The following is a 72,089-nucleotide window of genomic DNA, read 5'->3' on the forward strand; positions in this document are numbered from 1 at the left end:
GATAATTTTAGCAATTTGGTAGTGATTGGAAGTGGGATGGTTGGGAATTATAGGTGTGATGGACAATGGCTGGTTGGGAATATTTGGGAGATGAAGGTTGATATATAGGTGGTGATGCATGATATGTGGGTGGAGGTGTTTGGTATATAGGTGAGGGTGTTTGGTATGTGGGTGGAGGTGTTTGATAGGTGGGTGGAGGTGTTTGATATGTGAGTGGAGTTTTTGGGCCCTAGGCCACTATTACTGCCCCAACATCTCTCTTCTTCGATATGCCGCCTGATTGGAGTGCCTTATTCGTGGCTTGCAATGCCTCGAAATTCGTTACCATCCCTCTCTTGATTCCTTCCTCGATCCTCTCCTCGAGCTTGATAATATCAGAGAATTTATGATTTTCGATAACCATCAACCTCTCATAATATTGCGGATCCTGTGCCCGGACGAAGAATTTATTCATCTACTTTTCATCTAGAGAGGGCCTGACCTTGGCTGCTTCTGACCTCCAACGAGTAGCATACTCGCGGAAAGTTTCAGTGGGTTTCTTCTTGAGATTCTGAATGTAAAAGATATCAGGTGTATTTTCTATTTTGAACCTGAATCGGTCCATGAAATCTGATGCCATGCTTACCCAATTGGACCATTTCTTGGGATTCTAGCTGATATACCAAGACAACGCGTCCTCAGTAAGGCTTCTCATGAAGAGCTTCATTCGAATCTTTTCATCTTTTCCAACCCCGACAAGCTTGTCACAGTAGGTCCTTAGGTGAACCCTAGGATCACCTGTACCATCGAACATTTCGAACTTGGGAGGTTTGTACCCCTCTAGCAATTCCACATCGAGCTGTATGCACAGATCTTCGTAGTTCAAACCTTTTATTCCTCTATCGCCTTCAACACCTTGAACTCGGCTTGTTAACTTCTTGAGCTCTTCAGCCATGTTCTTAATGAGCAGGTCCTTTTAGGAGGGTTCCGGTGCACAAGAGATTAGTTGAGTAGAATGTGGTATAATTTTCACGTATATGGGGTTGCTCTGATGGGTGCCAGGGACTTGGGTATAGTGATGGTCATTGGTTGAGTTTTGTGGATCGGGAATGAGTGGTAGTGTATTTTGGGGAGTGTGATAAGTGGTATTTGGTGGGTACTGAATCGGTTGATGATGTTGTTGGGGCAGAGTTGTTACTGGTAATGGATTGATATTTTGTAGTGGAGTGTAACACCCCGTAAATTTAAATTAGTTGTGGATGCATTAAATGAGTATTAATGTGATGGTTATCAGTTGATTATGATAATAAGTGTATGAGGCATATCATAAGTGATTTGGGGTCCAAGGAAAGACCTAAGTCTAAGCCAAGTTGGAAAATTACATGATAGACTAAAATTCTAAATGAGCACGCACAAGACTATACTTTGGACAAGCATATATACATTTATATAAGGTGTTAAGTGATGCACAACCTATCCAATGAAATATCTTTGACTCTAGTTTCTAACTCTTCAAATAGTTCGTCATTTGGACACTCCTACCAGAAGTTATGACCAAATTACCAAATGCTGACAGAATTGTACACTACCGCGCTGCCCCATGCATCGCGCCATGCGGCGCGGCTGTGTAGATTATCAGAGCACCTCCAAATTTCGTTCCTAGACATATATTTCATTACCACGCCGCCCCACGCGGCGTCCCATGAGCCGCGGATGTGCAAATCTTCATTTTTTTTCAACCCGACCCTATTTTGATAAAAAAAAACCATGAAATCTACACATAAAATACTTAGATCTTCAAGGGATTTATTCAAGAACTCAAAGGAGGGTTTTGCAAGATTTCTTCCAAAAAGGTAATCCTACACCCTTAACTTACATGTATGGATTTATTAAGGGAATATGAGTATGAATAAGTATTGGAACTCTTGGTATGGTGATTGAAAATCATAAGTTCCCAATTTAATTACACAACTATTATAGAGATTGAAAGATGTTTATTTAATGGAACTTTGTTGGTTGGGTGTGGATGGATGGTCATATATGTGATTTTGGAAGTTATAAATTGGCTAATAATGATGGTAGGATATATTGTTGATGAATGGTGGTAGTTATATGAACTAATTATATGGTGATGAGATATAGAGATTTATGCCTACAAGGTATTTGATAATATGCCTAAATGGCTTAAGTTATGGAATTTGTTACTAATATTGAGTTCCATTGAATGTTGCTATTGTACATTGAAGGTTCTTAGTGTTGTGGATCATTGTAGTATCACTAAGGGGCAAAATTGAGGTATGTGAGGCTAACTCTCTATGTTTGGAAATGTTAATGATTCCCCCTACACTACGTTTCTTTTACCACGTTACCAATTGCCTTAAAAATATAGTTAAGCCTAGTTCCTTGAATAGTTGTAGAACTTATATTCTCTAGCTTCATAACTCGTTCACCACTTTCATTCTGAACATTGTGAGCTCAGTGTGTATTCAATATAGACTTGGGTTTGATGCCCCCGAGTCTTAGTATAGATTATGCATTATGCCATAAACAATTGAAATTTCAATGTTCATAATCAGTTCAAGAATATATGTCTCAATCTAGTCCTATTTAGTATTCTAGTATTGTGTAATTCAGTGTGATCCAGCATTCCAGTATCATATAATTCAGTGTGATTCAGTATTTCACTATCATGTATTGCAGTTTAATTCTCAGTTCCTGAATGTTGAACACCTATATTTGGGCTTGAGACCGCAGTTTATGCTTTGTGCATCTTTGGGCCTGAGGCCGCAGTTTATGCTTTATGCATTTTGGACCTGAGGTCGCAGTTATGTATACGTATACTTGGGCCTGAGGCCGCAGTTTGTGTACATATATATTGGGCTTGAGGCCGTAGTTTATTTATTCAAATAAACATGTTGTTCGTCATTCAGAAGAGGGAGTATTCATATCCTTACTTCCTTTGTTCAGTTACCAGTTATCAGTTATTATTTCAGTTTTACTTTCAATAGTTATCATTTCAGTTATCAATTATAAATTCTCAGTTATCTGCTCAGTTTCAATTTCAACATTTATAATTCTTTCTTTCAGTTGCTTTACATACCAGTGCAATTCAAATATACTGATGTCCCTTTTTGCTCGGGGCTTGCATCTCAAGATGCAGGTACTGATTTACAGGTTGACGATTCAGAGTGCTAGGATTCTCATACCAGTTATTAGGTGATCCCTAGTTCTTTTGGGGCAGTATCATTACTTTACAGTCTTTCGGTATTTATAGATAAACAGTGTTTTCAGTACTTCAATAGAGGCTTCATAGACTAGAGTAACAACTAGACAGAGTCGCAGACTTTCTATATTATGTTGTGTTGATTACAAATATGTTTCAAAATTGTATTAGTATTTCCGCACTTCGATTGTTTTATCATTCAGACTTTCAGTATATCAGCATGTGTTACTTTATATTCCGCATTAGTATGTTATGATATCACATGTTGATTCAGCGAGCCAATTGGTTCGCTCGGTCACATGTAGTCAGGCACCGAGTGCCGTGTTATGTCCAGGCCCAGGTTCAAGGCGTGATAAAGCTTGGTATCAGAGCACTAGGTTCAAGAGTCCTAGGGAGTCAATGAAGCCGTGTCTAGTGGAGTTTCCTTTAAATGTGTGTGCCGGCTACTCATATAAATGGTTAACTACCAAGACATTCAGGGTTGTCTCACTTCTTTCTACTCTAAATTGTGCCACGAAGCTTGGAGAAATAGTTAACCTTCTCTTCCTATCGAATTCCAAACGTATTGGATGCCCAAGCGATGCGTAGGAGAAACCTAAGGTTCTAGAGAGGACAATTTCCCATTAGGGTATATCTATAGAGTACATGTTAGTAACAAATGAGATTTGAGAGGATGTTGAAAGTGAGATGCAATGGATAGTAGTACAGATTAGAGCATAACCTAATCAGAAAGTACAAAAACAGTTATCATGTTTTATGATTGTCAGTTTATCTTAGTTACCAGTTAGCGGCCTTTCAGTTAGCAGGTTTATGGATATTCAATATGCCAATTATTTGTTATTCAGTTACTAGATTTCCAATTTTAAGTGTATCTAACATCTGCTGACTTGGGAGTATACGGTAATGCCTACGGGTGCTAAAAGAAAATATAAGTAACAGTGATTATAGCAAAATCTTCGCATGTTTTAGGGATTAAGACCCAAGACTCACCGGATGGTGCATGAAGTGATTTATCAGATATGTATGGCAATGTATCCGTATGTCAGATCCTACCGTGTAATAGGTTAAGAATTCAACCGTTGCGGCATAGGATTGATCACTATTGTTTTGGACAGAAAAGAGCCTAAGGGAAATATAGCTAAGAATAATATGATGTACGACATGAGAACAAAGATCAAGCGACATTGAATTTTAAGGAATAATTTTAAGTTGTTTAGATTTATTCAAATCAAAACTAGAAAGTACGATGTTAGTGAATTTGTATACGAAGTGGCTATTATTGTAAGGTAAAAGATATGACAGTCCCCCTTCACATGATGTGACTATGCATTTAGGCTGGAGGTTTATAGTCTATAGTGATTTTGAAGTATATAGGATGTTGTAAGTTAGATATTCCAAGTTTGTTTAAGACACATGGAATTTCCCTAAGTGTGATTCGCATGCATAGTTTAAAAGAATGATAGCGTACAACAAAAGAATATGGTCATATGATGAGGGAAGTTAGGATAAACCTTATGCTTCACTTTAGTTATTCAAAGTAGAGCAAGAAAACATGATGCTAGCAGGTGGTTAGTAAAAGAATAGTAAATAAGTTTTGAGTAAATACAGTGAATTAGATATTTCAGCAGAGCTAGTAGAGGTAAGATTTGATTCACTTAGCCAGGTTAACTCTAGTGAGAGGATGACAGTTTGAAATATCAAACATGTGTTAGAACCCAAAGAGTTTAAGTTAAACCCGAAGTACAGTGACAGTGGAAAAAAATCAGCTAACAGTGAGAGAGCAAGCTATAGAAGAATAACCTTTAGGAATTATCGAAAAGGGGTCTTCCCAAGATTGACAGTGAGAGAAGAGTTAAATTATTAAGATTGTGTATGATAGTTGTGAATACACTAGCTTTCAGTTATGTGAATAATTTAGTTTTTTTCCTAGCTCAGAAGTAAGTTGGAAGATAAGTCGTTATTGACGTAAAGTGCAAAGAATTGCAGAAAATAAGAAAAGTTATTTGGATCCCAACAAAAAAGAGAAGGATCCGGTCAAAGGGGTGAAGCAAAAAATTTTAGTAAGTCCAGTTAGAGATTTGAAACCTGAATAGTTAACATGCATATGGAAAAGAAAATCAGTTCGGTAATGAGGGAAAATTATATAATTACCACAAGGAATATGTCTAGTATGTGTAAGAAATACAAAATGAGTAGAATGACCACCGAGCTTAGTTATTGATGATAAAGTGATCACAGAAAAGCTATAAAATCATGCCCAGTTATGTATTACGAGGGCAGTGCCATTGCACGAGACTCTAATATTCCGAGTAGTGGTCAGTGACTTATCTCACAACAATACTATAAGTGTTTTCAGGAAGTGCTTAAGAAGCTAGATAATCAAGTGTGGGAAGTATAATTCATGATTGAGGTAGATAAGAGAACTCTGGTGAAAGAAGTTCACCACTTAGCCCAGCTAAGAGTTCAATTTGCGTACTCCAAATGTAGTGGAGTTGTTGTCTAGAACAGGACCTGTTCCTCCTGAGTGGCCGAAGTGAAGGAGAAACAGTTTGATGATCTCTACTTATTGTAGCTGAAAGATGGGCTTCACATGCATAAGACGATGGCTTTTGAACAAGGGGGAGATGATAGTACTTTGAGGTACCAGGATAGATTGTGTGTTCCAACCATAGATGGACTTAGCGAGGGAGGAAGATGTTAGAAGCCCATAATTCCAGGTATTCTATCCACCTAGGTTTCCCAAAGACGTATCATGATCTTAAGGAGATTTATTGGTGGAACAACATGAAAAAGAAAGGTGCAGACTTTGTGGCCAAGTGTCTGAATTTTCAGCAAGTGAAAGTCGAGCAGCAGAAAACCAAGTGTTTATTAGAACACACACATCCTTTAGTGGAGATGGTAAATATGGACCTTATAATAAGATTATCTCGCTTATTTTGAAAGAATGACTTTTATGGACGAAGGTGTAGATTGCCAATTAGTTGGTTCGAGGTTGGCGAAGCGGAGTTGCTGGGACCAGATTTGCTCAATCAGTCAATGGAGAAAGTCAAGTTGATTCAAGAGCATTTGAAAACAGCTCAAAGTTGCCAAAAGTCCTATTCGAACATGCAACATAGAGACCTAGAGTTTCAAGTTGATGAATGGGTGTTTCTAAAAGTTTTGCATGTGAAAGGCGTTAAAAAATTTGGGAAGAAAGGAAAGCTCAACCCCAAATACGTCGGCCCATATAGGATCATTTGAAGGATCGGGTAAGTAGCTTATGAGTTAGAATTTCCACCATAATCAGTGGTTGTACACCAGTATTTCATGTGTCATGTTATAACATTCAAGTTTCCAGTATTCAAATCTCATGTCACGACATTTGTGTTTCCAATATTCAGATTTCATGATTAGAACATTCAAGTTAGTTCAATACTCAGATACTCATGTCAGTCCAGTACTCAAATCTTCATGCCAGCTTAATACTCAAATTTTGATGTGATTTCAGTGATCAGATATTCACGTCAGTTTAGCACTCGATTATTCGCGCCAGTTCAGTATTCATATATCCACGTTAGTTCAGAATTTATGTATCCATAACAGACAAGTGTTCATGTATATGTATTATGTTATGTGTATTATTGTGCCCTATGGAGCTAGTGTTATGATCGGTTAGCTGGTAGGTATTTTGGAGAAATGTAGAAGGTATCTAACATTCTCATTCAGTCCTTATATTACAATCTCCATGTATTTTAGTATTTAGTCAGTTTAGTAGCCATTCAGTCTAGTACCTCATCAGTTCAGTAATCATGTATTCATTCAGTTTAGTAAGCAAGTATTAATGAAAGTTCATGTTCCCACCAGACTCATTTAAGGTCCGGAGTTAGCCGAAGATACAACCAGGACAATCATTCAAGGACGAATGATCCCAAGGGGGATATAATGTAACACCCATGAGTATTAATGTGATGGTTATCAATTGGTTATGATAATAAGTGTACGAGGCATATAATAAGTGATTTGGGGTCCAAGGAAAGACCTAAGTCTTAGCCAAGTTGGAAAATTACATGATAGACTAAAATTCTAAATGATCACGCAAAAGACTATTATTTGGACGAGCATATCTACACTTATATAAGATGTTATGTGATGCACAACCTATCAAATGAAAAATCTTCGAGTCTAGTTTCTAATTCTTCAAATTGTTTGTCATTTGGACACACCTACCAGAAGTTATGACCAAATTACCAAACATTGGCAGAATTTTACACTACCGCGCTGCCCCATGCGGCACGGCTGTGTAAATTATCAGAGCACCTCCATATTTCATTCCTAGACACATATTTCATTACCACGCCATCCCACGTGGTGCCCCATGCACCGCAGCTGTGCAAATCTTCGTTTTTTTAACCCGACCCTACTTTGATATAAAACCTTTGGGGGTTATTTTTCCCACTTTATTTGGACGAATTTTAGGGTTTTCCTCCACCCTCTCAAGACCTCCAAACCCTACCATATTCAAGGTAAGTAATCCCCATTATCTTGGTGTGAATTCCATCATTTATACACTAGTATTGATGAAATCTACACATAAAATACTTAGATCTTTAAGGGATTTCTTCAAGAACTCAAATGAGGGTTTTGCAAGATTTCTTCCAAAAAGGTAATCTTACACCCTTAGACTTACATGTATGGATTTATGAAGGGAATATGAGTATGGATAAGTATTGGAACTCTTGGTATGGTGATTGAAAACCATTAGTTCCCAATTTAATTACACAACTATTATAGAGATTGAAAGATGTTTATTTAATGGAACTTTGTTGGTTGGTATGGATGGATGGTCATATATGTGATTTTGGAAGTTATAAATTGGCTAATAATGATGGTGGGATAAATTATTGATGAATGGTGGTAGTTGAAGAACTAATTATATGGTGATGAGATGTAGAGATTTATGCCTACAAGGTATTTGATAATATGCCTAAATGGCTTAAGTTATGGAATTTGTTACTAATATTGGGTTCCATTGAATGTTGCTATTGTAGATTGAAGGTTATTAGTATTGTGGATCATTGTAGTATCACTAAGGGGCGAAATTGAGGTATATGAGGCTAACTCTCTATGTTTGGGAATATTAATGATTCTCCCTACACTACATTTCTTTTACCACATTACCAATTACCTTAAAAATATAGTTAAGCCTAGTTCCTTGAATAGTTGTAGAACTTATATGCTCTAGCTTCATAACTCGTTCACCACTTTCATTCTGAACGTTGTGAGCTCAGTGCGTATTCAATATAGACTTGGGTTTGATGCCCCCGAGTCTTAGTATAGATTACGCAATATGCCATAAACAATTGAAATTTCAGTGTTCATAATCAGTTCAAGAATACATGTCTCAGTCTATTCCTATTTAGTATTCCAATATTGTGTAATTCAGTGTGATCCAGCATTCCAGCATTATGTAATTCAGTGTGATTCAGTATTTCACTATCATGTATTGCAGTTTGACTCTCAGTTCCTGAATGTTGAATACTTGTATTTGGGCCTGAGGCCACAGTTTATGCTTTATGCATCTTTGGGGCTAAGGCCGCAATTTATGCTTTATGCATTTTGGACCTGAGGTCGCAGTTATGTATACGTATACTTGGGCTTGAGGCTGCAGTTTGTGCATGTATATATTGGGCCTGAGGCCGCAGTTTATTTATTCAGATAAACAGGTTGTTCGTCATTCAGTAGAGGGAGTATTCATATCCTTACTTCCTTTGTTCGGTTTCAGTTACCAGTTATCAGTTCAGTTATCAGTTATTAGTTATCAGCTATTATTTCAGTTTCAGTTTCAATAGTTATCATTTCAGTTATCAATTATAAAATCTCAGTTATCAGCTTAGTTTCGGTTTCAGCATTTATAATTCTTTCTTTCAGTATCTTTACATACCAGTGCAATTCAAATATATTGATGTCCCTTTTTGCCCGGGGCTTGCATCTCATGATGCAGGTACTGATTTACAAGTTGACGATTCAGAGCACTAGGATTCTCGTACCAGCTATTGGGTGATCCCTAGTTCTTTCGGGACATTATCATTACCTTACAGTCTTTCGGTATTTACAGATAGACAGTGTTTTCAGTACTTCAATAGAGGCTTCATAGACTAGAGTAATAACTAGACAGAGTCGCAGGCTTTCCATATTAAGCTGTGTTGACTACAAATATGTTTCAAAATTGTATTAGTATTTCCGCACTTCGATTGTTTTATCATTCAAACTTTCAGTAAATCAGCATGTGTTACTTTATCTTCCGCATTTAGTATGTTATGATATCATATGTTAATTCAGCCAGCTAGTTGGTTTGCTCGGTCACATGTAGTCAGGTACCGAGTGTTGTGTTATGTCCAGACCCAGGTTTGGGGCGTGATATGGAGTTGCGTATTGATTTGGTACGGTAGGATTTTGCGGCTGTTGGTTTTGAGGAGGTGTTTGGTCCTTTGCGTTCTGTTGGTGGATATCAGGGACATTAAGGGTGAGCGACAAATTTGCCAAATTGTGGACCTGCTCAAGTTCTCCTTGCAGTTCTAGTATCTTTTGTTCTAGTCTCAAAACCAGGTCATTCGAGGCCGGAGTACTGCGACTGTCGGAAGTCTCTGCGTTCTCAACATTTTCCTTTCGGATTCCACTTAAATTGTCCATCTTTGCTTTCCCTCTGCTTTTTGTGTTGCTTAGAGGAAAAGGAGGTGGAGGGCCTCTAGATTTGGTATGATATACTGATGAGACCAGTATGGATGAACCAACCTAAGGGGATAGGAATAATAATAAAAATAAACAAAAACAAAAAGGTAACAAGTTAGTAAGGATTCTGAAATGTTTGCAGTATTTAAACACATATTGCGAAATATAAACTCGTATCCTAATTTGGGAGCCTCGTTATGCCCGAGGTAGGCCTAGCGACAAATAAATTTGGAGAACTTCAAATGTCAATAAATGCTTCATTTCATAATATAGAAGTAGACGAATCCAAAAATGACACTAACATAATAATAAAACAAGTCGCTACTGGCACTTAGCCTTATTACATTTTGAAGAAAAGCAAGTAAATCTAATTTATTTGGTCTCTGAAGGACTTTCCCCAGATTCGATCTTCCGAACTCCATCAAACATATCTCCCAGCTCGTGCAGTTCCAACAGCAAGTAGGCTCGGGCCAGATGTCCTGCCTCAGCTCCCTCACCATTCTAGCAGTTATCAATCCTCTTTATGACTTTACCCTCCAGCTCCATTATTCCTCGCTCTAAGTTTCTTGTTAGAAGTAACTTCCATCTCTTTCCATTCCTCAATGAACCTCACGTTCCTCTCATGTACTTCCCGATGGTCATTATCAGAGTCGTGGATCCTCTTGCGCAGCCTGTTGTATTTGACTTGGGCTTCAGCTTCCTCGTCTATGATTTTGTTCCCTTGACCAGTCCCTGTTGTCACAGTTCCTTTCAGATTGTCCTCCAACCATGCCGGGTAGAGAGGCTCGCACCCCGCATGATATCTGTCTGGCTCAACAGTCCTTTTCTCTATAATGATTTTGTAGTGCCACATGTGCTGAGCTTGGCACTTGTAAGGTATGTCGTCGTCCTGGAAATCCGCCCTGAAATGACTCATCTTGACGACCCTTGGTACAACCTGCTTTTTGCCTGCTTGCATCATAACTCGCATAGGGACATATGGATATATCCCTCTCAACCCGATCAACACCAAGTGCGGAGCATCCCTGGACCTGATAATAAACTCGTCTGTTGGGAACTATTCAACCATCCATTGCACTTGTCTCTCGGTCAGATTTTCGAAGAACTCTACCCATTCACTGGCACTTTTCGGCTGAGCAAATCTGTCTGGAATGTAGGTCATCTTCTTAGGGTGATGGAAAGCAATGTGGTCGTTCCAAGCCCTTCACGGAAATTCTTGACGGTAGCGACCCTTTTGGAGATGCTCCAACAACCATAACTGCAGCAATAAATTACAACCCTTAAAATGATTGACCCCTCTTTGACAGCGCTCCAGGGCCCTGTAGATGTCAACTATGATCATGGGGACTATGGTATATGTCTGTCCATTAATCCCTTCTATCAGAGTTTTTGCAACCATGGCCAACCTAGTATGAATTCTTCCCTTTTTCATTGGGAACACTATCATCCCTAGGAAGCACACAATGAAGACGAACACTCTGCGGTGGATGTGACTTAGTGACGTGAGGGCGATCTCATCATGGTAAGTGTGGAAAGACTTGCTATGGCCATACCTCTCGTACAAATATTCGAAAGGTATGTAGGAGTCCTTTAAGCACACTAGGTCGACATTCTTTTTAAGCCCCATCATCTTAAAAAATCCTCTGCCCATACAAGTTTTTGGCACCAAAAGCCCAAGACTGCCCCAAGTCAACCCTGCAAGTCCTCCTATTTCCTCTAGAAGCGGTGTCATCTCTATGTCACCGAAGCGGAACACAGCTCTTTCACTATCCTAGAATAAGGTGGCAACCTCGATCAATTTGTTGTTTGGCTCAATATCTAGCAAGGAAGGCAAGTTACCCAGGTACGTTTTCACATGCTTCTTGCCACTTGAGGAAAGATCCTCCCACCAATCCAGCAACAATGGAGGGATGTTGCTAACCATACCGAATCTGGAGACCTCATGCCTCATTTTCTGCAAAACAAAAGGGTTAGACCTTACCCCCACCGGACTCGGCTATTTATACATTTATGATCAGCATATCGGCATTTAGTTCTCCAAATTAATACACAAAACGTGGTTGCGTCCGTTGGGATTATGGAAAACCCAATGGAATTTGGATAAGGCTTATCTTAGAGAATCATTATATGGACAACATAACTGATCCGACTAGGTTCGACCATGATGCATGCACAATTTAAACAGAGTAAGGTTTCTATGGGGTTTTAGACTGGTACCCTAAAGCGGACAACTTGAGGGGGAAGGCATGGAATCGTTGACTGCACCGCCGATCGACTGGTTTTACCGCAAATAAACCTTTCCGAATTTAAGGGTAGTAAATAGGAAGAGCGCAACCACTCATTAAAGCGTTGCTATAGGATTTGAGACGCACGCGTGGTATATGATGTGAAGCATGACTTATGCAGCAATTAATAACATGTAGTCAAGTATTTTCACGTAGGAAAAATAAATACAACATTTAAATGATTGAAAGACAATTACAGGAAAAAGAAAATAAAGAAACAAGTTAGTTTCAAGGCAATAAAGAAATCATAAATGCTTAAAAATAGGCAGTTAAGTTCAAATAAGGGAGAAGGGTATGGGATAAGCATGCTTGGACTAATTTGTAAAAAGACAAGTTCATTGTGGTAAGAGCCTAAAATATCCCCAGCAGAGTCGCCATGCTATCGCGCCCCCTTTTCCCTCCCCTTTTGAGATGGGGAAGAGGTCCGGGTTTCGACATTCACGGGGTGTAATGGCTCATTTCCTTTTAGGAATTGGGTATTTGAAGAGTCGCCACCTAACGGATTATGGTGCGTTAGGGCACCTAGAGCGATTAACTCTTGGGTTGGTTTACATTACCAGAGATTAGGGTAAGGGCTCAAAGTAACCTCGAGGGGAAGGTGTTAGGAACCCCTCTTGGTCTACAACTGTGGGTCCCAGCCGAACTTATATTCAAAATTAGTCCATATAAACAATTGAATCAAACAAGTTGCAAATAAAGCGCGTGGGATAACTCAAGTAGTAAGATAAAGGTTTGAACACGTTGTAAAACAAAGATTTAAATAAAGAAAGGATTTAGTAAAGAGGGGTCCTAGGTTGGTTATCCTATAGGGTCACCCCACGCAATGTCCGGTAAACACTCCTTAATGAGGGGCTACACATGACATTAACACGTAGTCATCATATCCCATGTCTACCCTTCCCATCCCCTTATTGGTCATGTAAAGCAGGTGTTTGGTCAATGATTCCTATTACGTGCTGCTACCCGTCCCTTCTTAATGGCCTTGGAGGGAGTTAGGACCTCTACCTATAGGTGGTTCTAGACGTACCCCTAAGGTTTTAAAAGGCAAATATTCTAAGGTGACAGTCAAAATCATTTAGGACTTTTACATATAACGGGAGCAATTAAGAGGCTCAGAGTTTCCTCCTCAAATAAACACATAAGCAACACGATTCAAGCACAGTTAAGGTCTTTTATTAAACAATGTCCTAAAGCAGGATATCTAAGTGAATTTGCAAAAACAAACAACCCTTTTCTTTTTAGACTCAGAAGTTACACCCTAGTAGTTGCCTAGGGACTCTCTTAAAAGCCTATTAGGATCAGAAACGTTAAGCGACAAAGACAGTTTCAGAGAAATGCAATTTTTGAAAACGCCCTAAAGGCTTGCCTATATGCAGAATACTGGTGTCTATATTAATGCAAAAACAAACAGATTTTTGAAATAGACTCTTTTAGTGCCTATAGACATGGTACCTAATAAGATTGAGGTAGTTTGAAAGAACTTGTTTCAGGAAATGCTTATTACTTAACAAGACCAATTTAAAATTGAACTAGGCGTAATGAAGTTGATTTATTAGACTAAGATAAATTAACAGACAGAATTGTGAGTAGGGCTTCCTATAGGCATGATATCTAGGCGGATTACTAATTTTAATCGATTTGCAGGTATAGCAACATACACAAATACTTGTTATAATTGAATCAAAATTACGTCTTATAGGCATGGTTTCTAAATATGACAGAACATAATGCCTTATAGACATGGTTTCTACTTGATGAGCAAACAAACTTAAAAGTAAAATCCTATGGACATGATTTCTATAGGTAAAACAATCAGATTAAAGAGTGAAACCCTATGAGCATGTTTTCTATTTAGGCAAAGCAATCAGATTAAAGAGTAGAGTCTTATGCGCATGATTTCTACCCATATTACCCCATAAAGTATGCATTTACCTACCCTTTTTACTAAATACCCAATATCTATTTACAAAATTATTACATGCCAATGAATGAATTACATAAGTAAAAATAGAAAATCAAGAAGCTATCCTATAGAGAGCCTTCAATTAGGCCTAAGTTTCCCAAAGCCTCCAATGGCCTCTTAAGCCTCAGTTCCATAGACAAATCAGGGTCTAGGTGCATCAAAGTTCCCTAAGTATCTCAAGGATCCTGGGGAATGCTTACACCTAGACTTAGTAACCAAAGATTGAACAGGTGCAGTGTGGAAAGGCCAGCCTTAGTATGCCAGAGTTTAGAGGGTTCTCAAAAGGATCCCAAAGTAGTACACATACTAGAGGGGGCTGAACTTATTGGCTAAGAGTAGAGTGAGAAGTGATGGACACAAATTGAAAAAGTTTTAGTAAGAAACTGTATTTAACCAAAGCCTTTTTTGAAAGTAATTCAGTAAAGCAACAGAGATTGTTTGAAAAAAAGAGGTTGGAGTAGTTAACAAAGTCCAAACACCTTAGGATAGGTGCATACACAGCTAGTTCACAGAACCAAGTAAATTTAGTAGTCACACACAGGGGTCAAAGGGTTTAGGACACACATAATATTTGACTGCAAACACATAACCCAACAAGGGTCTAGGACTGGTTTAGACATGCTCAGAAACAACAGACACTGGCATAGTCACAAACCATACATGAAGAACACAACCTCATAGAGGGGTGATAGGGGTTTGGGGATTCATGGGACATAGGATAGTAAGTATACAATAAGTAAGAGACAATTGGTAAGACATGCTCAGAAACACACATAAAGGGGAATATACTAATCTAAAGGAAGGGGAAGACATAATAACATGCTGATAATGTACTCTTAACCACAAATTTCACAACAGAACCACAAATAGAAGCAAACTAGAAACAAGAGAAACTGAAACAATAGGAGAAGCATGTTGTTGTTGGAACTTTGAATTGAAACTAGGACATACTAGTGAAGAGGAGAGTAAGCAAAATGAAAGAACAAGAGAGAGCACAAATGGTTAGCCTTAGCTTGCAGCCGGCTAACAGTAGCAAATAGCACAACAAAGATTTTTTAGTATGAGAGATAGTTTTTGAACCGAAGTGTTCGTGTGTCTGTGTTAATGAAAGACTAGAGTATTTATAGTTTTGAAAATAGGCAAAAAATAAGGTAACAAGCAAAGGTTTAGCATAATTATGGAAGTAATCATAATTAGAATCCAATTAATACAAGTACTCCCTTTAATCAAGGAGTCACAACTTAAACGGATACCAACAGGGATAATCAAGGAAAGAAAATCAGTTGAGAAAGACTGATTTTACCATATAAGGGGTAGTAAGAGTATAGTGCATATAATTGAGTCTAAGTACAGAATATACCAATTAAGGTAAGGATTCAATAAGAATGAAGTACCACAGCAAATAAGGAAATGGAATCAGTCAATTTAAATAGACGAGGTAAAATTTTAGGGTTTTAAAAGAAAACATTTCAATCAAACCATCAAATAAGTTAATCAGAATCAAATCAAGAGAGGGTTATGATTCTATACTTCAACATATAAATAGAGAAGGACAAACAGACGTAGCAAACAGGCAAGGTCAGCAATATTGACAGAAAGAGGCAAGAGATGAACAAATCAAGATGAATACAATCACATAGAGGTGATACAAGTAGGCTAAAGAGTTAGTAAAAAAAACCTATTCGAAGCATGGTAACCACAGAAACTTAACAAGAGTCGAGTAGTCATGCTAACCCACAGAACCAAAACAAAGAAGATCTAAAAAATTAGGGCTTTTAATAGAGGCGAGTTGAAAAGGCAGTAAGAACATAGAATTAGTCAATATATGCGAGGAAAGAGGTTTAAACATAAAGAAAAATCAGTTTAAACAAGTGCAGAAGAAACTCCGAGAAACCCTAACTTTAAAGAAAGTAAAAACGGCTTAAACTTGATGATTTTTCAAAAGAAGTTTGAGAATAGTGTAAAACATAGAAAGAAACAGACTTAAATCGTTAAAAAGAGAACAGATCTGAGAGATACAAATGAAAGTTAGGGTTTCAAAGGAAACCCAAATAGAAACGGAAGAACCTGCTATAAACTTCAAAGATCGTAACAAATGTAGTGATTTTGCTCAAAATCACACTGGAAAAGCCGTGAACAACCAAACCAGAAACCCTAGATACAAGTAGGCATGTCCCAAGGACCTTGAAGGCCTCATAGATGATGAGTAAGGCGATGAAGGAACCATTGGAGGCTTGGGGTTGAAAGACGGTCGCTGGGGATGACCGGAAGGGAGGCGGTGGTTGAAGAAGGCAAGGGCTAGGTTGAGAAAAGAGAGAAGATGGGAGAGTTTGAGGGCGGTGGAATCTCAGAAATGAGATAGGGTTAGGGGTTGTAGGAATTAAAAAAGGTAAGAAGTGATGTGGGCCGTTGATCTAGGAGATCAACGGTCAGGATTTAATCGGGTAAATGGGTTCTGGGTTTGGGTAGGCATTTATAGGGTCTGGGTCAGTTTAATTGGGTAGGAAATTGGGCTGGGGTTGGGTTAAAATTAAGCTAAGATTGAAATCCAAATCTGGCTATGATTTAAATAGCCACTTTTCCCTATTTTAATTTATAATAATAATAAATAGTTTTTATAAAATAATTTTTCTATAAAAAAATGATTTAAAATATGTAATTATCATTTTAAAAATATAGGGACCAATTGTTCACATATATAATATAATTATACATTAAAATGGGCTAACATTGCAATTATATGCAATTTAGCTTAAAAAATACTAAATGTAATTATAAAAATACATAAAAAATATATTAGCCATATTTTACATAAGTATAGAAATTAAATGAATAAATCATCATAACAATAATTTTGGAAATAATTATTGGGGATTTTATGAATAAAAGGGGAGAAAATAAATCAATTTAAACCCTTAAAATTGTGAAAAAATTACAAAAACCTTGTGCATGCTTATATATGCATATTTATGCCATTTTGAAGGTATTTATGCATATTTAAAATATACAAGGAAAAATTGGGTATCAACAGTCTATGCGGGCATGGTTCACTTGATCGTTTGGCCCTTATAATAAATTCTATCCACCAAACCCAGGCTTGTTTGAGCATAAAGTTTCCTTCCTTGCTAAAATCATTATCTGAGGGTGATGGCCGCCAATATTCGAGGTCGGTCGTAGAGTGGGCTCGGATACTGCTGATGTAATCCTCAATTCTGGTTTATGGCCGGTCTTCAATCCTAAGTTAGCACGATCCACAGTCGCCTCGTTAAAAACCTTTCTGGAAAACTCATTTGGGACAAAATCGGTTCAAGGGAAAAAGTGTGCAATGCGTGCTTTCAGGCCTAAAAGTTGCATCATTCCTTGACCATTACCTGCAAGTGTTAGTCCAATCCGTAATACATATATAGGAAAGAAATGAATGGGGTCGTACCTTATCAGTAGTATCATTTCAAGTGGGCTACATTCCAGTTGCTTGGTAATCGATCACCGTTTAGTGCTTCGAGTTTGTACGATCCTTTGCCGGTGATATCGATAATTCGATATGGACCTTCCCAATTCGGTCCCAGCTTTCCTTCGTTTGGGTTCCAGGTATCTAGTGTCACCTTCCTCAACACCAAGTCCCCGACATTGAAATGTCGAAGGTTGGCTCTTAGATTGTAATACCTCTCGATTTGTTGCTTTTGGGTGGCCAGCCAAATGAGGGTGACCTCTCGCCTTTCGTCTAAATGTTCCAGACTCATACTCATGGCCTCACCGTTTGACTTTTCAATCACATATCCGAACTTGAGACTCAGTTTTCCTAATTTGACCGGTATTAGAGTTTTGAAACTACAGACCAATGAGAATGGGGTGGCCCCAGTACTTGATTTTGAGGTCGTTCGATACGCCCATAGGACTTCGGGCAAAACTTCCTTCCATTTTCCTTTGGCATCAGTTTTTGAGTACAGTTTTGTTCGTGGACTCCGCTTGCCCATTCCCACTAGGGTGATAGGGTGTTGATAGGATACTTTTGATCTTATGGTCTTCAAAAAACTTGCTCACTTTGTTGCCGATGAACTGCTTCCCATTATCGCACACGATCTCGGCTGACATTTTGAACCGGCATATTATGTGGTCTCAAATGAAATCAATAACTTCCTTTTCCCTAAATTTCTCAAATGCTTGGGCTTCCACCCATTTAGAAAAATAGTCAGTCATAAATAATACAAATTGAGCCTTACCAGGTGCCTATAGTAAGGGACCAATGATGTTCATTCCCTATTTCATGAATGGCCAAGGTGACAAGATCGAGTGTAGCAGCTCCCCGGGCTAATAAATTATCGGAGCATGCCTCTGAAATTCGTCGCATTTTCGCACAAACTCTTTTGTGTCATTTTCCATGTCGATTCAGTAGTAGCCGACTCTGATTACCTTCCGGACAAGCGATTCGGCGCCTGAATGATTTCTGCAGGTGCCTTCGTGGACTTCCCTCAAAACATAGTCGGTATCTCGCGGTCCTAGACATATGGAAAGTGGGCCATCAAATGTTTCCTGAATAGGGTACCGTCTTCGTACAAGCTAAACCGGGTCGCCTTCATATGCAGAGCTCTCAACTCTTTAGGATCCGAGGGCAATTTTCCGATCTTCAGGTAGTCTATATATTTGTTTCTCGAGTCCTAGGTTAAGCTTGTCGAGTTTATCTCGGCGTGACCTTCTTCTACTATCGATTTCATGAGTTGTACAACCGTTCCTAAGCCGAATTCATTATCATTGATGGACGATCCCAAATTAGCAAGAGCATCGACTTCGTTGTTCTGATCTCGAGGTACATGTTGCAAAGTCCACTCCTTGAACCGATGTAGGGTTACCAACAGTTTATCCAGGTACCTTTGCATTAGCTTTCCTGACTTCAAACGTCCCATTGAAATTGTTCACCACAATAAAGGATTTGTATTTAGCTTTTGCTCACATCTGCCTTTAGGCTTTTAGCTAGTTCAAGAACTTCAATCATGGCCTCATACTCGGACTTGTTATTAGTCAATTTTAAAGTCCTAATAGATTTTCAAACTACATTACCTATCGGTGGCTTCAACACGATGCCAAGTTTGGACCTTTTTGCATTTGAGGCACCATTCGTAAAGAGCATCCAGATTCTCGAAGAAGTCCCTGAGTTCAACAACAACTCCTTTTTGACTCTGGTATCTGGGCCGTTGTGAAGTCGGCCACAAAGTCCGCCAAAATCTGAGACTTGATGGCGGTTCGGGGTCGATATTCGATATTGTACCTGCTAATTTCCACTGCCCATTTGGCTAATCATCCGGAGAGCTAGGGTTTATGCATTATGTTTCTTAACGGGTAAGTAGTCACGGCACATATGGGATGACATTAAAAATATGGTTTCAGTTTCCTAGAGGCACTTAGTAAAGCGAGCGCCAATTTTTCTAAGTGAGGATACCTAGTTTCGGCCTCGCCTAGAGTTCTGCTATCATAATAAATAGGAAATTGCGTACCTTCTACTTCCTAGACCAGGATTCCACTTACCGCTACCTCGGATACCACTACGTATAGGTACATCTATTCTTCTACCTTCGGAGTATGAAGCAAAGTTGGACTCGAGAGGTACTACTTGAGTTCCTCCAAGGCTTGTTGGCACTTCGGGGTCCATGAGAAGTTATTCATGTTCTTCAATAGTGAGAAGAGTCGATATCTCTTTTTAGAAGACCTCGAGATGAATCGACCCAAAGCGGTTATACGCCAAGTTAACCTCTGAATGGACTTAACATTGTCCACTACGATAATGTCCTCTATGGCCTTGATTTTATCGGGATTGATCTCGATTCCTCGGTTGGACACCATGAATCTGAGAAATTTCCCGAACCCAACTCTGAATGCACATTATTTTGGGTTCAACTTCATATTGTACTTCTTTAATATGTTGAAGGTTTCCTGCAAATGCTTCAAATGGCTCTCTGCTCGCAGGGACTTAACAAACATATTGTCAATATAAACTTCCATTGATTTTTCTATCTGTTCTTCAAATATCCAATTTACTAGGCGTTGGTAAGTGGCACCGACATTTTTTATTCCGAATGGCATCATGTTATAGCAGTAGGTGTTGTGCTTAGTGATTAAGGACGTTTTTTCCTGATCACCCAGGTCCACCCGAATTTGGTTTTACCCGGAATAGGTGTCTAGAAAACTGAGGATCTCGTGGTCGACCGTCGCATCAATCATGTGATCGATGTTGGGAAAAGGGAAAGAGTCCTTGAGACATGCCTTATTCAAATCTTTATAATCTACACACATTCTTAATTTATTCCCTTTTTAGGGACTACCACTACATTTGCTAACCAATCTGGGTACTTAAATTCCCGAATGGACCCTATTTTAAGGAGTTTAGATACCTCATCTTTGATTAATGCATGCTTGACTTCGGACTGAGGCCTCCTTTTCTAGTTGACCGGATGGAACTTCGGGTCCATGCTTAGCTTGTGAGTGTTATTTTCATCGGGATCCCTATCATATCAAGGTGGGATCATGTGAAATAATCTACGTTAGGTATAAGGAATTTAATGAGTTTTTTTCTGAGCTCGACACTTAACCATGTGCCCAAGTATACCTTTACGATCAAGCAAATGCTCGATCAATATGACTTGCTCCAGTTCTTCGACTATTAATTTGGTGGCGCCAGAGTCATCTGGGGTTATAAAAGACTTGGGCACCCTGTAGTCATCGTATACACCTGTCCCCTGCTTGTCTGATTGGATCGGGGCCGATGTTGGTAATTGCTATTTGGTTTCTTCCTTAGCGACCGAACCCAAACTTTTTGGTGTTGAAAGTTCGGATATTGGGATCACCTCTTCGATTATGAACATCTCCTTTGCGGCCGATTGTTCTTTATAATATGTTTTAATCCTTCTTGGCATTGAGAATTTCAACACCTAGTGTAGGGTCGATGGCACTACCCTTATATTGTGAATCCAGGGCCTCCCGAATAGAGCATTGTACCTCATATCTCCTTTGATCACACAGAACTTGGATTCCTGAATGGTTCCAGCAGCATTCACCGATAATGTTATCTCCCTTTAGTGGTTTCACATGCCATGTTGAATCCGTTTAGAACTCAGATTGCAGGCATGATTTGGTCTTGTAGACCGAGCTGTTCCACAACCCTCGATCTGATGATATTTTTTTTCTATAAACTTTCATTTCATTTATCAGAAAATTGAACTTTACATAATAGGACTCTGTTGACTAGATCCTTTTCTCTATTTGGCACTACTCTTAACTCCACACCTACGAGGTGTATCAACTATATAACTATACAACTATATGTATCTCAACCTATACACTTTTACTAGTCTATCATCATAAAATAAACAGAAAAACAAAGCAAGTCTGGCTAAAAGTTTCTATTCAAGGCTCCCATGTGCTTCTGCCAATTGCTGTGTAGGTTGCCTTTGATGTGTATATAAAGTGTTATCTCCCAACATATCTTCTCTGATGAAGTTCTCTCATTTTGAAATCTAATCATGTTCCTATCTCTCCATAAGATGTAAATCAACATGCCAAACACAGCTTCAATGATGTTGCCAATTCCTTGCTTTCTTCTAGCATAGGTAGCCACCCAATGTAATTCCTCCTTCCATGTTTGAATCTGCCTTTGAACTCCCATTCAATTTAGTAGTCTCTTCCATATAGTCTTCGTGTAGGAGCATTCAAAGAACAGGTGTTCAAGTTGTTTATCTTTCTGATCATAGAAAACACACATTTGAGGTGCTTGTATCCCCATCTTCTGCAATTTGTCAACTGTTGGTAATCTCCCTTGTATGACCAGCCATAAGTTGAACTTGTGTCGAGGATGTATATAAGGATGCAGAATTAAATCTTTCCAGTAGACCTTCTGACCTTGAGATGTTTGCATTTTGTATAACTTTTTAATGTTGAACCTACCATCTGTGTTCTGTAATGCTGTCAGTCTTGCATGTAAGTCACCTTGCAAGGTTAGTAGCGCCACCATCCCCAAGATTTTTCATATTTTAGCACGTAAATATTTAATTTAGGCCCAATATAGATATTTCAACTCATTTTTACTCTTTTACTTTATTTTACTACAAGAAAATAAAAATTATAAAAAATATTTTTTATTTTATGTACCTTCCATAAAGTAAAAAAAATATATATACAAAAAATAGTACCTTAATTTTATCTTTATATAATCTTGAAAAATACAAAAAAAATATATGTAATAGTTTCATATTTTAATATAGTTTAGTTTAATTAATTAAAATTTATTTTTGCATCATGTAATATAGTTATCTTATATTAAGGGAATTTAGCTATGGTTTTAATTAATAATTTTTGGAGTCTTCTTAGCCCAAATTGAAATACAAAAAGACATGGTCCAACCCAATTACCCTTAGCACATTCTTCCCAACCCATTAGCCCATTTAAGTGCAAGATTTAATCCTAGCCATCTATTTCCTTCTAATCCAATGGCCATCATCCCTTCCCACTTCCATATAAAATACCCAATTATAAAAACCCTACCCTTAAGTTTTCAAGACCTAGACCTAGACACAAAAGAGGAACGGCAGATCGGCATAGAAAAATACCAATCAATTCAGTGATTTTCCACTCCAAAAACACACACACGAGAACATAGAGGGTCTCTTCTATCCAACACACTAGAAAAGCGATATCCAGAGAAACGTATTTGCAATGTCACAAATAATTAATTACTACTTTTGATTATTCAGTTGTGCTGCCTATAAATCCTATGAAATTCCAGTTGCATATTATGCATTTGCAATGGAAGCAAACGAAGTTGACATCGAGGGAAGTGTTGTTCCAGTAGCAAATACACTAGGGGATTAGGAGAAGGAAATCGCTGATCCTATTCATTTTTTTGGGTTTGATATTTTCTTTGGACGATAAGTTTATCCTCTGTTAGCTTTGTTTTGGGCATGCTTTCCGGTGCCGATTCCGGTTCTCATCCGCGTTCTGCTACCTTTTCGTGTTCTCCATCAAATAATCAAATTTCAGATATTTAGAGGTTCCTTTCTCTTTCTCTTAAGCTTCAGATCTTTATTTTTATATATGGATTGTGTTAGATCATGATTGAGTTTGAATTAAATGTGGGTTTTGATTATTACATGTGTGGTTGATGATTTTGTTTTTTTGGTGATGATTTTGATTATTATATATGTGGTTGTTAAGATAATGAGAATGACGAGCAGTGGGGTTGTGGAATCTTTCTTCTTTTTTTATTTAAAAAAAGGGACTTGGATTTCTTAGGATAAATTGACCATGGCAAGTACCGAATATTAATATGATTTGAACTTTGGATAGTTTTTTTGTTATTCCTTTATTTCGCTTTATTTAATTAAATCGATAGTAGCATACTTAGGCCGTTAAAATTCATAAACATCATAGCATGCTTCAGGCGCGTATTTTAATAATATTACCTTCCTAAACTCGGGTGTGCATTTCATATGACCCAAATCAAATCTTAAAACGTTGAATAAATTATGTTTAGGATTGCGGGTGCATTTCATGTGGTGCGATCCGAAGACGTGTTTTGAACGACGTTCAATCTTCTTTAAAATTGAATAAAAGCGGTTAAAAGATAAAATCTGCATATAGGTCCAAAGTTGTTTAAAATCAGATAATTAAGCCGAATATAACAGTTGAGCGACCGTGCTAGAATCACGGAACTCGAGAATGCCTAATACCTTCTCCCGGGTTAACAAAATTCCTTACTCGGATTTTTGGTTCGCGGACTGTAACACAGAGTCAATCTTTCCTCGATTCGGGATTTGAAATCGGTGACTTGGGACACCATAAATCTCCCAAGTGGGGACTCTGAACTTAATAAATAAATAATCCTGTTTCGATTGTCACTTTAAGTTGGAAAAAACTCTCTTATATACCCTCTTTTCCGGGGTGTAGGTAAAAAAGGAGGTGTGACAGCTCTGGCGACTCTGCTGGGGATCGAACCCAGAATTTCTGGTTCAGGGTTCATGAATTCGAGCTTAGAATATTTTTTATAGTTGGCTTTATCCATTATCTGATTTTGCTACATGATTTGGGCCTAATGTGCTAATTGATTGCTTTTACCGCTTTGATATTCCGTGAACTGTATATAAACTATTGTGAAATCCCTCTTCTCTCTGAGTCTTCTAAATCATGAAGAAGTGTGCACTTCGTGTGACTTCTTTTCTGTTAGAGTCATATTCTAAATTTAGGACGAGGTTCGGACAAGTTGCAAAGCCGGTGAAGCTTCTGTATTCCCGGTACGCTGCCCCCCTCGGCTCGAGCTGTCCGCTCGGGTAAGCCAAGTCTAGAACAAATAGACCCAGGTTTTTAAACCTAGAAAAGCACAGCCTCATGCCGGATCCCTAGTAGGAACATTTGTCTGCATCACGTGCATTTGACTTAGGGGACTCAACACAGGGGTTGGGTTCGTCTAGGACAGGTGTACCCAAAATAACAGACCATCTTAATGCATCTTATGTGCTACATGTTGCATTTCTTCAAGGGTAAAAGGGTTATTTTGGCGGACCAATGATAATTGAGGGCGAATGAAAAAATGGGAAAAAAGAGAAAAAAAGAGAGGCTGAAGTGTGAGGATGAAGCGAGTAGGGCCCAATTATATTTTTATTACATTTTATTAAGAAACAAAGCATGGAAACTTCAAAAAGATTTTGTACTTCTTATCATTTTTCAGAAAAATCAAAAAATCGAAAAAAAAATAAAAGAAAATCCAAAAAGATTTTATATGTTTCATCATTTTTCGGGAAAAAAAATGTGTTTTCTATATGTTAGTTATTTTTTTTTATTATTCTCGCCCGTATCCAATCTGCCCGAACTACGCATACCTGATTCTCGTCTTTCGGGACGTGATACGTAGGCAACCCACATAGGGTCTGGTCTTCCTAGTAAATCTTAGGTTCTTGGCTTTGCGGGGTCTTAGCCAAATTTTGCACTTTCAGCCACCTTTTGGCCAAATAAGCCATTTTGCAAAAATAGCCTCAATCATGTCTTAGGGAATGTTATTGTCTCACATAGTGTTTGTTTAAGTTTTCTTATACAGGTGTGGATTTACTTACCAGAGTTTGAGCATGACAGATACCTTAGGATCACTGCATTCAGGAGCTGTTCGAGGAGCCATTTTATATTCAATTGTCCATGTTTTACTTTCTAGTCATGTATAGTAGTATTTAGTCTTTTAGGTGATATTAGAGTTTGTAATAGTCTAGTTAAGTTTGTCCAGTCTTTTGTTATTGTATTTCTTATTTTGTATTTGGAAATGTGTTACAAGTCAAAAAAAAAGAGAATTTTCTTTTAGTACATCTTTAAAAGGTTTTCTTTAAGGTATTAATTCCAAAAATTCAAAAAGATTTTCTTTTAAGGTTCTTCTTTGAAAAATAAAAAAAATTTATTTTACAAAAACTTTAGGACATTGTACATAGAAGAAATAAGATACCCTTATCTTCTCTTTATTTTTAAAATTTCTCCTTTAGGTAATTAAAAATTGAAATCCAAAAACAGTTTTTATCTTTTTCATTTCTCGTTACGAAGTTTTTCTTCAGGAATATTAAATGAAAATTCATAAAAAAAAAGAGTCAAAAAAATATATCTTTCTTTTCTAGGATTTTTCCTTAATAGAATATTTGTTTCCAAAAAAAAAAGAAAAAGAAAAGTCTGTTAAGCTTGAGTTTAGAATAGGTTATAGAACATTAAGTCTAGAAAATTCAAAAAAAAAAGGTTTTGCTTCTTTTTCTCTTTTCTCATCGGATTAGTCATTAAGGTTAAAACAAAAAAAAGAGGAAAATGTTAGTTTGTTTCCTTTATTCCTGATTTTCCAGAACTACGCAAAGATCTGATTCATGTGTGGTCATGATACGTAGGCAACCTACATAGGGTTCAATCAAATTATTTTTTTTATTATTACAAGAAAAAAAAAAGAAGGAAACAAAAAAAAAGAGGTGAAATTGTGAGATGTGAGATATGAGAGAAATAAAAGAGTGATGATAAAAAAAAGAGAAATAAAGGAAAATGGGCAAGCCAAGAGGTGCTAGAAAAGCAAAGAAAAGAAAGGATTGAAATGAATAAATTGGGATGATGCCAACTGACCGTTGTACCCTCGAAGTCATTTTAGAACCGATAACTGTGGCTAGGTGCATTGCACATAAAGTGAGATTATCTTATGTTAAATGCCCTAACGCTAACGTGATGGCTTCATTTTGTTATATTCATAGCAGAAGGGTGATTGGTTTGTGGTTTTTTAAAGTGTAACTCTTCTCTACAACATAAGGTCAAAAGGCAATGGCAGACAACAACAGAACTGAGTTGGTTGATACCGGTGCCCGGAAGCAGTTGTTTGAACAGGACAATGGGTTGGTTGAAGAGGTAAAAATGTTAAGACAACACATGGCGGACATGTATCAGGCCTGGATGACTGGGAAGGCACCACACCCGCCACCACCTAGCTTCCTAAATGCTACATTTACCCAAACACTGACCACAGTGCCAGATGACCCCCCATACTATCCAGATCCACCTGCTTATCATGGCTTTCCCAACCACCCTAGTAGCTTCATCACTCATCTTCCAATTACCTTTCCCAAAAATTGCCCTCCGGTCTTATCCACCATCCCCAACAATGAACACCCACTCAAAGCTCATGATGCCCAATATTACCCCTCAGAGGTTGCCCACAAGGTTCCCAACTCATACAAGCAGGGTCCGCGGGATGGGCCTCATGTTGTAAATGAAGAGTTCACAGGAAGAAAAGGGCGAGATGGGATACCCAGGAGGCTGAAAGGTATAGAACAATCCTTAAAGAACAAACAAGGAACATGAGACCAGGGTAGCATGTCTTACAAAGAATTGTCTATGTCCCCCAACGTTCATCTGCCTGCGGGGTTTAAAGTACCAAAGTTTAACTTGTATGATGGGTGTGGGGATCCGGTAGCCCATTTGAGGGATTATTGCAGTAAAATGAGAAGTCTTGGCGAGAAGGATGATTTGTTGATGGCATACTTCAGTGAGAGCCTGACTGGGGCAACGTTGGAATGGCATAATCGCTAAGATGTTGGTAAGTGACCTACATTGGGTGACATGGTTCAAGATTTTGTTCGATACTTTCAATACAGATTGGGTGTTACCCCAGACCGCTCCTCCCTATCTAAAATGGAAAAAAAGCCGGAGGAAAGCTTTAGAGAGTTTGGGCTCAGATGGAGGGAATAGGCTGCTCGAGTCAATACCCCGATTGGTGAAGACGAAATGGTTGAGCTTTTCCTACAAGCTCAGGGGCCCACCTACTTCAGTCATTTGATCCCGGCCCTGGGGAAGCCTTTCAATGATGTGTTAAAAATAGGGGAGCTAGTAGAAGAGGGAATCAAGTCAGGCAAAATCATGAGTTGTTCGAAAAACACTCAGAACATCCCAGTAAGCTTGGGTGGAAGAAAGAGAAACAGAAAAGATGATCCAATGGGCTTTCCCGATCAACACTTCCAGCCTCGACATCGTCCCCGTTGATATCCTTATGCACCAGATGATCCTCCCCAATACCACTTCTCTCCACAAAACTCCCAAAGTCGTACATCACTCTCCCAGTACCCAGCTCCATAAAATGTCTATCTACCCCCACGAGCCTATCGAAAACCCCCTGGATCAGGTTTTCGGCCCAGTCAAGCCTTTAAGAATGAGAGGTTACGGAAGAAGAAAACATTCACTCCATTAGGAGTGTCATATGCCAGTCTATTCTAGAGGCTAAGGAAACTGGACATGTTGAAGCCGACCTACATAAAAATGCCAAACCCTCTTCCAAAGAAGTTTGATTTTTCTCAAAGGTGCGCCTATTGCTCAGATGCCACGGGGCATGACATAGAGAAGTGTTGGAATCTGAAAAATGCGATTCAGAAGCTTATTGATGCAGGCGACATTGTCGTGCAAAATCTAGGTGCAGCAGACACTAGCCAAAGTCCATCGCCTGTGCATAATGAGACGCATATGGTAGGTATGGTTTATTTTGAAAAGGAATGTGAGAATTCTTCTGGGAACCTCGGAGGTCCACGTGCTACTAAGCTTTTAGCGCTATCAGAGGTTGATCCTAAGAACGAGTAGGCAAAAGGAACCCAAAGGTAATCTGTTAAGAACAATGTAATGGAGACGTGTGAATGTCCTAGTATTGTTGATGCAGAAGTCAATGGCTAAGATGTTGAGTTTGATGATTGGAAATACGCTCTTTTCTTGGTTATCCAGGGAGGATTTTTTGGTGGTTTATTTTGTTGTCATTTATGCTGTCCGGATTATTTCAGGGTTGTAATCCGGATATTATCTTGTGACTCAAACCTTTCTATCCTTTTATTTTGCCTAGTTTTTTTAGTCATAGTAACTTGTTTAACATTGTCTAGGTTTGTTCTAGGTTCGTAATCCCAGTTTAGTTTGTTTGTTTTGTTGTCCAAACCCTTTCACCATCCAATTTTCTATTTTCTGTGATTTCCAGTCATTTTCGTTTAGTTTTCTTTTCTTTTATAGTTCTTTTCCTGTTGACTCTAGTAATATGACATGCATGCGTAATTCTCAGCTTGGTCCTAAAAAGTTAGTTTAGTCATGAAGCTGAATGAAACAATTTTGAAGGTGATAGGGACATTTGAGGGAAATTAGTAAAGGCATTTTGAGATCACTTCAAGCCCGAATTGTGTGAAACTGGGGCAAATAGAACATAAAGAAACCCTGTTGAAATGCATCATGCCACATCAGTTTGAAGCTAAAGGCAAGTTTGCCCAAATTGTAGGGGGTCGTTCGTGGTAGTGAGAGTGAGAGTGTTGTCCAATGGTGCTTTGTATGTAACAGATGTAGAAGGCGAATGTGTGGATATGGTCATCAAGTCTGGCACAATCAAAAGATGTTACGAATGTTTTCCTTGGTTTGTTTAATTGTGTTATTTGTACTTGGCATGTTTTGAAGATTGGAATGACGAAGGCATTTTGTTCTGCTATCTAAACACCTTATCCTTCGTTACCCCTTGGAGCCTTGATTATTTTCTTTCATACCCCTCTTTCGGAATCAGTAGCAAAGATCCGAAACACAAGCGTGAAAGATAAGTAAAGGAAAAGGAGAAAAGAAAAGAATGAAAAGGGAGAGAAGAAAAATGAAAATCAAAAAAAAAAGGAAAAAAGAGAGAAGAGAAAGAAAAGAATGAAAAGAGAAAAAAAGAAGAAAAACAACAAAAAGAGAAAAGAAAGCAAAAAAGAGAAAGAAAAGAAAGAGAAAAGAGAAAATCACAACAACAAAGTAATTCCTATGTCATGACATGATTCCTTTTAAGGATACGTAGGCAGCCTCACGGTACGGTCCCATCAAAATAAAAATTCAAAAGTCCCCAAGCAAGAAACTGGGGCAGAAGTTGTGGTTGTTGTAAGAAATCTGATTCCGAAAGTTGTAATTTTGAACCCATGTGAATTGTTTTAAACCTTTGATATCCTTTCTTTTTAACCCTATCTAAAATCCCACGTTACGGTCCAAAGAAAGACCTTCCGATCAGTCTTCGAGAGATACCAAGTCAAGCAAGGAGAGGTAATTCATATCAGGGTCAACACTCTGGTCCAAGCAGAAATCCAAAAATGAGAGAGTCTTATTGGTGAAAACCCTCACGGGCACCGTAGGGCTATGAGAGCTGAGAGAAATCCAAAATGAGAGTCTTATTGGTAAAAACCCTCGCGGTCACCGTAAGGCGACGATAAGTTGAGAGAAAGAACAAAATGAGAGAGGCTTGATGGTGAAAACCCTCCGGGCACTACAAGGCGAATAAGGATTGTGAATCAGATTGGATAATCGGAGCATTGAAGTCTAGTTTCATGGTTCAGGGGTATAACAAGAGTTGAACATCAGACTTGTTTGACAGATTAGGCCACTTAATCAATATGTGCATGTCATGGTCATTAGAGTTGGTATCCATATCTGATAGGTTTCTACTTTGTAGTTTTCTTGTTAGGAATCATCTTTTTCCTTTGTCCTTTACTCTGTTCCTTTTGTCTTGTTTACTTCTTCTTCCTGAGTCCGTTTGGTCAGAATAAGTGAGAAATGACTTCAAAATTTGCCACCAGCTTTCCAATTGCACAAAACGGGATCTGGCCAGCACATCAAAGTGGCATAAGTTAGGAAAGAACAACAAGCGCACTGAGTTGGTAGCAATCAACATGCTTTGGAGTCCATGAGAAATACAAAGGTTTGGTATATTTCAATTCGTGAACAGGGCAACGGATGGAGGGTGTTAGGTGGATGGATCAAAGGTATTTTTGGTGAAACACAAAGGTTGGTAAATGTCAGTTCATGAGCAATGCAACAGATAAAGGGAATTGGGTCTGAACGGAGAAGGGGTATTTTTTGTGATAAGGATGAAAGAGAAAGTGGTTAGTCCATAAACAAGCAAGGTCCTCGAGTGGAAATCAGTTATCATGGGAAGTGAAGGAGCAATCGCCCTCAAAGTCAAGGCCACAAACCAACCACCACATTTTAAACTGACAAGATTTTTCTTTGATTGAAACAGGGGCAGAAAATTTTGTTTGTTTCGGAGAAACCCTCCGCAAGGAAAAGCAAGCACCAGACAGGTTTGACCGTAAACTCTCAGGACCTTCCTGGAAAATGTGGCTTAGTTAAAATTCAAAACAATCATGAATAACATTGAGGAAGGTAAGTTGGTTTCAAAGTTTGCATGTTTAAGATAGAATTCAATTAGGAGTTTTCAGAATCCCCCCCCCCCTGAATAATGGGACCTAGTTTTAAGATTTCCATTAGCTCACAAGATGTATCGTAAATTCTATCGTAGGGTAGTATAATTCAGTCGTAAAAGTGTTATTTTTTTAGGACAAGACTTGATTTTGAGTTTCAGGACCCTCTTGGATAATGTGATGTAGTTTTAAAACTTGCTTGGATAGCAAAACTTAGCATAAGTCACACCTTTAGAAGATATAACTTAGATTTAAAATTGTCGTTTAATTAAGAGTTGTCAGGACCCCCTGGATAATGGGACCTAGCTTTCAAATTCTTAGTAATATTTGGTAATATGATTCAGTTTAACACTTACATATGTGCCTAGTTACCAAACTGGGGCAGAAATTTTTTCTTTGTTTTGTCTATTTTGTTGAAGTCAGGAGCCCGCCTGGAGAGCAGGAAATACATTTCAAGTCAGCAGTTAGGAGCCCGCCTGGAGAGCAGGGGATACATTTCAAGTTCAGCAGTCAGGAGCCCGCCTGAAGAGCAGGGAATACCTTCCAAGTCAGCAGTCAGGAGCCCGCCTGGAGAGCAGGGAATACATTTCAGTTCAGCAATCAGGAGCCCACCTGGAGAACAAGGGAGAATAACTCAAGTTTTAGTTTTCAAGTTCTTACTGATATTTGGTAATGTGGTTCGTTTTACACTTACATATGTGCCCAGATACCCAAACTGGGGCAGGAAAATATTCTTTGTTTTTGCCTATTTTGTTGAAGTCAGGAGCCCGCCTAGAGAACAAGGGAATACATTTCAAAGTTCAGCAATCAGGCGCCCACCTGGAGAACAAGAGAATACATTTCAAGTTCAGCAATCAGGCGCCCATCTGGAGAACAAGGGAGTATAGTTCAAGTTTCAACTTTCAAGTTCTTACTGATATTTGGTAACACATCAAACTGGGGCAGAAGTTTTCCTTGTTTTTGTCTATTTTGTTGAAATCAGGCACCCACCTGGAGAACAAGGGAATACATTCAAGTTTCAGCAATCAGGAGCCCACCTGGAGAATAAGGGAATACATTCAAGTTTCAGCAATCAGGCGTCCACCTGGAGAACAAGGGAAAACAATTTGAGTTTCAAGGGAAAGTAGTTCAAGTCTCAAAGGAAAATAGCTCAAGTTAGAAGTGGCAGAAGCTCGCGGCAGGAAGGCAAGTCAATAGACGAGATGATCAATGGAAGTAATCTCAGTCCAGAATTAAAAAAAAAACTAAAACAAAAAAAATAATAAGAAAAGAAAAAGGAAAAAGGGAGTGAAGCCAAAATGCATAAGTGGAAACAAGAGGCGGATTGCTCAAGACATGATTGAGGTCACAAGCACTGCATGTCTAGTCTTGACCCAAAAGCTAAAGAAGAACGAGCTAGCACCTGCAGCTAACAAGCGCCAAGGTTTAAATCTAAGGTCCGCATGAAGAACCATTCAAGACTCAAGATCAAGCTTCAGAAGACTTATAGATAGGAATCTTGTAACTCGTAGTTGACAGGCTTAGCTAGTCTTTTTCATGTTTTGATTTTTGATGTAATAATAGGACCGCAGACCAGTATCTCGACGGAGCGGCACCTCGACCGGCTCTCCACCTCGGCATACTCCATTATCTCACTCACCTCTAAACTACACGTGGCCTGATTCCTTTTATAGCCAAGAATATGTAGGCAGCCCAGATACCAGAGCTCGGTCACATTCCCCTCTCTCTTAGTTTTAGTCTCTCCAAATATGGGTCGGGTCAAAAACCTGTCTAGTCATTCTTTGTCTGAAAACTCTTCGCATTTCCAGTCAAAGAGGGGCAGCTGTAGACATGCGATTTTTGACCCTCCCCAAGATTTTTCATATTTTAGCACGTAAATATTTAATTTAGGCCCAATATAGCTATTTCAACTCATTTTTACTCTTTTATATTATTTTACTACAAGAAAATAAAAATTACAAAAAATATTTTTTATTTTATGTACCTTCCATAAAGTAAAAAAAATATATACAAAAAATAGTACCTTAATTTTATCTTTATATAATCTTGAAAAATACAAAAAAATATATGTAATAGTTTCATGTTTTAATATAGTTTAGTTTAATTAATTAGAATTTATTTTTGCATCATGTAGTATAGTTATCTTATATTAAGGGTATTTAGCTATGGTTTTAATTAATAATTTTTGGAGTCTTCTTAGCCCAAATTGAAACACAAAAAGATATGGTCCAACCTTAGCCCATTCTTCCCAACCTATTAGCCCATTTAAGTGCAAGATTTAATCCTAGCCATGTATTTTCTTCTAATCCAATGGTCATCATCCCTTCCCACTTCCATATAAAATACTCAATTATAGAAACCCTACCCATAAGTTTTCAAAACCTAGACCTAAACACAAAAGAGGAATGGCAGATCGGCGCAGACAAATACCAAAAAATTCAGTGATTTTCCACTCAAAAAACACACACACGAGAACATAGAGGGTCTCTTCTATCCAACACACTAGAAAAGAGATATCCAGAGAAACGTATTTGCAATGTCACAAATAATTAATTACTACTTTTGATTATTCAATTGTGCTGCCTATAAATCCTATGAAATTCCAGTTGCATATTATGCATTTGCAATGGAAGCAAACGAAGTTGACATCGAGGGAAGTGTTGTTCCAGTAGTAAATACACTAGGGGCTTAGGAGAAGAAAATCGATGATCCTATTCATTTTTTTGGGTTTGATATTTACTTTGGACAATAAGTTTATCCTCTGTTAGCTTTTTTTTGGGCAAGCTTGCCGGTGCCGATTCCGGTTCTCATCCACATTCCGCTACCTTTTCGTGTTCTCCATCAAACGATCAAATTTCAGATATTTAGAGGTTCCTTTCTCTTTCTCTTAAGCTTCGGATCTTTATTATTATATATGGATTGTGTTAGATCATGATTGAGTTTGAATTAAATGTGAGTTTTGATTATTACATGTGTGGTTGCTGATTTTGTTTTCTTGGTGATGATTTTTATTATTATATGTGTGGTTGTTAAGATAATGAGAATGACGAGCAGTAGGGTTGTGGAATCTTTCTTCTTTTTTTATTTTAAAAAAAAAGGGACTTGGATTTCTTAGGATAAATTGACCATGGCAAGTACCGAATATTAATATGATTTGAACTTTGGATAGTTTTGTTGTTATTCCTTTATTTCGCTTTATTTAATTAAATCGATGGTAGCATACTTAGGCCGTTAAAATTCATAAACATCATAGCTTGCTTCAGGCACATATTTTAATAATATTACCTTCCTAAACTCGGGTGTGCATTTCATGTGACCCAAATCAAATCTTAAAATGTTGAATAAATATGTTTAGGTTTGCGGGTGCATTTCATGTGGCGCGATCCAAAGACGTGTTTTGAACGACGTTCAATCTTCTTTAAAATTGAATAAAAGCGGTTAAAAGTTAAAATCTGCACATAGGTACAAAATTGTTTAAATCAGATAATTAAGCCGAATATAACAGTTGATCGACCGTGCTAGAACCACAGAACTCAGGAATGCCTAACACCTTCTCCCGGGTTAACAGAATTCCTTACTCGGATTTCTGGTTCGCGGACTGTAGCACAGATTCAATCTTTCCTCGATTCGGGATTTGAAATCGGTGACTTGGGACACCATAAATCTCCCAAGTGGAGACTCTGAACTTAATAAATAAATAATCTCGTTTCGATTGTCACTTTAAGTTGGAAAAAACTCCCTTATATACCCCCCTTTCCGGGGTGTAGGTAAAAAAGGAGGTGTGATAGTATTAACTTCCTAAGATCAATGATTTTCCTCACTACCCAAGCTACAGTCTTAGGTATAGGCATAGTTTCAATATTCATGTTCTTTATGTAGTAAGAATGAATCCATCTAATCCATAGACAATCTTTCTTCTTGGTAATTGCCCATAGATGTTTTGCTATTGCAGCTATGTTCCAATTGCATTGATTTATCACATTTAAGCCTTCCATTGTTTGTGGTAAACATATTTTGTCCCACGCTACCAAAGCTCTCTTAGATATACCTGCCTGACCTGTCCACAAGTAAGTTCTACAAATAGTTTCTATCATTTTACTTATCTTCTTTGGCAGTAAGAAAACTTGAGCCTAGTAAGATTGCATCCAAAAGATTATTGATTTGATAAGCTGTAGTCTTTCACAATATGACAATAGCTTTGAAGTCCAAAAATTGATCCTTGCAGTTATCCTCTCAACCAGTGGCCAGCATTGTTGATTTGTTAGCTTTTTTGAAGTTAATGACACCCTTAGATACTTGAAAGGTAGACTGCCTTCATTGTATCCCAATTCCTACAAGATGAATTCTTTCATCCTTTCATTTATACCTGCAAGGTAGATTGAACTTTTATCTGGATTAGCTTGAAGGCCTAAAGCTTTTGAAAATTTCATAAATGCATCTTGAAACAATCTGATTGATTTCAAATCAGCTTTGCAGAACATCAAAAGATCATCAAAAAACATACATGGACCACTCCTAATCTTTTGCATCTTGGATGAAAATGAACTCCTTATTCAAGGCAAGTTGTCTGAACTCTCTTTGCAGATATTCCATGGCAATCACAAATAGATAAGGGAACATAGGATCCCCTTATCTTATCCCCCTTTTACCTCTAAATGTCTTTGTGAGCCCTCTATTTAAATTTAAGGAATAGGACACAGTTGTTAAGAATTCTATTATCCATTCAATAAATCTGTGTGGAAATCCTAGGTCTATCGGCATCCTCCTCAGAAAGAACCAATCCAAGGTATCATATGCCTTTCTAAGATCAACTTTGAGAACACATCTTGCAGATATCCCTTTCCTGGTATAACCTTTGAACAATTCATGAGTGAATAGTGTATTATCAGTAATGTTCCTTTCTTCAATACATGTTGAATGAGGATCCCCCACCAGATAATTCATTGTTGTCTTTAGTCTGTCGGTGATGACCTTTGTGATGATTTTATAGATTGTTGTACCACATGGTATTGGCCTAAAATCCTTAACCTGTGTGGGGTTAGTGACTTTAGGTATTAGAGTAATAGTAGTGTTGTTGGTAGCCTTTGATAACTTTCCTGTATGGAATAAATCTAGAACATCAGCAATCATATCCTCTTTGATCATCTCCCATTGTTGCATGAAAAACTCTATTGGAAATCCATCTGCACCTGGTGCTTTATCAGTTGGCATACTCTTGATAGCCCCCACTACTTCCTCCACCGTGATAGTCTTAATCAGCTCTAGTTGTTGTTGCCTTGTTAGACAAGATCCTTTCTTGATCACCTCAGCATTTGGACAGAGATGTACTGGTGATGATTCCCCCATCAACTTCTTAAAGAAATCCAAAAACTGATTCTCCACTTGTTTAGGATCTGTAACTTTGATACATGTATCATTATGAATAGAAACAGTTGTGTTAGTAGTTGTGCGCATCTTCTATTGGGCATGTAAGTACTTTGTGTTTGCATCTCCATGTTGTATCCAAGTGGCTCAAGACGTATACCTCAACACTTGTTCCTCTACATTACTCCACTTCTCTATTTCCAACAGAACTTCTCTTTCTTGCTCTATAAGCTCTTGCCTTAATGGTTGCAAGGATAATTGGTGTTGTACCAGCTCCAATTTTTGCTTTGCTTAAGTCAGTTTCTGCTGATAAGATGCCATTTGTTGTTCAAGCCCTTTAATGCCTCTTTGAGTCTTTTAAGTTTATGCCATGTCCTTGATTTCCCTATACCTCCTTCAGTCTGTGCCCATACTTCTTTCACTATACTTGTAAATTTAGGATGGTGAAGGACTGTATGATACAGTCTGAATGGTCTGGGATGCAGGTGTTGCTGTACCAATCCAAACTTGCAATTCATTAATATAGGAGAGTGATCAGATACACTAGGATTCAAAAAATCTGCCTTAATGTGACCATTATTCATCAGCCAGCTAAAATTCCCAAATGCCCAATCTATTTTACTATACACCCTTGCATTTTCATCTCTTTTATTACACCAAGTATAGTACCATCCTGTGCTCTTCAAGATATTACCAGTGCATCGTTGTGGGGCTGTATGATGCCTTCAGTGTCCTTGTCGTTGAAAGACAAGGTTCCTTCTGGCACGTAATCTCGAGTCCATTGTTCTCTTGTGATGGATACTTTGGTGCGCTTTAACATCGGCCCCTGGGGAATGTCGACCCCACCGATGATCATATTAATGATGTACTGAGGTTCCTCCTGCTCAATCTGTTTACTAGAATCTCTATTCCTGAAATGATTCTTGGCTCTATCGCTTAGGAACTCTCGGAGATGTCCGTTGTTGAATAGATGGGCTACTTTCTCTCTTAATTGTCGGTAATCCTCTCTTCTGTGGCCATGAGTGCCATGATATTTGCACATTAGGTTAGGATCCCTTTGGGCTGGATTACACTGTAGAGGTCGAGGGCACTTGGTGTCTTTGATGCGTCCGATGAAAGATACGATGGCAGCAACATCGATATTGAAGTTGTACTCCGATAACCTTGGCGCTTCCTTAGGCCCGACGGGCCTATCGAAACTGTTCTTGCTAATGAGTACCTGGTTGTTTTGACCTCGATCTCTCCTCCTTTCACTTCTCGTAGGTTTCGCCCTGACCCATTACCTCTTTAGTCTCCATTGTATGGTTGATACCGATCCCTATTTGATCTTGGTTTACGATCAATGTCTCTCTTGACTCTATCGATAGCTCTGACGGGATAAACGGACCCGGAAAGGGCCCCAAGCTGATCATCTTCGACCCTAATTTTTGATTGATATTAGTTATGTACGTTAGCCAAGTAACAATCGGATATTCTACCAGATTTTGTTTCAACTGTTGTGAAGCCAATGAGCTTCGAACATTGAGTCCTTGGGTGAAGGCATGAACAACCCAATCGTTCGCGACCGGAGGCAAGTCCATCCGTTCCATTTGAAACCGGGACACGAACTCTCTAAGCATCTCATTATCCCTCTGTTTCACTTTGAAAAGGTCTGACTTCCTGGTCTCGACCTTGATAGCCCCAATATGTGCCTTTATGAAGGAATCTACAAGCATAGCAAACGAGTCAATAGAATTATGAGGTAGGTTGTGATACCATATCATATCTCCCTTGGACAGAGTTTCCCCAAACCTTTTCAGCAGGACAGACTCGATCTCATCATCCTCCAATCGTTCCCTTTGATGGCGCATGTGTAGGAGGTCACATGCTCATTTGGGTCGGGTGTTACGTTGTACTTAGGAATCTCAGGCATGCAGAATTTCTTAGGGATCTGCTTCAGAGCTTCGCTCGGAGGAAAAGGTTTTTGCACTAACTTCTTGGAATCCAGGCCTTTTAATATCGGTGGTGCTCCTGGGATTTGGTCGACCCTGAAATTGTAGGTTTCGACCTTTTTATCATTGGCTTCGATTTTCTTTTCTCTCGATTCTACCCGTTTTGTCAACTCCTCGAGCATCTTTATGATCTCGGGGTTGGTCCCCAATTCATTTTCATTCGGCCTCTCCATGATCGGTTCATTTCTGCGGGTGGCTTCCTGGGATGGATCGAGCTCAATTCTGTTCGGCGCGGCTTTGGTTCTGCAACTGGGCTATTGCTGCTTGTTGATCCTGTAACATTTTAAAGATCACCCGCAAGTTGATCTCATCGCCTTCACCGATGTGCGTATTTTGGGCAATCGATCGGGCTTCCATGCGGACGTTATTCTCAGGATTGGTAGGCAAATTTGCATTGATGGCCACATGAGAGCTAGCGTTGATCGGGTCCGTGACTGGAACTCTGTTGAGATTGACGGGGGGCACCTCGTTACCGGGTGCTAGATTATTTTTCTCACCATGGTGGCCGGACTCGGCATTCATGTTTAGAGGGGCAGACTGGGAGTTCGACATTTCAATCAGCTTTAACCTGAAATCAAAGATACTCCAAAGAACAAGTGTAAAATAGAGTGTGTTATGGGAATTTTGTATCAAATTACCACTATTATCCTTATCCCCACGGTGGGTGCCAAACTGTTTACCCTCAAAATCGGATAACAATTAAATTTGTATGTAGTTTTAAGGATAAGCAGATTAGTTTGATACAAAAATGATAAATTTAATTAGAATGAACGAGTAAAGATATAATAAATTCAAACCACACATGGAAATGATTCCAGACTTAGTGTAACGTTCGCCTTCGATTCGGGCTCGCAGTGGCAAGTATTGATGGACAAGAAAAAGAGCTTTTATAATAGTAAAATAGTAATATATTGCCTTGGAATGCATACTACCATATGTGTCATGAATTATCGGACCCTCTTTATATAATAGGGGAGTCCTACTCTAGGTACAATTCTATAAAAGTTAAAAAAATCTTCTGATTAACTGATTGATGGTTCTTCATCGATACGTGCCGAGATCCCCGCCGTAATACCCGACTGGTCACGGATATTACGATCTTCTGTTGGTTAATTCGGAACAAATGTTATTTTTGTTCTTGGCCTTTAACAGCGTTCCAACTTGAAGGTAATTTTGAACTATATTCAAAAGTTGCGTGCAAAATTTGGACTTTTTCTCGAAGAATTTGAACATTAACGAGCCCACCCATTTCATATATGTTGGAGCTTCTATTCTGACGGAAAATACAAGATGATTACTAATAACAAATGTATGGATGAAGGAAAAGTATAACGAAAATTGAGCATTTTAAATAGTGTATGGACAAATTTGTGACTTTTCCCTTTTTGTAATTTAATTTAATGGCAGAAATTACGTTCTAATGGTCAAGGTAAATAGGCTTGTGAATCTTTGTGTAAGCCAAATGCACATATATGATATTGCGAAGGATGAGACACTACGTATCTATTTTAAAGTGAAGTGGTGGATTAGTGTTCTTTGTGTTTATTAATCTATATATATTAAAGGAATAAAATTGCCATATATAATTGATATTATGGTTAAGCCAAGTGGCAAAATAATAAATGTCAATAGTATATGGTAACTTTATTCTATATTTGACTATGTTAGTTAATACATATATATCTAAAAAAATTGAATCTGAATTAAAGGATAAATTTGAATTTATAGATGAAGTTTTTTAATTTGAATTAAAATAAAAAAGAAATTTATCTTTTATTATTATGTTATCATACTTAATTCGGTTAATGATCATATGCAATCATGTTAGGAACTTTTGTTATCTTTTCTAACTATTTAAATAGTACTTCGCCTCTAGCAAAAAAGAAAAAAAAATACTCCATACTACTATAAATCTCTTTCACAGTTAAAACTCTATAATTATAATTCTTTAAAACACTATAACTAGATTTGAATAAAGTAAATTTCTTTTAATAATGTAATATATAGGGTACACGTCTATGTTTATCTAGATAATAAAAAGGAGTTTAAAAATCGAATAAAAGTTTACTTAAATATATAATGAAGTAAACCTACATGCCGGAGAAAGAAAAATCACAAAAATTAGTCAATATTAAAAAAAATTACATTGCAAGGGTATATATTTTTTTCGTTAAAGAATATTAGTTTTGAATCATTAGATTATGTGAAAGGTTTTTTTCTCGAATTCAACAAGAGGGATATTGGTTTTTAAGTGATAGTTTCTATAGCGATTTTCAAGTGTAAACAAAAGTATATTTAAAAAAAAAAATTGGTATGATGTACAATATTTTTTTAAAAATGTAAACAATTTATTCAAAATGGGATTATATTTTAAATAATGTAATTTTAAGAATAAAAATATAAGATATTTTTAAATTTTAGTAAAGAGTTTTAAAATTATTATAATAGAAGTCATATCATGGATTAATCAAGAAAGTGGAATCTTATAAGAATATTTACATAAATATCCGGCCAGATTTATTGTTTACTTCTTATAGCTAATATACATAGATGATATACCAACAACACATGATTATACATATATTATATATGGATTATATATAAATTATACATCCTTCAGTTTTAATTTAAGTGGTTGGGTGAACACCTATTTAGGTTGATTAGATAAAACCAAAAGAAAATATGAAAGAATTTCAACCAAAGATTAAAAATATAAATAAAGTTCTTATGTAGACAATTTCCATTAAAACTCATCTTTTTATAGCGAAATAAATTAATTTTTCATAACAAATAAATAAAGACATAAAAAATAAGATAAAAGAAAATAAATATAGAAAAAATATATGAAAAATCTAAAAACCATAAATAACGAATTTCTTCTTCTTTTTCATCTTTATTGAGTATAAAACTTTGGAAGCTGATCTCATCAATTTCAAATATATTTTTTCAACTCAAATACATAGATTATAATATAAGGACATCTTAGATTTACATTGTGAGTCGTTTTTAAAAAATTAATATTACTAACAAACTGATATGATATTTGAATTTAAATGCAATTTGAGTAGTTTGCATTGAGGTTAAGCCAAGTATAGTGTCGAGAAAAAACTTCATGACAATTTTAACACAATATATGCAATATTATATAATAACAATCAACTAATTTAACATTTAATGATTCAAATAATAAAAAATCAGTATACATAGGATATTCAAAATTCAAAATATGTGACTAGAGTTATCGATAAATTCAAAATGGTGTGATACTGAAATAAAGTTTCACCAGCTAAAAAATCATTTAAATTTTTAGATAACCGATTAATGTGGATTTTAAATTAAGGATAATATTATATATATATATATATATATATATATATATATATATATATATATATATATATATATATATATATATATATATATATATATATATATATATATATATATATATATATATATATATATATATATATATATATATATATAAGATTTTAGAAATTGAAATTTCAAAATAGAAATATTTTTTGAAAGATAACAACGTGCCAAATAAGAGTTCAAGTTGTAGTAAAAGAGTCACATCGTAACAAAAGAATCATGTATATTGTGTCAACCTTTGTGCTTTGTCATAAATACGATTATTGTTTCGTTTTGTGGCTATATTTAGGGTCCAATGACACCAATGGAAATTTAACATATAATTCAAATAACTCGAATATTTAACATGGTTAATGTCAAATATCAAAATGGAGTCATACTGGAAAAAATAATTCACTGGCTAAAGAACTTTTTAAATTTTTAGATAGCCGACAAAAATGAATTTTGAATTAAGGATAATATTTTCACTTACATTATTATAAAAATAATTATTATTGAAAAATGAAGTTATAGAAACTGAAATTTAAAAATAGAATTTTTTTTGAAAGATATCAACACACCAAATAAGAGCTCAAGTAGTAGTAAAAGGGTTAAGTCGTATCCAAAGAGTCCTTCATAGTCTCAATTTTTGATTGTTTTGCCATAAATATGAGTTATTTTTCTGCTTCCTGACTATTTTTAGGATCCAATAACACCAACGAGAATGGTACCAAAAAAGAAAAATAGAATTATAACTAGGAGATTTGAGAAATAGTTAATCGTTTTCATGTAGTGTTTCTAAATTAATATACAATGACTATCTATATTTATCGAGAAAGTTTAAATTTTAAGATTGTTTATACATAATAAAATAACTTAAATATTTGACATAATTAGTGTTCGCGCATCCGCGCGGGTACTAATACTAGTATGGCAAAAAAGATGTTTAATTCTTCTTGAAATAATAAACAGGATTTATCCAATTCAGGCCGTTCCGCTTAATCAGGGTAAAAGTTTCTCATTATGCAAATGAAAAAGCATCTATAAAAAGGCCAATTGACTCTTGTCAGACTTCTATAAAATATTAAACCATGGAGTAAGTGCAAGAATTATTTAACTGGTTAAGTGTCGAATTCTAATAAGATTATATTAATTACTTCCCCGGTCCATAATAAGTGACCAATTTACTTTTGACATACCTATTAAGGAAATACTAAATTCTAGACAAAAATAGTTAGTGTGACTATACTACCCTTTATTAAATGTTGCACCATAGTTATAGTAGTACTTACTTCTCTTCTCAAGTGTGAGGAGAATTTTTTTTTTTAGGGATACGTATATAAGAGTAATTTTAGAAAAACAAATGAAATTTTTTCTTGATTATATAAATGGACATTTATTTTGGACCAAAATAAAAAAGCAAACTAGTCACTTATTATGGACCGGAGGGAGTGGCACGTAATAGAGATATTCTAAACATTTCACTAGTAATTATGAGTATGTTTGGTATGAAGAAAAATATTTTTCGAAAAATATTTTTCAATTTTCCCATGTTTGATTGACTTAAATATTTTGGAAAACATTTTCCTCATGAACTCATTTTTCTCCAATTGGAAGAAAATGTTTTCCCTATCAAGAGAAGAGAAAAATATTTTCCAAAACTCTTTTCAACCTTCCCCACCATATTCCCCATCTCTACCAATTCCCACCCCAGCCCACCCCCCGCCCACCCTACCCCACCCTACGCCTACCCCCACCCTAAATAAAAATATTATTAATTATACTTTCTTTTTTATGTTATAGATATATTTTTTTTTCATTTCAACAAATGAGCATTTTCTTTTCATGATAAAAAATATTTTTTTCATTTTAACAAAAAAATTACTTTCTTTTAATGATGTAGAAAAACGTATTTTCTTTCATTTCAACAAAATGATGAAGTAAAAATTATTTTATTTCATTTCAACAAAAGAGTATTATATTTTTGTGATGCAGAAAAATATTTTTTTTATTTTAATAAAATGAGTACCTTATTTTCATGTCGTAGAAAGAGTACTTTTTTCCAACCAAAAAAGAGTATTTTTTTAGCTATGGGGCACAAATTTCAACGTTGTTTTTGCATAACAAAATAAAGCATCACATTAGTTCCTTTAGAGTTTGTGTGAATTTTTAGAACAATAATTAGTTTCTTGAAGAAAATAGAGTTGTGAAAATATTGGGTATGTCGGGGGAGGGGGGGGGGAAGAAATACAAATGGGCGCGGTGAGGGGGGGGGGGAGGGGTGAGGAGAGTACCATAAAAAAATAATTTCTACTCTCTAACCAAAAACTAGAAAATATTTTCTAAAAAGTTTTTCACTCACCAACCAAACAAGAGAAAATAAGTGATAAAACCACTCATTTTCCATGAAAATAATTTCTATGAAAATATTTTCCACGGAAAACATTTTCCTTTGTAACAAACACACCCTATATATCAACATTTTGAATATTATACGAATCTCTTATATATCTGGGTGAAGCTATGATTAGAGTAGAGTTTCAATTATTGGTTGCCAACTAGGAAAAAACAAAAAGGCGATTAAGCATATGCAATTAATACAACGAAAAAGGGTTCAAAATGCCCCTAAACTATTAGAAAATGTTTAAAAATTCCCTTCATCTACCTATTGGGCTAAAAATATCCCTCCATCCACTTTTTTGGTTCGCTTATGCTCTTTGACCGTTAGGTCAATGCTAAATTAAAAATAATTATTATTCTTTTTTTAAAACATAAAAAAAATTGCAAAATATTTTTGTTTTTTTTTAAACTAATGCACCAATAGTCCACTAATTTAGTAAAGTCTTCTACTTTTTTTTCATTTTTACAAAAAAATTCAGTTTTTACAAAAAAAATATTTTTTTTTCAATATTTTCTGTAAAAACTAATTTTTTTATTTTGTAAAAACAGAAAAAAATGTTTTTAATAAAATATTTCCATTTTTTAAAAACTGAAAAAATATTTTCAACAAAATATTTTCGTTTTTGAAAAATATTTTTTTTTTCATTTTTTCAGTTTTTGTAAGGCATTTAGTTTTATTTTCGTTTTTCATTTTTTTAAAGAAAAAATATTTTTGTTTTTTTAAAAAAAAACTGAAAAACTGAAAAAAATAATATTTTTCGAAAACAAAAATATTTTAATAATTTTTTTTTTCTCTTTTTACAAATTTTTTCCAGCTTTTACAAAGAAATGCTTTAAAAGAACTGAAAAAAATGAAAAAAATATTTTTTGTAAAAACTGAATTGTTTTTTGTAAAAACTGAAGAAGAAGAAGAAGAAGAAGAAGAAGAAGAAGAAGAAGAAGAAGAAGAAGAAGAAGAAGAAGAAGAAGACTTTACTAAATTAGTGGACTACTGGTGCAATAGTTTAAAAAACGAAAATATTTTATAAAATATTTTTTAAATTTTAAAAAAGAATAAATCCAGCATTGACCTAAAGGTCAAAGGGCATAAGTGAACCAAAAAGGTGGATGAAGGGGTATTTTTAACCTAATAAATGGATAAAGGGTAATTTTAAACCTTTTCCAATAATTTAGGGGCATTTTGAATACTTTTGGTTTGTTCAACATTTCTCGGTTCATCAACTTTACAAACAGAGAATACTCTGCGTGCACCATTTCTGTATGTTGGAATTATACAGAACCAATGGCGGACCTATAGTGTAACTACTTGATGCTCACGCACCCATTTTGCTTTAACCAAACACTACTACATATGTACTAATAATTGTAGATATGTAATTTTTGACTCTCTTAAGATTTTAAACATTTTTAGCGTAAAATATTTAGTTTAGGTTTAGTATCTCTATTTTTAATGGCTTTGACTCTTTTACTTCATTTATCATAAAAAAATGAAAATTACAAAAAAAATATATTTTCTTTTCTTTAGCTAATTAATAGTTTATCTAGTTACTTTTAATTTATCAATCTTATATAAAATTCAAAAATACAAAAAGAAAATAGTTCCAAGAATATTATCTTAATTTTACAATGATTTTTTCATTTTTTATCTTTTAGTATGATATTTTTAAAAAATACCAAAAATATGTTTGTTTTAACGGATAGTTTTATTTTAATTGTTATTTTACTTAAGTAGGATTAATTAATAAATGGTGTAGTATTTTTGGTCTTATTTTAGAAGAAAGAGTATGAAATGTGGGGCTAATTTTGTTTGTCCTTCGTCTCGGCAATATGGAACCTCTCAACAGCTCCCGTTCTTTTATGGGGTCCTATCGGGATAGGTAGGCCCAAGCCTTTCCCCTCCCCTCTCCCTCCATAAGACCCTCTTTCTCTTTCCCTCTCGGGGAGATGGAATGAAAGAAGCAATGAGAGAGCCTAATTCCCTCCTGACCGAGTATAAGCATGTTCCATTGGCCTTTAAGTCTTAATTGAAAAAAAATCCAATTTGGGATAACCCAAAACATTAAGCCCAGACCCATTCCGCATTTGACCTAACCTAATTACTACCCCGTAAAATAACACTTAACACCTACAATCTAGAGGACCCCCAGCCGTGACCCCTTTTCCCCATCTTCAACACAAAAGACAAGCATCAGCATCTGAGAAAAAACGCTAGAACCTAATTCCCAAAATCCCAGCACCTGACCTCCCTTCTTCTAAAATAAAAGATGTCAAAAACAGGGGAGGAATATGAGAATGAGAATTGGAAAAACCAAAGGAGGCTTTGAGGAAAGAAACTAACGACACCGAGGAAAAGAAAGAAAGAATTTGAGCTACATATTAGAATTCTTTCAATTATATAAGGATATTCATCTGGAAAAGAAATTAGGTGCTTGCTCTTGTGACCAATGATATATTAAATTAAGGAGACGAGTTCAACTCCAGTCTGTTGCTTCATATTTTTCTCAAGAGTGGGATCGTTTGGTTGGTTCGTTGGGCGTGGGAAGGTCGGACAACTTGGTATTAACGAGCTTCTTCTTCTGACTTTCAATTTTGAAACCATGGAATCCAATGGAGTTTGATTGAAGCCGTGTTGGTTTCGGGCTTTCCGACCTCGATTCGAGGTTCCGGTTTGTAATTTCGGTAGCCCGATTAACTTGCAATTTTCAGCTTTGTTCATCAATAAAGGTCCTTTCTCTTGTTCTTTACTTTGTTCAATAGCTTCACTCTCCTATTTTAGATTTATAAAAGGCATGTGATATTTTTGCTATTTTCCAGCCCTTCCGTGTTTCTTTGTAAAATTGATGGACATGTTAGATTTTATTCTTAAGTGGTAATGTCACGCACGGTTTAGAATTTGGATGTTTAGTTTATTCTCATAATTTTGTTAATTTAGTACTTAATGTTTGAGTGATAGATAATTTAATGAATAGAGCTTTCATTTATATAGGTTTGATTTGGAACTGACTAATTAAAATGTGTATTCTTATTCCTTCCAAAGCTTTAAACTCACCTTTTGCACTAAATATTTATTGATAGTTATCATTATGTGTTTATTTGAGTTGTCTAATTGTTCATCTGTTGTTAGAAAGGAATAAAGAGAAGTTCTTTTCATGGGGTCAATGACTTTGTTATATAATTTGGATTTAGTACGTCCCTTTTAAGTGGCAATTGAATCTACAAGTGTAGACAACTTGTGAATAATACTAAATAGCTAAGTTTTACACTTCTTTCGGAATTCCATATTCATTAATCAAGGACTTCACAAACAATATCAAGCAAGCTTCGGAAATAATCACTTATAAATACATCGTAACTTGCTTTAGGCGCGATTAATAAATCATCGTGACTATGGATATGGTTCTCGTGACATAGTTATGATACTTAATTCCCAAATTCGGGGGTGCATTTCATGTAACCCGATCATAACAACTTTGAATTTTAATAAAAAAATAAACATGTGGCGAATCGCGGGTGCATTTCATGTAGCTTGGTTTGCGGCGTGTTCCAAAACGGCAAGTGTACGACAATCATAACTTGTTCAAGAAATAATTCCATAAATCCTAAAAAAGCGGTTTAAAATAATTAAAAGCGGATATAAAGTTAAAAATGCACAATAGGTTTAAAACATGTAATAAATCAGATAATAGGCCAATTATTAATAGTTTAACCGACTGTGCTAGAACCACGGAACCCGAGAATGCCTAACACCTTCTCCCTGGTTAACAGAATTTCTTATCTAGAATTTCTGGTTCGCAGACTTTTAAATAAAGTCGAAAATTTCCTCGATTTGGGATTTAAAATAAACCGGTGACTTGGGACACCATAATAAATATCCCAAGTGGCGACTCTGAAATAAATAAAAATAATCCCATTTAGAATAATGTCACTTTAATTGGAAAAACTCCGTTATATCCCCTCGGGTGGTAAAAAGGAGGTGTGACAATAATAACATACAAAAACATTGGCGGCGCAGCCAATCTCAAACCGCTTCGAGATTTAAGGCAGTTGAGCACCCACAACTTAAAAATACTAGGTGGAGAACAAACACAGTTGTAGTTCAGCCTCTCCTAATTGAGCTACACTTTAGTCCTACAGCACGTTCTATACATGTCGATATGCATACATGTAAAAGAGAAACCACAATGATCGGATTGATTGTGCTCAAATTCTATGTCGTTTTAAGGAAAAAATGGAATCACTATCTCTTAATTTGCTTTTTTTCTACCTTTACAGCTCGCAGTCCCAGTTCATGATGATAGAGAACAAGATAGCAAGCGAGTACTTTTGGTCACTTCTACTACCGATTAAGAGCAAAAAAAATCTGCCAAGACCTCGTGGACCAAATCATTAAGAACCTCAAACTCCAAGTCTAATGCCAACTCTTCTTTCTCCTCTTCAAACTTGTAATTCCATCTCCCTAGTCTTTGCATATCCCTTATATAGACCTCCCTTTTGTCCTCTATCTCCCACTCAAATTCATCATTGTACTCTCCATTGTTCAAACATTTAGCTTCTCTCATTAACATTTCACTTTCATCAACATTGTTTTGAATCAGTTCATGCCAAAAGAAATCCAACAAAAGCTCATCATCCACATTTGTCTCACAATCTTCCGTCCACAAGTTTTCAGTTTCTTTGAAATAGCATAATAATTTCTTTGCCTTTTCTTCAATCTCATGCATTTCTTGTTCTTGTTCTTCTTCATCCTCCTCGTTATAGCTAGTGTTTCCTTCTTCTAGACTCTCAAACGCTTGAATTCTTTCCCGGAGCATGCACTTTCTTCCTGCAATATATATAGTGACAAATTAATCATCACCGGCTACAAAATAACTGGAATTAGCTACGAATTTCATCGCTAATTATATCGTTAAATCGCTCGTAGCTGACAGAATTTCTTGATAATATATAGCAAATCTGTTGCTAAATAGGATTAGTGGCGAATTTTTATGTTTGGCTATAGAATTTATCCGTTGCTAATTCCTTTCTTTTAGCCGATATCGTCATAACACGTACTTCCTCATAGAAAAAAGATAATTTGAAGGTGTTAGAGGTAATTTGAATAGTCGTGCATGCAAGTTGACCGAACACCACTGTAAGAGTTTTGACTTTTCTTACACTAACTCTCAAAAGAATTTTTACACAATCAAGTTACTTAAAATATAACTGTGGATAACCACCCAAAAAAATGGATTTATAATCTAAAAGTAAGACGGGTACCTACTACAAATAAGTTAAATACTTTGTCCAGCTGTCCTTGTATAGAAGCTAAATCGTTGAGTGTACTTGGAGATCGAAACTTACTATCAATATCAACGAGGGTCCTATGGTAAGAAACGTATTCGTCCTGATCTTCACGAAATGGAGATTCAAGAACTGAGACTGGACTGTGCTGCTCGTTCTCATAGTGTTCCTGTTACACAATTCCACCATATATTATACACAGATTAGATCCTAGATTCAAATTTCATCATCACCCTTACGAGCAATCTATCCCCTTCCCCTTAAAGAAAAATAGGACAATTAATTCTGTCAAAATAATTAAATAGATTGTCCTATACATATCTTTGAACTAGATATCATCATTAGTCGAGATGTTATTTACTACTATATAGGACTGTATGATGAATTAACAATAAAACCTAATTTTATTAAGTTAGTTAAAAGATAGAGACATTATAATTTATATATTGAAGCCACGTCAAACTCTATATGAGGCTGAACAAAAGCTGACAAAGCAGTATTCAATTTATTTCAACACGGACGCAAAAGTTCATGCAATATGATGGTACTCTCTTCATCTTCGTGTCCTGATTATTTTGTACACGTCCTTTAAGAAAAAATAATTTTTAATTATTTTACCTTTATTAAATATTTTTTTAATTTATGTGTCATATCTATCAATGACAATATTCATATTTTTACTAAATATGAATGCAATTAATACATTAAAGGTAAAAAAAACGTATATAATCAATTTTGTCTTGAACTTCTCTAAAATGATAAATAATCCGAGATAACTATTTTTAGTAACTACGACACATATTATGAGATACAAAAGTACGATATTACTAATAACAAATCGATTAAAGCAATTTAGTATATTTACAAAAGAAGAAAAACTCCAAAATTAAATTACCTCGGGGTCCAATTTGATTCCTCTTGTCTCTCTGGCGCAGTAACGACCGACACCTTCTTCAAGTAAATTCTTTTTATCATAGCATTCATCACTTTCACCACACCAAGAAGATAAATTCTCAGCAGTAAAATCACCGTCACACCTAAAGGGTGAATAAGCATAATCTAACGGTGTAGATTTCTCCTCCACTAGGTCCTTAGATGATTTCCACCGTAAGATATCTTTGACTTTGACTTTAACTGTAACTGAGACCTCATGGTTCATAATATAGTTTTCAGTCTCTTTGTGATTTCTTCTTGACAGTTTTCTCGAAATGCTTCTAGGTAAAATGGACGGGGATTTAACATAGGCAAATGGCAAGAACTTAACAATGTTAATGACCTTGTGAATGGCGGATATAGTAGCTGAAGCAGCTCTAGATGATCGACTTCTATGTAGTTGAGATGAATTTTTGTTAAAAAATCTTTGACTTGTGGATTTATATGCTTTTTGAGATTGTGATTGAAAACTAATATCGTCTTGGAGGAAATCTTTAAGCAACTTTGGTCGACTCTCGAATGAAAACTTTGCATGTGGATTAGGACATGAAGAAGCCATGGCCACAACTCTTTTTTGAACTTGAGATTCAATACGAACAATTAATCGAGTTTACAGCCTTTACTTCGTATAAAACACGAAAATGCAAAAATGAGGGCGATTGGGAATTGGGCTCTTGCTTTCTTTAGGTTGCAATTGTGGAGTTGAGTTGAAGGAGAGAGGGAAGCTATATGCAAATATATAAAAGGAATGGTTCTGAAGCTGAAAAAATCAATGCGATGAATCTAGAGAAAAAAGACAAACCACACGTAGAAGCATGGATGCTTCTAATAACTAGGATCTTTGTTTAGTAGTATTATATTAAAGAGGTGTTCAGTAGGTCGTCATAATCAATTCAAAAACTCAAGAATTTCAGGATGTGACATAATAGTCAATAAATTACAAATTGTAAAAAATTAGGATTCATATATTAATAGGGGCGGAGCTAGAGCAAGACCTACGAGTTCGGCCGAACCCAATAGCTTTTGTCGAAACCACGTATTTGTTTTAAGAAATTCATCGAACATATATAAAATTTATTACTAATTTAGAACCCAATAACTTAAACAGATTAGATTTTCAAACCTATAAATTTCAAATCTTGACTCCGTTTCTATAGATCAACAAAGACAAAAAGTGCCTTGGTGAATTTTTGCTACCATTTTAAGTTTTAGTGGATATAGTTAGAACTTACGTCCTACTTATGCTTGTGAAAGATAACAAATATCAAGAACATACAGTTAAGATATGTGCAAGCTGACTTGAATACCTAATTATTAGAAGATAAAAAAAAGTATTATAAAAACCTAGGTTTATCGTGGTATAGTATTTGTGTGTTTGAAGGATGTCGGAATTGAGCAAAAAAATCAGAGATTTGACTGACTTCGTATTTACAGTCTATATATCAGCAGATTTTTTCTTGTCTGATTGTGGTTTCCCATCACATGTAAAGAGTCGAAGAAATTACTACCGGTCTTCATTATCAATCGTGAAAGATTACATATAATATAATTTTTTTAGTGGAAGTTTAACCGGTGCGCACAGAGTGCTCACCCGAAGGGCAGAGGCTGTAGCGGATGTGGGTTTTTCTGATGTTTCAAAATTTTTTTTACATATAATTTGAAAAGCATTAATTTGGGAAATTTAGCAATCCAACCTTTATTAAATTTTAATGGCTAACTAACAATTTAATTATCTTTAAGACAATGAATTTTAAAATAAATTTTGCTTGAAAAGTATGTCGGCTTGTTCACTAAGTATGTGACATACCTTGATCCCAACTAGTAGAATCTTAAACAAGATGATAGTGCTTCATTAAGCACTGATGGCAAGCTAATCTAATGTCTTTAATTACAGATTTGACTTTGCTAACTTTGACGGTGTGTTTTGTCCTTTTGTCAATTAAAATAGGGGCTTAAATTAAATAAAATAAACATGGAGATGCAAAAACTATTTGGCTTTTGGACCATAGTAATTTTCACGAAATGTGGAGAAGCATGGAAGACGATATGTGAGAGTTATGGACCAAAACATATTTGTATTTGGTGCAACTAACTAATGTGACGATACCCCTTTTCAACTAATGTCGAACAACTGGACAGGTAAAATAGTTTGTAATATATATATATATTTCTAAATTGAAGTATCAATTTTTTTGACCTTAGGAATGGATAACTTTTGTGCTGGAAAGTATTTTACTTCTTTAGTGGACATATTCATGCGAATTTAAATTAATTAAATCAATAAATTTCGAACTGAATAGTTAAACCGGAAAAAAACTTAAGCGTATAATCACAAAATGAAATCAACCTTGTCGCATCCTACCTATCATAAGTGACAAATACTCGTAGGATTATGTGCACGTGCAGTTTGGTGTCTTCCTAGATATTTGAGGCCAAGTTGGACTAAGGCATCCAATGTTTCTGTGTTCGTGATAAGAAAATTTCACCAATTTATTACTAACAGGTCTGTCAAATTTTTACTTACTAGCCTTTATTTCACGTGTCTTCGCACGTGTAACCTCAGCAATTATTCTAAAATTTTCATTTAAAGATAATAAATTTTAATTTATAACTAAAATCTGTGTCAACTTTTTTTTATAGTTTTATATATATATATATTCAAGCTATTACTGTATTAAAATTGATAAAGACAATAACTTGATAACGATATTAGATAGGAGTATCAATTTTTCATGTCAATGCAAACTTTAGTTTTATAACAAAATCATGGTTAATTTCAAAGTTCTAAATTAATTGGATAATAATTTAATGATAATTTATCCAATATGAAATTATATTTTAAATGATAATTCATGCTGGATATTTTGCTTCAAGTTTACTTGCAAACTCGCAATAGTTTCAGCTTCATCTTCCCCAATTCGATAACCTGATGTTTTTAGAAAATAAAACTTTCTTCCATCAGAAGAGTTGAATCTGGTATTATATATCGATGAGATTATATTCACCTCGTTCTTTGTCCCTATAAACATCTACTTCTTATTTGAAATGGTGAAATAAGTTTATAAAAATGGGCAATTTACTTTTATTCAAAATGAAATTTATTTGCGATGGAAATTCCTTTACAAACTTAGATGACAAAAATTGAATTAATTAGTAACACTGTGAAGATATAGTTTCCGCCAGAATCCTTTCGCCACTTCCTACTTTTCCTAAACAAGGAAAGAAGAAATTAGCCCTTATATACTCCTAGTAATTTTTTTTTTTTTTTTTTAAATTATTCATTTGAATTATCTTTCTCTAATCCATTTACTCAACAAATTAACTCGCTGTGTACAGGTAAAAACAGGGGCAATGTCTACCCCGATTCCCCGAGGAGAGAATGGATCTGCGAGATTGTAATCGAGGTCAGAGACACTTTGTATCGAGACCCAGGAAGAGTGAACAATATATCCGACATCGGATATGGTAAAGCGATGCGTCTCAGGCCGAGTATAAGTTCTAGACCTTGGGAGACATGGTGAACGGTTATGCATGGCGAAAAGAGTGCCGTAGTACTTGCCCTCAACCAGATATCACGATGAAAATCTCCCTCAATGTCGATTATGGATCAACAATTACCGAAAAAGGAAGATTTTTACCTTTTTAGACTTATACTCGGACTGAAACTCTCCTACTACATAAAGAGAAAGTTTTTCTTTAGTTTGACACATTGTTATACGCAATTCAAAACAATAGAGATTTACTTTTGTCTTCTATCTGCTGTTAAAGGCATCATTCACTTATTCAATTCTTTATCCGCAGCTGGGCTTGAACCGAGGGTCCAATCGAGGGAGAGCTCATTATTCAATCTAAGATCAGTCTTGGTCTTAACATTGCGATTTGTTTGATCGTTTATTTCATCTTTAATTCATTTATCTGTTATATCTTAGTTATTCATGTTGAATTAAACCACGTTTCTTTTAAATCGCATACAAATTTAATTGTTACCTAATTTTGGGGTAAAAGGTTTGGCGCCCACCGTGGGGATAAGGATAATAGTGGTGATTTGATATGGATCTCTATAGCACACCCTATTTTATGCTTGTTCTTTGAAATATTATTCCAGGTCATCCTAAAAATGTCAAACTCTCAGTCGGGTCACTTGAATGTCGACGCTGAATCAGGCCATCACGGCGAAAATAATAATGTAGGGCCCAGTAATGATGTGCTTCCTGCCGATCCCAACAGTGTTCCATCTGCCGACCCGATCGATGCTAACTCTAGGTGGCCATCAACATCAATTTGCCAACTGATCCCGAATACAGTGTTTGTGGGGGACTCCGGTCAACAACTCGAGAAGCGCCCGAAGGTGAAGCTGATGGGGGACCCCGGTCAACAACTCTGAACTGCCTACATATCCCTGCTTTTACAGGAATCAGACTGTGTGTAGTTCTGGACCCAACAGTAAATGAAACCGATGGAATTGTTATAAGAATAGTCATATGTTTCCGAAAGGGTTCTTTTAGGAAGGATAGTATCGGATGGATTTATGCGGAGTTATGAATGTGAATCTGAAGCGTAACGAATGTATCACCGGGCAGATATCTGAACGGTTATAGAGTAAAGGCGAGTAATTAATGGGAGTCGGTTATGTTCGGAATAATGGCTGGGTGTGAATGATATGAGCGGAAACCGGAGCGAAGGTTGCTCATGTTTGAAGAATGGTTAACTCCTGAATTACCTGCAAAACTTAAAACACGATGCCTGCAAATATATATGGATTATTGCGAGAATTTAAACATGATGCAGACTCCCTTTGGACCATGAAGGTTGTCTTTGGACAGTGAGGATAATGTCCTTAGACCATGACGTCCTGGGCCATAAATCATGAGATAAGGGATTCGCATGGCATGAAATGATGTTCTCGGGCCATGAAAATGGTGCCTCCGAACCATGATTCCTTTGAATAATGATGTGCAATATTGAGAGATCCTCAGGCCATGACATGGTGTCTTCAGGCTATGAGGATGATGCCTTCGGAATATGACACCTTCGGACAGAGACATGGTGATGCATCATATAAGAAGAACAAGACAGAGCTTAATCTTTGAAGCAAGATTCGGTCAAAACTTTCAAAACATGCTTCACACGGAGTAGTCTATAAGCAAAAATCGCTTATATCCGCTCACTTTATCTTTGCACGAAAACTCTTCGTGTTTCCGAACAAAGAGGGGCAGCTGTGAGCACGTGATTTTTGTTTTACGCGACAATCACTCCAAAAAGAAATAAAAATAATAACAAATGGTCCTATTGTACAATTTTTTGGATTTTACATGGCACTTTGTTAATTATTTATAATTTTTGCCCATTTTATTTTTATTAAAGCAAAATACAAAAAATGTATGTGTCATGCGTAATTTGAACCGGGATCCGTTCGTTAAATAGAAAATCATAAATAGGCATCTTTGTCCGTGATTTTGTTTTTGTTTGATTTTACCTGTTTTAAATATTTTAATATGTGTGTGCAAATAATTGTATTAAGTGTTTATTTAATTTTAATTTGATTTACTTAGGTTTTGTTTTTAAAATAAAGAAGAAAATAAAATAATAATAAAAGGAACTTGGGCCAGTCCAATTTTAAACAAATTGGCCCAAACAAACTCAGCCCAAAACCCATGCTTGCCCGGTCCGTGACCAGCCTACTTCAAGAACGTCCAAACGACGCCGTTTTAATCCAGGCTGATCTGAGCCGTTGATCTCTGAAAGATCAACGGCCAAGATCTCTCACCCCGAACCCACTAACAGACCCGACCCGTCTCACCCGGACCGACCTCAACCCTTTACCCTTGAAACGACGCCGTTCCCTGTTAGTCGAAGGATCCTGGCCCTTCATCATGTCTCATCCAACGGCCAGGATCCACCTATCCACTAACTATATAAACCTACAACCATACCCCGCCCCCCTATCCAATACCTCAGCCTTCGTCTTCACCAGACCCTTCCCCTTCAAACCCTAGCCGCCCCTATATACTTTCACCATGAAAAGCCGGCGGCATGGACGCCGGTGACCCCACCCTTAACACCGTAGATGCTCCTCACCATCCTGAACCCAAATCCACCAATCACACACTTCGAATCCCCTCCCACCTTCTCGAATCTTCATTTGAAGATTCGAGTCGGAACCTGATTTACACCAGTCGGCCTCAACTTCACACCAGACACTCCCCAGACCCCCCTCGTGACCAAACCATGCTTGGTTTGGTCCGAATCTGACCAGGGAAGCATGAATCCCGGATCTAATTTTTGGAACCTTAGGGTTCCTCGTCACTGGTCCGTATCTCGTTTAAACCAAGAGATTAAGGTCTAATGGACCTTAATCGAAGTGTTTCTCATATGAGAAACACTTCGATTAAAGTCCGTTCAGCCTTAAGAAAGGTCTGTTCGAGTCCAAGCTAGGGTTTTTTGATTTTTCGGGGTTTAAGGTGAGTTTTGCTTTCTTTTCTTTATTTGTTTTAGTCCATGTGATTGTTTAAAAGGCTGTTCATGTTTTGTGAAAATTTGTGTTTTGAATTTTATCAACTGTGTCCTGTCCACTTTGTTTGAACCTACGTGTTTGATTAAGTCCCTCTTCTGTTCACTGATAATGTGTATGTGTAAGCTGTACAATCAAATGAATTTGAATTGGTTCGTTCATTTAGTTCCTAGGGCCTTTCTGTATTAACATTGCAATCTGAACCCCTTGTGTGATACTGTTAAATGTCTGATTTTTTGTTACGATTGTATGTGTTATAACTAGTATAGTCGAGTCGACATATGTCGTCAATTAGTTTCAGTTGTCCGAACAATAACAAATCGACTTACTTCTGCTAAGCATTTGCTTGAATCAATTAGGAACTGAGTTTGTTTACTTATAGTTGTTAATTTGAATCAGAAATGTAAAAGGAATGTTTTGTTTAAGTTCTGAATTGGAGGGCATGTGCACCTGTGCGCAACATGTGCATTTGTGCACCACAGGTGCATTTACGCACAGCCTGGTTCCTGCATAAAGGGCTTTTTGATTTAAAAATAGTTTGACAACATATGCTGTCAGATATATTCTGCTGCCCATTACCCTGCTTTAGTTTAAGAAGTATTAAACCTCATTTAAAAGAGTAAGTCTGCCAGGGAATGTGATGGGGGGGGGTTAATACTTAAATAGCTAAGTGGAAACTGAAAAGAAGATAGCACATGGGAGGGGTGTTCTTTTGGTCTAACAGTTTTTTAAAGGGCTGATGTTAAGGCTTATAAAAGGGGAGGACTTCCATCAGAAAAGGGAGGGGGCATACAAAACCTAGGGGAAACAGATTTTGATATATACACACACACAGACAGAGACAAGAGAGAAAGGATATAGAAAAATCAGGAACTGTTTTCTTCACATTGTTGTCTGGATTTCATTTGTTCTTCTACTTGTTCAATCGATTCTGATCCTTCCAAGTTTAAACTGAGCTCACTGGTTGTAGTTTGCATTGGTTTATTTCCTGAAGTTTGGTCTATCTGGGGTTTCTATTTCCACTGCCTTGTTTGTTACCTGCTGTTACTGCTGCTGTTTGGTGTTGCTCCTATTGTTACTCTGCTGACTTCTATTCTTCTTCAACTGTAAACACTTCCAGGTACACACTTCTGAAATTACTTGTTGTTGAAAGCTTGAAGCTTTGAAGGCAGAAATAAAAGAAATGAATGTTGATTCCTTCACAATACCTATGTTCAAAACATGGCCATAGGTTGAATGGTAGTCGGCCTGCATTTGTTTAAGTTCGTTCCAACAACAATTGCTCTGTATAAATTAACATACATTCTGTTTGAGATGAAATATTAGATAGCATTGTTTATTAGATCAGGTGTGTTTTAATGTATATAATCATTGGGGTCTTGATTTAGTTATGACAGTATAACATAGAATCATGGCAAGCATCTGCATGTATTTTGTCTAGACCACTGAATTGTCCAAATCTGTTGTATTTGGTCCGGGACAAATGTACCCCAAACAAACTCTCATGCGGTCACATTAAGAGTTTGGCCATGTACGCCAACTCTCTTGTCAGATTACTTGATCCGATATAGGTTCGATATTGGGCTTCGGTATAGATTCACTGTTTCGAAATAATGCGATGACTTTTTGAGGAAAACTAGCAGGCGTTTTTAGTTCAATAAGTAGTAGTTTTCTTAATAAACAACCAATTTCATTTATCAAGTCCAAATAGGCTAGTTTTAAAAATCAAACTTGGAGGTCGTCAACATGAGTTTAGTATATGTTATTAGTTTGCTTGCAACCTCACTTAGCAAATTAACAAGCGTATTCACTCGATGAAGACAAGGTATGAGGTAACTCTCACTTCATAAACAATCAATCAGGTAATCAAACAAAATTCGGATTCGGCAGACATAGTAAAAATTCAGTATGTACTTGTTTAAACAAGTAAGTTTGGCATCTTCCTTTTTTTTTTTTATTTTTTAGAGACAAACGTAATATAAATGTAGTCACTTTAGGATATCCTTCCAAAAAATGAGATGGGCCTCGCCAAATAAAAAATGCGAATTGCGGGGCCCTCAATAATTAACCATAAAAAATACTTAGAATTCGGGACAGGCCGTTTAGCGAATTTTACGGCCTTCCCCAAAGATAATAATACGTCGGACTCTTTAGGCACGGTTTAATTAAACTACATTCTTAAATTCGGGTGTGCATTGATGCGACCCAAATCCAAATCTCAACGGAGTCAAAATGTGTCGACGACCACTGGTGCATTGATTGTGACGTGGTTCGAGATGCATTTTCACGATGTTGCAATTCTATAAAAATAAATGATAATAATAAAAGCGGTTTAAACTTAATAAAAGCACGTAAGTCATAACATATATTTAAATCAGATATTTAGCCATTATAACAATTTAAGCGACCGTGCTAGAATCATGGGATTCGAGGGTGCCTAACACCTTCCCTCGGGTCAACAGAATTCCTTACTTAGAATTTCTGGTTCGTAGACTTCATTTGGAAAAGTCGAATATTTTCCTCGATTTGGGATTCAAGATAAACCGGTGACTTGGGACACCAAAAGCCAAACCTTTCCCAAGTGGCGACTCTGAATTAAATAAATAATCCCATTTCGAATATTGTCACTTAAACTGGAAAAACTCCCTCGCGCATTTAACCCTTCGGGACGGGCGCGCAAAAAGGAGGTGTGACAGCTCTGGCGACTCTGCTGGGGATGTTCTCAACCCAGAACCACTGGTTCAGGGTTCAAGAATTCGAGCTTAGAATAATTGTATATTTGGCTTTATTATCTGATCTTTATTACATGTTTTGCATAACGTGCTAAATGTTGTCTTTTACCGCTTTGATATTATTTGAACTGTATATAAACTGTGCCGAAACCCTTCTCTTCTTACCTCCGGGGAGAAGCTCGCTGATCGAGACTCCCTATTCTGTTAGTGTCAATACCCGAAATAAGAAAGAGGTCGGACAAGTTACAAAGCCGGACGATCTCGCGGGTCCCCGGTACGTAGCCCCCTCCTCGACTCGAGTTGTCCGCTCGGGTATACAGTCTAGAACAAATACCCAGGTTGTGAACCTAGTATAACGAAACTTCATGCCGGATCCCTAGTAGGAACGCTTATTTGCATCATGTTGCATTGGACTTAGGGGACTCAACACAGGGGTTGGGTCTGTCTAGGACAGGCAACCTGAGACGAAAAGACCATCCTGCTGCATCCTATTTGTTTTGCGCATTTATTTGCTTCAGTTCCGCATGCTGACCGGTTTCTAAAAATAAAAGGGAAAATAACAGCGTAGGGAGATAATTATTTCTTTTGGAAAAACCAATGTCCGAGTAATGACGAAACCTCGCCGGAATTTCTTCTAAAAAAATATATAAAAAGAAAAAAAAGAAAAAAAAGATTGTCTTCTACTTTGTTTTTTTTTTTAAAAAAATAAATATATAAAAGTTTTCTTTTTATCACTTTCAAAATAAAAAAAGAGAAGGTATTTATTTAAAAGTAAAAATAAAAAAAAAACGGAAAATTCATAATTCAAAAAAAAAATGTTGTTTCTTTCGCAGTACCCTTTTTATAAATTCAGACTAATAGTCCAAATATTTCCTAAAAAAAAATAATAAATATTTTCTTTATGTCTTTGTCTCTTTTCAAAAAAAAAAATATATAATAAAAATACGTATTCTTGATTTCTAGGTTTATTTGATTTTCTCTATTCACGATATTCTTGAACTACGCCGGTTTGATTCTCACCGGATGGTGAGATACGTAGGCAACCCTCGTTGGGTTCAACCTCATTTTTTGCTAAAATAGCCAAAATCAATAAATAAATAAAAAAAAAAAGAAAAGGAAAAAGATGTGTCAAATTTTAAAAGAGTCATAAATAAGTCAGGTGATGCTGTTTTGTCATAAATAGCCGAATGTTCCCGAAAAGGGACGCCGGAAGGCTGACTTTGCATAAACAGCCACCTTTGGGTCTTGTTTAGCATTTTTGTCCAGTTGACCCACACAGCCTTAAAATCTTCGTCCCCGAAGTGTTTAAAGGCCGTGTTCAAAACTTGATCCCCTCTGTAAAATATTTTTGAGTCAAGTCATTTTTGTTAAAATCACCTTAATAAATGTGCAGGATGAGCACGATGCAAAATGAACATTTTTCAATAATGACCAAAATCCCTGTCAAGTTACGGCTATGGTGGAATGATCTAGGTGTTGAAGGACAAAATGAGGTCAAGAAATATCTGAAAGGTCTCGTGGGTTTGTTGGAAATCCAGCCTCGGGGAGATATCATAAGAGCTTTGGTTACCTACTGGGACCCGGCGCACAATGTTTTCCATTTCTCTGATTTTGAACTCACCTCGACTTTGGAAGAAATGGCCGGGTACATCGGGAATGCTGAACTTCCGTTGAGGCAAAAATACTTGGTCGCCCCAAGAGTTGTCACGGTAAATCGGTTCCTAGATTCATTGAAGATACCCAGAACAGTCCACAACCCGGATCTGGCAGCCGGATTTTGTACTCCATGCTTCATATATGATAGGTACGGTCATGAGGGGGGATTCAATAATCCAATCAACAAACTGTGCAGCAAAGGTGTTCGTCAGAAGTGGGACAAACACAGACGGGTAGCGTTCATGGTGATGTTCCTGGGCCTTCTGGTATTTCCAAGGAAAGACGGAAACATTGATTTGAAGATATCCGGGGTCGTCAGCACTTTACTCACGCAAAGTGACAGTACTCTCGCGCCTATGGTGGTATCTGACATCTTTCGAACTCTTACAGCTTGTAAAGCTGGGGGAAATTTCTTCGAAGGTTGTAACTTGCTCCTACAGATATGGATGACCGAGCACCTCTGCCATCATTCCAAAATTTTGAGCCATGGTTCCCCGGAAAAGACTTGCATAAAAGAATCTTACACGAGAACCAAAGAGATCAGTTTGCCCAAAGGAGTCCTGGCATGGACCTCGTTCTTTCAAGCTCTTACTGCCAGCCAAATACAATGGACGTTAGGATGGTTGCATGTTGATGAGATCCTATATATGTCGGCAGCTAAAACTCATTTCTTATTAATGGGGCTTAAGAGCATCCAACCTTACGCACCCTGCCGAGTTTTGAGACAGTTCGGAAGATGCCAGACAGTACCTCATAAGGAAGATCTTAGCACTCGAGCAGTTGAGATAAGTCCTAACGGACAATTCCCAGAAGCGAAGATTCGCCAAATCTGGAGTGAGTGTCAATATTTGAAATCAGATACTTGCGTACGGGATCGAGCCAAAGGAGAGACGGCGCCAGGATACCTTGCATGGTATAGAAGGTAATTTGAGCATGAAAGGCCAGCTAAGAGACCCCACGTCCGGAGTTTCACCGAATCATCGCAAAAGCAGTGGGATTGGTTAGCGAAGGAAAGAGGCTATTGCGCCGAAATCAGCAGGTTGAAGCAACAAGTGGAAAGCTTGAAATACGAGCACAACGTGCAAATTGCTACCGATCTGGGAGAGCGGAACAGGTTAATTCAAGAAAACGAAATGCTCAGAGCCCAGATCAAACAGATAAGGTTGGATGCAGATAAACAGCCAAGGCGTCGATCAGACGAGCAGCTGATAAAAAGGTTAATAAGTGAAATCAGGGAATGGCAAGATGGTTTGGAGAAATCTGAAAACGTCATAGCGGAGCTCAGGGCACAGTGGGATACGAGAACAGATAAGCATCGCCGATACTTGAATCAATTGGAAGGCGACCACGAGAAAACTGTTGCTAAAATAAAGAGAGAGATGGCTGCACTTGAGATCAAAGCAGCTAATCAGGCCAAGGATTTCCAAATTGAGAGCAGATACTGGTACGACTCAATAGCCCAGATGAAGTTGGAAGTACGACGACTGAAGCATCGGCATATACAGGATGCCCAAGTATTCAAGATATGTAGCGATCAGATAAAACGCCTACTCGTAGAGAAGAAGCAAACCAGAGATAGGATCAAGGCCATTGCCCATGCCATCACCAGACGATGTCTACGATGTGAGAACATGTCCAGCGTTACCGTCCTCTAGGCAGTGATGGGTTATGTCAAGCAGACTATGCATGAGCTGGAGCAACTTGAGAGGGATCGCACGCCTAGGACCGCGGCGAGGCCGAACGATGCCCCGAACACCAATTTTCAAAACCATAATGCACTCATAAGTCAAGCCTGTATCTTAGCATCTTCTGCCTGTTTTTCCCATCAGGGTGATTTTTGGTCTATTTTGAGTCTAGGTTTATTTTCAAAGTTTGCTATTTCTTTTGCAAAATGTAGTTTGTAATAGACCATTTCAACAATAAAGAGGTTGCTTCTTTTACGCTCATTTGTGTTTTTCGAACTACGTAATGATCTGATTCACGTAGGCATCGTGATACGTAGGCAATCCTCATCGGATCCGGTCGCATTTCTTTTACTGCAAAATAATAAAAATAATAATAAAAAAAAAAGAGGAGAAAAAAAGGGGAAAACTAATAAGAAGAAAATGCCGGAATGACGCATGCTCTCGTAGCAAACATGTAGTAATCCACTTAACTGTATAGGTGCATCATGCCAACGTGAGATTAACTATCTGTTATTTGCTGCAAAATTAACCATGCGTTTGTCGTTGAGTATTCTCCAGGGTTTTTTGAAAAGACGGTTGGTTTGGTGAAAGTCTGGCCTCGCACTCATACTTCACGAGGTCAAGGAGAAGTGTTCAACTACCTGTTGTTAGGACCAGAAGCAGTACTCACACTTACTTCACCAGGTCAAAAGGAAGTGTGGAAATGTCTTCAGAAATTTCATTGCAAACCATCCCTGTTTCTGAGGAGAGCTCAATCCCAGCCGTCCTCACACCTGAATCCGCAACTGCGGAGGAAAATAGAATCCTACGGCTCCGCATGTTGGAAATGCTGGACGACTGGAGTAATGGGAAAGAACCACCAAGTGTCGTCCCCAGATTCCCTGAATTATTCTCCAGGTCGAGTGGGACTTCTAATGTCCCCATAAATTATCCTGCTACCCCATTCGGGTACCCAGCCACCTCAGCCTTCTCTGCTGGATCGCCTTCTGAGCCTCATCCCCGAATGTCATCCACTGATGCAAGCATGAACATCTTTACTGCATCGCCTTGCCCGATTACGGCACAACCTGCCACGTACAAGCCAAGCTTTGACTCATCCTCTTTTACATTTCAAGCACCATCGTTCTCAATGGAACCAACTAGGTTCGCTACCAGCACTAATCCTCTACCACCTCAGTGCGAGCTTGCACCCGGGCAGGATCAGAACCCCAAAATTGCAGAACAAAATGAGATTGCCAAGAGAATGAGAAGCCTTGAACAAAGTTTGAAGAATATGCAAGGATTAAGCGGACAGAAGAGCGTCTCTTACGCCGACCTATGCATGTTCCCTCACGTGCACCTGCCAACGGGTTTCAAGACCCCAAAGTTCGAAAAATACGATGGGCACAGTGACCCCATTGCACATCTTAAGAAATACTGCAACCAATTGCGGGGAGCCGGCGGAAAAGAAGAACTGCTAATGGCATATTTTGGGGAAAGTCTAGTAGGGATAGCCTCGGAATGGTATATGGACCAGGAAATGTCCCGATGGCATATATGGGATGATCTCGCCAGAGATTTTGTGAAACAATTCCAGTATAACATCGACATTGCGCCAGACCGAAATTCTCTGTCGAATTTGAAGAAGAAACCTTCAGAAAGCTTCAGAGAATATGCTATTAAGTGGCGTGAACAAGCGTCAAGAGTGAAGCCTCCCATGGATGAAGTGGAGATGGTCACTACCTTTCTCCAGGCTCAAGAGTCTGATTATTTCCAAAACATGATGTCAGCCATGGGTAAGCCATTCGCGGAAGCAATCAAGATTGGAGAGATGGTGGAAAATGGCCTGAAAACAGGTAGGATTCTGAGTCAAGCAGCCATAAGGGCGACTTCCCAGGCCGTCCAAAGCGGGTCCGGAGGAATGACAAGAGGGAAGAAGAAGGAAGAAACGACTATGGCAGCCTCGGAAGCAAGGGAGTATCATCATCCCAGGCCCCGTTTTCCGGAAAGAACCCCACAACACTACTACCCCCACTCAAATTTGGCATATGCCCATCAACCTTATATGGTCATGAATGCCCAGCCTTATGCCCATCCACCGCAACAAGCCAACCGAGGCCCAGCTCCACCTCCCAGAAATCAGCCTCCTTACCGCAACCACTATAACCCACAACCCCCGCAGAATAACTTCCGCCCTCAGGAGCCACCCAGAAGGCGGACTTTCACACCCATCGGTGAACCATACTCAACTTTGTTCCCAAAGCTGGTCCAGTTGGGTTTCTTGCAACCAATCCCTCAAACAAGGCAAAACCCGACGTCACCTTCTTACAAAGCTGGAGTCAGATGCGCCTATCATTCAGGGGCCGAGGGACATGATACAAATGACTGCTGGTCGTTGAAAAGAGTGGTCGAAAACTTGATAGAGCAAGGGAAAGTAGTGCTAAGGGACGAGGAGATCCCGAATGTAACTAACAATCCATTGCCTGCTCACAATAATGGGCCGCTGATCGGAATGATTTGTGAAGACAAAGAGTTCAACCCTTCTCTGAAAGCCATAATTGCCATTTTCGACACGGGAAAGAGGCTCGAAACAGACCAGAAACCAGAAAAAGAGGAGGAGGCCAAAGCTATAAAGAAAGTGCTTGAAAAGAAGGTGGAGAAGAAAGTGGTACCAGTAAAGGATGGAGTTCTTTACATACCACGAGGCCGAGCTGAGAAGACGCAGAGCTTCGGAATCAAAAAGACAAAACCTATGTACGTGCCGAAAGGAGCCTATGTGGTCCGGGGGACGATTCAACCACCTCGGCTGAATGAGCCAGTGGTTATCGGACGCGTGCCACAAAAGCCAATGACCAACCCGTCCACAGTACCGTGGAATTATCAAAAGACTTTGGTAATGTACAAAGGTAAAGAGGTCATGGGAGAACGTCCAGAAAATACTTTCATTGGAAGGTATTCAAATACCCAAGAACTGAACGACGCCACACAAAGGCGCTTCCCGCCAAAGAAGCCCGTAAGTGTTGAAGAAGCAGAAGTGTTCTTCCAACAAATGAAAATGCCGGATTACGAAGTGATAGATCAACTGCGCAAGTACCCCGAGCAAGTGTCCATGCTGTCATTGTTAATGAGGTCGACCGAGCATCAAAAGATCTTACTGAAGACCCTGAATGAAGCATATGTGCCAGTTGAAACCTCGGTAGAATAATTAGAGCGGATGACTGAAAGATTCTTCGCCGTCAACCAAATCTCTTTCAGCAAGAACGATCTACCCCCGGAAGGATCGGCACACAACAAGGCTTTACATCTAACAGTTAAATGCGAAGACTATTATGTCAAGCGGGTAATGTTGGATGGGGGCTCAGGCGTTGACATTTGCCCGCTCTCCACGCTACAAAGAATGGAAATTGGGACCGGAAGAATCCGACCCAACAATGTCTGCGTAAGGGCTTTCGACGGCATCAAGAGAGATACCATGGGAGAAATAGACCTGTTGTTGGTCATAGGACCAGTCGAATTTCAAGTAACCTTCCAGGTGCTCGACATGGATACATCCTACAATTTTCTCCTTGGCAGACCTTGGATCCATGCGGCAGGAGCCGTGCCTTCCACTCTTCACCAGATGGTGAAGTTCGAGTACGAAAACCGAGAGATCGTGGTCCATGGGGAAGATGAGCATGCTATTTATCGGGACCCATCCATCCCATATCTGGAACCGAGAGAAGGGAGCGAACATACGGTCTATCAAGCTTTTAAGATTGTACTGGCAGAGCAGCACGAAGAGGGAATACCCTGCCCCTAGCCTTTCTTGTCTAACGCCTCGGTTATGGTGGCCAAAGAGATGATCCGGCACGGATTTAGGCCAGGGAAGGGGCTTGGACGAACCCTTCAGGGAATAACAGAACCCATTACCTTGCCAGTCACCAAGAAACCTTTTGGACTAGGTTTCAAACCTACTCCAGCAGACGAAGAGTGGGCAAAGAAAAGGAAAAATGAGGGTTGGAAGTTACCTCGACCACTGCCAGATTTATATGCAACTTTCATCAGGCCAAGGTACGCCGAAGAAGAAGATGATGAGGTCTTCACAGCTGAGGAAATCAAGGAGATATGTGGAGCGATGAGAGAGATGCTCTACGAGATCCACATGGTTCAACCAGGTGAAGGCACAAGCACTGCTGAGATGATGTACGTAGGGCCGAACGCCAAACTTCAAAACTGGGAGGCCACGCCATTCCCGACTAGACGGAAGTCCGGGTAGACCTGTCCTGCCACCTTTCCTGTGTCACAAGTTATCTCCAGGACATAACTTGAACGTTTTCTTCCTTTCCATTGTTGTTTTGAATTCCTAAGTTGTAAACATTGTTGTCTTCCAACTTTCCAAAGAAAATAAAAAAAAATCATCATTGCTTTCCCATTCTTTCTTTTGTTCTGATTTTTGTTATTTTTCCTTTTATCTTTCCTTTCAGTTATAATAATGCGGCTTTAAATATGACATGCTTGCGGACTTCACGCCCAGATCACAACGAGCTATTTAACTGCGAATTATTGAACCCAGAACCAGAATATGATGAGAAAGAAGCTTTTAGGGAAATAAACCGAGAGTTGGAACATTTTGAGAATAAACCTAAGCCAAATCTGAATGACACCGAACCGATTAATTTAGGAACTCCTGAAGAAATCCGGGAGACCAAAATAAGCATTCACACGGACAAGAAAACGCGAGATGCGATAATCCAACTTCTTTTTGAATTTAAAGACGTGTTTGCTTGGTCATATGATGACATGCCGGGACTAGGTGTCGATCTAGTAGTTCATAAATTGCCGATTCATCCTGATTGTCCTCCAGTTCAACAAAAGCAACGAAAGTTCAAAACTGAGGTCAGTGACAAGATTAAAGAGGAGATCACTAAACAACTGAAAACGGGAGTGATTCGGGTAGTCCAATATACAACATGGTTGGCGAATGTGGTTCCAGTACCGAAAAAGGACGGGAAGACTCGGGTATGTGTAGATTACTGAGATTTGAATAGAGCAAGTCCTAAAGATAATTTCCCACTGCCCAACATCCACATCCTCGTTGATAATTGCGCCAAACACGAAATACAGTCTTTCGTAGATTGTTACGCTGGGTATCATCAGGTATTGATGGATGAAGAGGACGCCGAGAAAACTGCCTTCACCACGCCTTGGGGCACCTACTGTTATCGGGTCATGCCATTTGGTTTGAAGAATGCTGGGGCTACTTACATGAGGGCCATGACTGCCATTTTTCATGACATGATGCATCAGGAAATAGAGGTGTACGTGGACAACGTGATAGTCAAGTCCAGGACGCAGGATAATCACATCCAAGACTTGAGGAAATTCTTCGAGAGATTAAGGAAGTATGACTTGAAGCTGAACCCAGCCAAATGCGCTTTCGGAGTTCCGTCGGGCAAACTTTTGGGCTTCATCGTAAGCAGGAGAGGTATCGAGCTAGATCCAACTAAGATAAAATCCATCAGAGATCTGCCTCCCCCGAGAACAAAGAAAGACGTGATGAGTCTGTTGGGCAGGTTGAACTACATCAGTCGGTTTATTGCCCAGCTGACAAGCACGTGTGAGCCCATATTCAAGCTGTTAAGGAAAGATGCGACGATTAAATGGACAACTGAGTGTCAAGAAGCCTTTGATAAAGTCAAAAAATACCTTTCGAATCCCCCGGTCTTGGTCCCTCCAGAACCAGGAAGGCCACTTTTCTTGTATCTGACAGTCTTGGAGAACTCTTTCGGTTGCGTCCTCGGGAAACACAACGTAACCGGAAAGAAGGAGCAAGCAATCTACTACTTGAGCAAGAAATTCACCGGCTACGAGGCCAAATACACTCTGCTGGAGAGGACATGCTGCGCTCTCACGTGGGTTGCTCAAAAGCTGAGACATTATCTCCAAGCCCACACTACGTTCCTCATAAGCAGGTTGGATCCTTTGAAGTATATATTTCAGAAACCAATGCCTACTGGGAGACTGGATAAATGGCAAATCTTGCTTACGGAATTCGACATAGTCTATGTCACTCGCACGGCAATGAAAGCCCAGGCGCTAGCAGATCATTTGGCCGAAAATCCGGTCGATGAGGAATACCAGCCATTGAGTACCTACTTTCCAGATGAAGAAGTAAACACCGTAGAAGTGGTCTCGGAGGACGCTCATGTCTGGAAGATGTTCTTTGATGGAGCCGTGAACGCCAAGGGTGTAGGGATTGGGGCAATTTTGATCTCGCCTTCTGGTCAGCATTATCCCGCCACAGCTAGACTTCGTTTCTTTTGCACAAATAATACAGCTGAGTATGAAGCCTACATCATGGGCATGCATATGGCAATCGATCAGGATGTCGAAGACTTACTGATTATGGGAGATTCTGACCTGATTATCCGGCAAGCTCAAGGCGAATGGGAAACTCGGGATGTCAAACTTATCCCTTACCGACAGCATGTGGAGGACCTCAGCAAGCGCTTTACATCAATAGAGTTCAGGTATATCCCGAGGTGTCACAATGAACTGGCAGATGCACTTGCTACTTTGGCTTCAATGCTACCCTACCCGGGCAACGCCCACGTCGATCCTTTGGAAATCCAAATCAAGGAAAGACACGGTTACTGCAATGTAATCGAGGCGGGATCAAATATGCAGCCTTGGTACCATGACATCAAGAGGTTCCTGAAGACACAAGAATACCCCGAGCACGCTACTGGAGATCAAAAGAGGACCATTAGGCGACATGCAAGTGGTTTCTTTCTGAGCGGTGAATTGTTATATAAGAGGACCCCGGACCTCAATCTCCTAGGATGTGTCGATATCGAGGAAGCGAGAAAGATCATGCACGAAGTACACGCAGGTGTGTGCGGACCTCACATGAACGGGTATGTCTTAGCGAAGAAAATCCTTCGAGCAGGTTATTACTGGATGACCATGGAAAAGGATTGCTTTAGCTTCGTTCGGAAGTGTCATCAGTGTCAGGTGCACGGTGATTTGATTCATGCACCTCCCACGGAGCTGCATCCCATGTCTGCACCTTGGCCATTTGTCGCCTGGGGCATGGACGTTATTGGACCAATCGAACCAAAGGCTTCGAATGGACACAGATTCATACTGGTTGCCATTGATTACTTCACGAAATGGGTAGAGGCTGTCACCCTCAAGTCGGTCACTAAAAAAGCTATAGTGGATTTCGTACACTCAAATCTTATCTGTCATTTCGGTATTCCTGCGACTATCATTACAGATAACGCAGCAAACTTGAACAGTCACTTAATGGGATATGTATGAGAGCAATTCAAAATAACGCATAGGAATTCTACTCCTTATCGGCCAAAGGCCAATGGTGCTGTGGAAGCGGCAAACAAAAACATCAAGAAGATTTTGAGGAAAACCATCCAAAGTTCCCGACAGTGGCATGAGCAGTTACCATTTGCACTGTTGGGGTATCGCACTACGGTACGCACATCAGTAGGAGCGACTCCTTATCTTCTGGTTTATGGGACCGAGGCTGTAATACCGGCAGAGGTAGAAATTCCTTCGCTTCGAACCATTGTCGAAGCAGAAATCGAAGACAGCGAGTGGGTCAAGACTCGGTTAGAGCAATTGACTTTGATTGATGAAAAGCGAATGGCCGCGGTTTGTCACGGACAGTTGTACCAACGAAGAATGGCCCGTGCTTACAACAAGAAAGTCCGACCCAGGAATTTCGAAGTAGGTTAGCTGGTACTGAGGCGTATTTTGCCGCATCATAAGGAAGCAAAAGGGAAGTTTGCTCCAAATTGGAAAGGCCCATACATCATAAGGAAGATATTGCCGAGAGGAGCATTGTATTTAGGTGATATCGAAGGAAATGACCCCGACACAGCAGTAAATGCGGATGCAGTCAAGAGATACTACGTCTGAATTATACTCCAGTAGTCTTGACACATTTGAAATGATGAAGGTTTTATTCCCCACTACTCCCCAAACACTGCCCAATTCTCTCTACAAGCCTTTGGGCCGCTTATAAAAAAAACAACAAAACAAAAACATTGATTGAGGCCTGAACTACGTTTGACTTGATTCCGAAAGGATACGTAGGCAGCCTCTCCCTGAGGTTCAGTCACACCAACAATAAAATCCCATTCGCCCTGAAATTGAAACCGGGGCACGTCGAGCAGTTGAGAAGTTAGTATCATCTACCTCTCTTTACCAAGCACAAGCCTTCAAATCAATTACCAAAGATAGTGGGGAACCAATAAGCGTCACAAATGTTGACCGGCACACTCTGAATTGAGAGAGATAAAATGAGAGAGTCTCGTCGGTGAAAACCTTCGGGCACCACGAGGCAACGGGAGTAGAGAAACAAAAATGAGAGAGCTTGTTTAGTAAAAACTCACAAAGAGTGCTATCAAGCGATGACAGGAAGAGAAATGAGAGAGGTCAGCCAGCGAAAACCTGCAAAGGGCGCTGTTGGCCGGAAAAAATGACTCCACCCCAAAGAGGTCTCAGCAAAGTTCCACCGGTTTGGAATCACAGATCCGTTCTGGTTCAGGGAAACGCAAGTTCATGGAAGGTCAGGCGTCCAGTCCAAAGAGCATGTCATGTCATTTAAAGCCAGCGTTATCTTCCTCAGATAAGTCTTTCTCGTCCCGAAGGAGACATTCCCTTCTTGAAATTTGTTTTCTCATTTCTTTGTTTCTCTTTGAATCCATTTTTATGTTTTAACCCCAAGTTCAGGATACACCGGAAAGGGTAGGTGGCAGGTTTGTTTTCACGGAATTCCGTTAACACCCCGTTTCGTTGGTACGTTTGTCCAAACTTGATAAATCATGATGTTTGATGGTGTTCAAAGTAAAGAGGAAAAAGAGAAATTTCCCCCAGCAAGTCCGCCTTCGGACGAATCCCCACAGAGTCTCTCCTTGTACAATCCCCCACAGAGTCTCCCCAATATAAAAAAAAAGAAAAAAAAAGGGAAAAAAATCCCCGTTGGAATTTCCCCAGCACATCCCCAGCGAGTCCCTTTGTAAAAATTCCTCAACAAGCTTACCCCATCAAATCGTGGAAAGCCCGCTTCGAAACAATTACCCAGCATGCCCCATTGTACAAAAATCCGCACAAAGAATCCACTTTGTAAATATTCCCCCACAGAGCTTCCTTTTGTACAAATCCCCATAGAATACCTCCAATAAAATCCCCGTTGAGAACCTCCAAGCAAAACGGGACACAAAAAAAGAGAGAAAGAAAAAGAGCCTTACGAGGCAAATAATCGCAGAATCTGGAAATACAAGCCTGAGTAGTCTAAAAGGTTCCGACATATGAATCAAATCAA

General features: G+C 38.0%; 1 protein-coding gene and 1 long non-coding RNA gene across 3 annotated transcripts; one reads left to right on the forward strand and one right to left on the reverse strand.

Moving 5' to 3' along the window:
* Window positions 1–22,615: 22,615 nt before the first annotated feature.
* On the forward strand, window positions 22,616–25,491 carry LOC142181729 (uncharacterized). Its single transcript, XR_012710643.1, has 2 exons — window positions 22,616–23,192; window positions 25,233–25,491. It is a non-coding gene; the product is annotated as an uncharacterized LOC142181729 (long non-coding RNA).
* Window positions 25,492–47,913: 22,422 nt separating this feature from the next.
* Window positions 47,914–50,935, reverse strand: LOC107832274 (uncharacterized). 2 transcript variants are annotated; one of them, XM_016660089.2, is made up of 3 exons: window positions 50,164–50,935; window positions 49,245–49,437; window positions 47,914–48,810 (listed from the first exon to the last, which is right to left on the reverse strand). In XM_016660089.2, exons 1-3 carry the CDS (start codon window positions 50,758–50,760, stop codon window positions 48,332–48,334), a joined length of 1,269 nt encoding a protein of 422 aa, XP_016515575.1. In that variant the 5' UTR covers window positions 50,761–50,935; the 3' UTR covers window positions 47,914–48,331. The 2 variants fall into 2 exon arrangements, with proteins under 2 accessions (XP_016515575.1, XP_016515576.1); XM_016660090.2 differs by having other exon boundaries at window positions 49,329–49,437; window positions 50,164–50,923.
* Window positions 50,936–72,089: the final 21,154 nt, after the last annotated feature.

Source organism: Nicotiana tabacum, chromosome 1, assembly GCF_000715075.1.
Source record: "Nicotiana tabacum cultivar K326 chromosome 1, ASM71507v2, whole genome shotgun sequence".
Classification (NCBI taxonomy): Eukaryota; Viridiplantae; Streptophyta; class Magnoliopsida; order Solanales; family Solanaceae; genus Nicotiana; species Nicotiana tabacum.

Excerpts from the sequence above, each read along its gene's own strand:
- LOC107832274 (XM_016660089.2), bottom strand. The coding sequence starts at position 50,760 with ATGGCTTCTTCATGTCCTAATCCACATGCAAAGTTTTCATTCGAGAGT. Across the intron at positions 49,438-50,163 it reads GAATCAAATTGGACCCCGAG|GAACACTATGAGAACGAGCA; the intron begins GTAATTTAATTT and ends ATTGTGTAACAG. Across the intron at positions 48,811-49,244 it reads ATTTAACTTATTTGTAGTAG|GAAGAAAGTGCATGCTCCGG; the intron begins GTACCCGTCTTA and ends TATATATTGCAG.